Below are 66,398 nucleotides of genomic sequence, written 5' to 3' on the forward strand. Positions count from 1 at the left end.
ATGCACTGTTCCTCTAACAAACTCATTTCTAATCCTGTCCATCATCGTCACTCCCAATGAAAATCTCAGCATCTTTAACTCTGCAGCTCCACCTCCTGCCTTTTAGTCAAATAATTGGAGTTTTTCTACAGTCTTGAAACCATATAATCTTATTTCAGCAGAGTTCCGTTGCAGTATTGCGATGACCAATGCACATGCTGGGCATGACTCAGTTATGAAAAAAATATTTGTTCAAACACCCGAACTAAACTGCAAATGACATAAGTTAGGTTAAGCTCTTAAGGAAATATATGCTTTTTCCAGTATATGTAGAATTCTCCTATATATATGCTGCGCATATTTCTCTCTTTCCCTTGTCCTTATATTCAATTGGATATTCCCTACTGGCCATCATATGTCTGACTATCTGGATCATATTTTCTGAGTTTTTTTCCACCAATAGTTGGGCAAATATAACTAAGAGCAGAGAAGTTTGAAAGAATGAAAGGGACGTATAGTTTCGTCTGATGGATTGTAGAGGGTTGTTTTTTTGTTGTTTTTTCTTTAATAATAAAATCATAACACTAAAACTACTGACAGCTGACATGAATAACATTGAATAATGTGTTACAATGGCACCTGTCCAGGAGTTTTATATAGAAGGCAAAAACCAGTCAGTTCCTGAAGGTGAAAGCTTGAAAAAGGGCAAGTCTAAGTGTCCACCAACATACAATGGGCATCAGAGCTGGGCCATGGATCAATAGAAGAAGGTAATTTTCTTTTACATTATGTCATCTCTTTTACACAAATTTTTCTTTTACATCTTTAACATTATGACATGGTGCACCAGGATGCATTATTGGAAGAAGGCAAATCGGCAGTGTAATGCTCAGGGCAAGGTTTTGCTGGGAAACTTTTGCCCTGGCCTTCATGTGCATGTAACTTTGTCATGTACCACCTACCTAAACAATGCTGGAGACCAAGCAGACCCCTTTATGGTAACAGTATCCCCTAATGGTAATAACCACTTATAGTAGGATAAAGCTCTCTGGTACACTGCAAGCATTTTTCTGTGGTTTGAGAAACATGACAAAAAGTTCAAGGTGTTAATCAAGCATCTGTAAGATGGGCTGGACAAACCAGCACAATCCTGAGGTACCAAATCACAAATAACAGGACTTAAAGGATCTGCTGCTAAAGGATCTGCTTCTTGCTGTCAAATATGACACCACACCTCCTTAGGGAGTTCATGCTTCAGCAGAGCACAGCTGTTTTCGTGACACAAAAGGGTCCTACACAATATTAGGTAGGTGGCTTTATTGTTGACTGATCAGTATATTTGTCTCAGGCATTTAACATGAGTTTACTAAATATGCAAAAATATACTATATACTAATGTTATGCAAAAAGATTATATTATTTAGTAATTGAATGCAATAATATTTGCGATGACATAAGCATTTAGACACGTCTGAGGTTTGCATTTTTATGTACCTTTATTGTATTTTTTGTATGTTGTAATTTTACAGGCAGTTTTCTTCATTTGTTCAATGAAAACTATGATTATAACAGAAATGCTTCATTATTTCTAAATTAAGCAAAAAAGAAAACTTGTTTACAGTAAATAAATACATGATAAATTGACCAATTCACATCTTTATGTGTTGGCATCACAGTATTTACTGTACCTAAAAACATATGCACAAATACAAAAAAATAAAATAATAATACAATTCACAATTACACTAGCTATTTTTTATTTAGCAGACCTCTTTAGCCACTTAGATTTTTTTCAAGTATCTTTTTGCCCGGTATTCTCAGCATACAGTCCTGTAAAAATTAGATTATATTTGTCTTTAACGTTGTCATGCAGATCTGCATGACATTTTTTTTGTAAGAAAAAAAAAAGACCATCAAATTCTGCATAAACAAGTATTCTAATTAGTTCTTGTCATATGTACAAGAAGTAGACTATTTTACTATATAATTGACTCATACTCTGTGAATCCTCCTCTTTGACATAAATTATGGACAGAAGGAAAACAACCAATGGAAGGACAACTACTGAACAACTTGGTCTGCAACATTGTTCAGGTAGGTGGTACATGGCAATGTAACATCCACATGGACCCGATGAACCATAAATTACTAGACATAAATTACAAATGCAAAGTGAAATAATCCTGAGAGAAAATTAAGCCAGTTGTCTAATAGTACCAGTGGAGTTTTTTAATGTCCTTGTTCCTTGATGAGTACAAATATTAAAGTCATATGATTCGGACTTTAAATTCCTGCTGTCATGTAGTCATTTTTCTCATTCTTGTTTTGCCAAAACATTCGACAAAGAAGTGAAGATTTAATTCTAAAATATAGCATTTATCATTACACAACAAGCTGTGTTATTATTAAAATAGGAGTGTATTTCCCATCCATGAATTCAAACTCTGTCTCTACACATTGTTAACTAAATTGCTAAACTTCTGCATTTCGGGGCAGAATGGAGAGATGTTTTTTTTCTGCCAGGCCTAGATGGGATTGTATGATGACATGAGCAGTGCTCCAACAATTTAGTTCAACAAATTAAACAAGCCTTGCTCTAAATGCAACATAAAACATGAGCTTGCAGGCTGAGAGTTTAATTGGCTATTTATTATCATCGTGCCAGCAGGTAGCGAATTGAGTCTAATAAAAAATATAAGAACTCCGTAAGCTTCTTTGCTAAGCTCAGTTGCTGACAAAGACAAGCATGATCACATTGAGACTGGGGTTATCAGCAGAGTGGAGGATTGGCAACTGTATAGAAATGATGAAGCTCTGCATTTAAATCTGCTCTGCAAATGAAGTACACTTTAATTGTGTAGATCTACCAAACTACACTATGGGAGATGAACCAAACTAGTAAATTACTAGAGGTTTTTTAAGTTGGCTACCTCAAATGGCAATGGTAGAATTCAAACACTGTTGCCAGTAATTGAACAGACGTCTGGCGCAATGAAATGCTGAAAATTCCGAGCTCAGGCAGAACTAGCTTGATTACATTTAATGCTTTGATTACATTTAATGCTTTGGTCAAAAAAAGTTTAAAAGGCTAAAGGATGGAGTGACACAGGATACATTGTGGTGAGTTTGGTGATGTCAAGAATATACAATTTTTTAAATTTTTTTTAAAAATTCTATTTACTTGGAAACCAAGCTTTGGAATAAGTTGGTGCACATCTGTTGTCTTCCTACATGTGTATTCTTGTAAAATCCCAGGCTTAATAATTGGTAATAAGACAAGTGTGGCATATCTGGAAAGACATATTGCCAAGTACATGATGGAAATGGATAAGAACAACAAAGACTAAACAAAACAAAAAAAAAGGAAGAAAAAAACGTGCTGCAAACACAGAAGATCCTACCGCAGATGTGGATTTAAGAATCTTGGACAAAGTACAAAAACTACCTATTTGCATGGCCTTCTTCAGGTGCACACGTCTTAAATGAAGTCAAGCTGAAACACTAACAAATGATAATGCAGACCTACAAAAATCAAGGGTGTTCTTTAGCCACCTGTTCAGGTTTCACTGATATTTGGGAAGCTAAAGGGGCTGTGTGTCTATTGACAGTTTCATAATGGCATAAAGAATATGATCTCACAAGCATACTTGAATAAATAAGAGATGCCTTCAAATGATTCTTTACTTCAATAAAGAGCAGGATATGAAAATGCTGAACGATTTCTGCCTTCAATATATAAAACAGCAATTTAAGTGAGTCCCATTTTCAAATACAATAGGGTGGCTTCACTTGAAGTGATTCTACAATATCAGAACTTGAAAAAAAAAACCAGCATAAAAAATATGAAGAGCTTCTCAGCATCAATAGAGGGTGATATCAGCACAGTTGTTATTGATGTCTGTTATTGTCTCTCACAGTGCTATCAGGGTTCATGTTACAAACCACTGTGATGTTTTTAACCAGTTACTAAAGAACTTACTATTTGCGTGTCTGGAGTGTAAGGATCTACAATAAAAGGTTTTGTATGTACTATGTGACAGTTGATAAGAATTGCTAGGACATATTGTAAGCACAATGTCACTAGGTAATGATTTTGGTATTTCAATTCAATTCAAATCATTTTTATTTGTATAGCGCTTTTAACAATGAACATTGTCTCAAAGCAGCTTTACACAGATAATGTGGTGATTAAACGTAAATATGTTCTTTGTAAGTAAGTTTGCAACTGTGGCAAGGAAAAACTCCCCGAGATGGCATAAGGAAGAAACCTTGAGAGGAACCAGACTCAAGAGGGAACCCTTCCTCATCTGGGTTGCACCAAATGTCCATTTAAAGCCGATATACAATGCTGCGGGGTACAGTGATGACGATCAGAAGCAAATTGCACTCCTGAGTCAGTGCAGCAGACCGCCGACACCAACTACAGTCCAATCCGTCCTCAAAGCACCCGTTCTACTCCGGAATTACATGGAACCACCCAAGGTGTTGATGAGAGACCGTCCCAAGCTGCACTCTGTCAGGAAAAAGAGCATGAAAGAAGAAGTAGATCTGAAGGTACTGATGGGCCTCTGCCTAGTTGTAGAAACATATATATAGTCCAGGGGTGGCCAACCCGCGGCTCGTGAGCCGCATGCGGCTCTTTGGCTGGTTTCATGCGGCTCTTACGTTCATATCGAAGTTTGTGTGTGTTTGATTTTTAATGTGCGTGTTCGCTTCGCTTGAGTTCAATACGGTATTTTAAGACTTAAATGAGCTTGCCCCTACTGGGAAACTTTGCGGTATATCAGACCTGGGCAAACGTGAGGCCAATCATAAATTACAGCGATGCACCGAAAATTTTCGGCCGAAATACCTAAATCACTGAAACAACACGGCAGAAACACAATTGTAATGACGCAATAAAAAAGCGCAGCAGCACACGGTTATCTGGATAAGAGCAACATGTCTGCGGTGTGCGGATAGCGATTTGCAAAACATGCAATGCTGAAATTTCAAGAGGGGGTGTATCTGCAAAGAGTTTCTCCAAGTCGGGTTTAATTTATCACCTGCAATCCAAACATTCCGATTGCAGAAAAGTAGTCAATCCGAGCATGCGCACTCCGTCTGTAGAGGACTTTTTTGAAAAGGCAGGAATGTTTTCCAGTGATGGTGCCAAGGCAAAAGGCATAACACAAAAAATTGTGGATTTTATTGCCATTTGAATTTAATTTTCATTTCGGTGCATCCCTAAAATATTATCGTTGGTGTGGCCCTCTGACACAATTCAGGTTTCTCATGTGGCCCCTTGTAAAAATTAATTGCCCACCCCTGCGGTGTATTCATCTCACGCACATGCGCATTTGACGAAAATACCGTATTGAACTCAAGCGAAGTGAACACGCACATAAAAAAAAAAAAAACACAAACACAGTCTGTTTTCTACCCTGAAACATGTGAAATCAAAGCATTGATCTGTTCTGACTGACACCCATGTGAAAGAATTGCTTCGAGTGGCAACAACAGAATACGAGGCAGATTTGAAGGGGATTGTTCAAGGCAAAGAATGCCAAAAGTCCCACCCACTAAGTAACATGCATAGTAAAAGAAAAATGCTATTGTAAATTATTATATTTTTGTTTGTGGACTTGGTTAAACAGAGTTTGTGTGTGAGACAGTGCACACAATGTTCATTGTTGAAAATAAATGTCCTGTGGTCTTAGAACTGTAGGAGTCAATTTCTGTCATTATGTTGGTGTGTGACATTTACAATAAATCTGGCTGAACAGAGGTGTGTGTGTGTGTGTGTGTGTGTGTGTGTGTAAGAGGAAAGGATGGGTGATGTTCATGTGTGCCCATGTGTATTATGTGGCTCTTTGCGGTAACACAGTAAAAAATGTGGCTCTCGGTCTCTGACTGGTTGGCCACCCCTGATATAGTCTATATACATAACCTTAAATTTTAAATGTATATTCAATGAGACAGTGCATTTTATGGTTAAAGACTAAAGCAAATGCAGAAGAATCCACATTAAGTTGTGGCTGCTTAGCAATTTAAAACCTACAGCAGGTTCAGTCAGTGAACTATTGACATATGCAAGTATACTTGAGGTTTCGGAAACAGCTATTTATCTGTCACATGTCCGGTCTGATCGTTTCATGCAATTTAGTCTTCCATCTCACTCAGAGCTTCCATAGTGGTTCATATCATTTGTGGTCTCCTGCAGGGTGGTGTGTGAAATTTCTTCTTTGTCTCCCTTGGGCTGGGCTTTAAAAAAATCAGACACGCAGAATACCTATAATGAGAGAGGAATAAAATTATAGTTATAGTAATATCCATTTTATTATCTGAGTACCCTTGCACAATTTAACAGAATAGACAGAAACACTGCAACAATTAAATTTTCCTAAATAAAAACATATGCTGCATATTTTGATCGTGCCAAATAGAACATTGAAAAAAGCTAATTAATTAACGAGTTTAGTTCATAGGGGTCTTTCAAGTAATTATTTCTACAGTTAGGTATATAAATATAGATATATTAGATCTATACAAAGTAAAGCACCTGATGAACACTGTGTAAAATTGTACATCATTAATGTTTTTTTTTTTTTTTTTTTTTAGGTTTGTGGTCTAGGCAATCTTGAATTTATATTAGCAGCAAGACATCTTAGCTCAAAACCTGTATGCCACAGTCAAGTTATGATATATTCATGGATGGCTGGATATTTCAGCAAGATAATAAATTGCATTTAAATCAGCAAAATAATTAGTGCAGTGACACATCACTGGATTTACCATCTCAGTCTCTGAAATTGAAACCTGTTTTTTTTTTTTTGTTTTTTTTTTTGCACAAACCCAAGCATAAAAAGCAGCTCGATGCTCTGTATTGAATGGTATCCAAAATTCTGTTTTTCTGACTCATGCTACATATGGTTATTTCACTCATGTGCTTTTTGTTTATATGCTGAAATGTTTATCTGTCTTTGTCCTACAGTTATTAAAATCAAGCCATACATAAAATTATGTGATTGTTCTTATCATGATAAGCGTCTTTTGTAAATGGTAGATAGTGCAGAAAGTTTTACTGCTACTGTTCTCTCTATTGCTTTTCCCAAAAACACTTCCCCAGTGGTTTTCTAAAGAACACCAACATTTGTGAAACTGTAAAATATATATACAGATGGTTAAATAAGTATTTAACATGTCACCATTTATATTAGTAAATATATTTCTTAAGGTGCTATTGACATTAAATCTTTACCAGATGTTGGTAACAACCCATGCAATCCACACAAATCAAACTATGCATATCCATAAATGAAGTTATGTGTAATAATGTGAAATGACACAGGGGGAAAAGTATTAAACACATGGAGAACGGGAGGTGTAAAAAGGCATGGAATGCCAAGAGCAGCTGAAATCAATCAGTGTTCAGAAAGCAATTCTGCCCCTTGTCAGTACAAATTAATATCAGCTGGTTCAGTCCCAACTGATGGTCCCATTACCAAGGTGTCACACAAGAAACATCTCAAGTGTAAAAGCAAAGAACTCTCTCAAGACCATTGCAACCATTTTAAACTTCTGAATGTTCCAGTGAGCACTGTTGAAGCCATAATCCAGAAGTGGAAAGAACATAATTTCACCATAAACTGGCCATGACCAGGTGCTCCTCGCAAGATTTCTGACAGAGAAGTAAAAAGAATATCAGAAGAGTTGTCCAAGAGCCAATGACTGGTTGTGGAGAGCTTCAGAAAGACCTGGAATTAGAAGGTACAATTGTTTCAAAGAAAACAATAAGTAATGCGCGTTATTGTTGAATAACTGCCATGACCTGTGTGCATCATGCAAGACTCCACTGCTGAAGAAAAAAAGCATGTTAAAGTTTGCTACACAACATTTGGACAAGCCTGTAAAAAACTGGGAGAATATATTCTTGTCAGATAAGAGCAAAATTTTACTCTTTGGATGCCATAATACATACCATGTTAGAAGGACAAATGGCACTGCACATCACCCCATAAACACTATACCATCATTTAAGTTTGGAGGTGAGAACATCATAGTGTGGGTCTGTTTTTCAGCATACGATACTGGCAAACTTCATATAATAAAAGGAAGGATGAATCAAAAAATGTACCGAGACATTCTTGATAAAAATCTGCTGCCATCTACCAGAAGGATGAAGATGAAACAAGGGAGGACATTTCAGCAAGACAATGATCCCAAACACACAGCCAAGGAAACTTTTAATCGGTTTTTGAGAAACAAAATAAAGCTGGCAGAATGGTATAATGGTCTATATGAAAAACTAAAGATCAGAGTTCATAGAAGAGGCCAAAGAACCTTAGAACCATAGAGGCCAAGATTTGACAACTGTTTGTGTAGAAGAATGGGCCAAAATCATGCCTGAGCAATGCGTGCAACTAGTTTCTCAATACAGGAGAAATCTTGAAACTGTCCATACCAATAAAAACTTTTGTATGAAGTATTAAATACATCATGTTCAATACTTTTTCTCTGTCATTTTACATTACTACACATAACTTCATTTATGGACATGAATGGTTTGATTTCTTTGTGGATTACATGGGTTGTTACCAACATTTAGTAAAAATCTTTTGTCAATAGCACCTTTAGAAATATATTTACTGAGAAAAATGGTGGTGTTCAATACTTATTTTACCGCTGTATATCTTTACCCTATATCAGTCTTAGAAAATCTGACTCCCTATTAAAGGTCCTGCAAAATACTCACTATAAATATCGCCACAATAGATCCCTGTATAAATCCAGTGAGAACGTCACTCCAGTGATGCTTGTAGTCTGAGACTCGTGAAAGGCCGACATACACAGATGCTGAAATTAAGAAGAACTGGATAGTTGGCCTTAGCATCCGAGCACATTCTGCCTTCATTCTCCCTTGGAGGTACAGCTTTTCAAGGTAAAACAGAACAATATTAGTAATGCCAAAAAATCTTTCAAATGATGTGGTCATGTGGCATCTACAAAACAAAAGCATATTTGATCAAAGTATGTTTTTTGTGGTAGTGTAACAATATAGCAGTACTTACTGCAAGGAACAGCATGCAATACATGGAGAAAGAAGAATGTCCAGAAAAAAATGAAAGCCTGTAAAACAAATTGTCAATCGTTTAAATTCTAGTGTTAGTGAATATGATTTTGACACTAAGAAAAAGAAGAAGATGAAGAAAAGGAAGAAATTAAAAAATGAATCACAAAAATATACAAGTAATGCACCACAATGTTTTAAAAGCTAGGCCCATAATTCCGGTCTGGAGATCTTACCTGCCTTCATTGACCAATGTCTTGTCTCCTGTGCATGAGAAGTTCTCAATGTAACCTAGTTTACAATCAACAAGGCTCCAGTTCGGCTTGCATATGGTCAGGAAATGTGGCCTCAGCCGACCAATGGTGTATTTTGCAATGTCGGTCAAGGACTGGCTTATCGCCGCTCCAAAAATAAAAGACCCGACAGCTTTGTAGATGCAGGCTACATAGTCATTGATTGGATGATTAGATGATCTGGATCTCAGATATATGCAAATACACTCTCCACCAATGATCTGTAAAAACAAAAAAGAGATGAGATGCACGATATGTGTAACATATAACATTAAAGTTATATTTTTTCCAACTTCTGCTATGATGACGATTATGACTCTAATCATTTCAGATGCTGATGATACAATATCAGCACAAATTTGCTTACTAAATAGTTAGCATTTCTGGATGGCTTTTCCAGGGTTGGAGATGTGCTAATTTATAAGTTAGTGGCTATTATATATAGGTGGACTCTACATTGTTAAATTTAAGGAGATTTGCCAAAATGTTAAAATATTTTACTTATAACTAAATATAATTATAATTACAGCAACAATTAATCACAATATATTTTGAAAATATATGTTACTACTGGATATAGGTATTTTACTTCTGTCTAATTATTGTAATACTTTATGATAAATGTTACATGCCTCAATACAATGATGAACTGACTTAAGTTTATAACCCTCTTACTTATATAATGTAAAATGAATGGCATCATGTAGTGTCAGCATGAGATGCTCAACCGGCCACATAATTCTAATTCTAAATTAGAATCTGCACAATACTGTGTATGCACATACAGGTACTAGTTTGCAGAAGGAAACAAACTTTTGAAGATATAGTCACTGAACCGAAGTTTATTAGCAGTTTTTTTGCTGACTGGCTTAGTGATTGCAATGTCATCTAAATAGACTGATCCGATTAAAGAAGGATGTCCTTTTTCAGGAACGACACATTCCAACAAATGCTTTGGTATGTTGTCTGGTTTGTGTGACTAGACTAACTTCAATAAAAAAAAAGTACACAAATGTCTGAAGTTGAATACATTTACAGTATCTCACAGAATTGAGTAGACCTTGGACGAAACTTGGATATATTTTAGTGCAGTCAATGTGCAGCTTGAATAGCAGTATAGAGTTACTGTCCTCTGAAAATAACCCGACATACAGGCATTATAATATCAAAATAGATGGCAACAAAAGTGAGTACACCCTAAGTGATAACAGCTGTATGTCATTGCAAAGCCACATGTCCTATTCATCATGTTCATGTATATTTTGTCTGCTTGACAGGACCATACAAATGTGTGTATCTGTTATTAGAGAAGTTACAATTTGGTGCTTTGAGTAAAATTCTCTCTTACTAACTGAACACTGGATGTTTAACATGGCACCTAATGGCAACTCTCTGAGGATTTGAGAATTAGAATTGTTGCTCTCCACAAAGATGGCCTAGGCTTTAAGAAGATCAATAACACACTTAAACTGAGATACAGTATAGTGGCCAGGGTCATACAGAGTTTTTCCAAGACGGGTTCCACTCTGAACAGGCCTCGCAAGAGTCCATCAAAGAAATTGAGTCCTCGTGCTATGCATCAGGTGCAGAAAAAAACAGATTTTTTCTGCTTTAGAGGTTGCAGAGGCGGATGAAGCATGGCCATCATTCCAGAAGGAAGCATCTTCAGAACCTAGCTCATAAGAAAGCCCGCAAACATTCTGAAGCAGAACATGATGCCGAACGGCAGTTTTCCAACATAACTGACTCCAAACACACTGACTAGATGCTGAAGGTGATGGCTCTATGTTGAGTTATTTTTAGAGGACAGTAAACCTATACTGCTATGTAAACTGCACATTGACCGCTCCTATTTATAAATATATCCAATTTTGATTCTATAGTATTGTTCATTTAAAAGATATAATAAAATAATTTAATTTTTCAATTTAGTGAGACACCCTTATCCAGAGCGACTGGTCAGTTAGGGGCCTTGCTCAAGGACCCAGCAGTGGAATTTTGGTGGTGCTAGGATTTTAACTCATGACCCTCTGATCCAGAGTTCAATGCCTCAACCACTGAGCTAGCACCTCCCCAAAGGTCCACAGCAAAAATATATGGAAACTTGTATGTCCTGACCATAGCTTTAACAATCATAGCCTTTCTTAATTCTCTATTTGTAGAATCAACAAATAAATTAACAAATACTTACTACAAATAATGTGAATGGAATCATTATTCCCATTAGCAGCTGATAGGATATAGTATCTTCTTTGTACGGGTACTTGATGGTGTCATCACTGCAAAAAAATCCTCTTTTGAACGGGTTGTGCTGCAAGTTTAATATTGCGAATGGAAGTCCAGCTAAAATAAATATCATTAAATTAATTTATTTGATCAGACACCACAGCTGGAACATAATATAAATGACAACAGTCTAAGAGAAATAGCTGTCACGTGACACTTGTTTTTCGCTTCAATGAATCACCATTGTTGGCCGTGATTGCAGCACCTTTTTCATGTGATTGTTAAGACAACACTGCAGCTAAGCCAAGTGTGACTGAATCTTGATGGCTACAATTCGTTGTTTGTTTTAATATGACAGAAGCTTTTGACTGGTTAGAATAAAAAACCATAATACCTCTTCTCTAAACAGTTTTATCCAACACAAATTGTTTGACATTACAAACAAAATATCAGCACAATGACAACCTCATTGAAATAGCCAGGCTAAGTCAAATTTGCTGAACCTAAAAATCATTATGAAATTGTAAAAACAAAAAATAAATTATTCACACAAACACATGCACAAAAGGTCTAACAAACGTAGGCTTTCAAAGCTTCACACCTACATCATATATGTGTGTCTTAATGAAGGTGCACTTTTTAAATGTAAAAAAAAAAAAAAAAATTATATTTCTCATTTTATGCTAGGAATGGAAACCTGAAAACAGGGGAAAAACTGCAAGCATATAATCTGAATCATGGTTTTATTTATATGAAAGAATCCATCAATAAATGATTTGATAAATAAAAAGGAAAGAAATCTATGCATTTCTGTTGGCATGTTCCTGGGCAACAAAACACCAAATATATTAACTTACAGCTAGAAAGTATTTAAAGTGGTCAAAGTGGCCTAGACATCTAAAATCTTTTAAAGCCATACAGAAAAAAAAAATCTGTTTTGCAGAATTCTGTTTCATCAAGAATACAATACGCTGACATTGATTTACAGGATAGCAACTGATGAGCAGTAAAAGCTCTGATGCACATTACTGAATACAGCAGGGGAATACAGGAATATTCTATAATATGATGTTCATGGGCTGTGGTAAGACTTTCCTGCTGAAAATAATATGACTGATTTGCAATTTATTGATTTGTTTACGCTAGAGAGATGATGACAACCAGCTAGCATATACTTACATACAGTGTGTGTGTTATTTTCATACTTTGAACTCAGGTATTTCCCCACTGAAATGTGCATTTTATCTACTGATCTTCTGTAAAATGAAAGTATTAAGTTTGCGAGAAGAAAGTATTCCCCACACTGGATCTCTTTTCACAGCAGAGACAGTGTAAAATAAAATTAAATTTTAATATTTAATAATAATGATTTTTAGGTCAATCATAGCATGTACAGGTTTTACTGTTTTATAGCTGGAAAATCTCAAGTATATGAAGTACTGTAGACTATAGATTGTGTCTTATTATATTGCCACCATGAACCAAGTCCAGAGTCAAACAACACACTGTGATTATTACTGAGTAATCCATTCCCCTTCCCTTCAAATGGATCGTATATCATAGATATCATTGCTTACATGGCTTGTTGTAGTTTTTGTGTTGTCTAAATAAGCACAGTTACAGGGTGGCAGCTCGGTGAATCCCGAATACTGACCAAAGCTAAAAGGCAGCGCTTGTTTCAAGAATTTTTGTATTTTTTTTTACAGGAACCTCTTTAATGTGACATTCATGACATACACAATCATTTTTTACAATACTGTAACGATCACCGAAGATTTATCTCCTTAGACTCATGCAGATGTGAACCTCATCCTAGATCTAATTTCCTGAAATCATCAAGGTCTTTGTAATAATGAAAAGCTAATTTTCTATTATGTGATTGAAACCGAATTTGTCATAACGTAGGAGTAAGCCATCTCCTCATACTGGTCATGATGGTATCTAAGAGATACACTTCATTTAAAACTTAGAATAAGGTTTTAGAAACGTTTTATTTGTTTTTTTGGGTAGTAGCTAGCTGTTTCTACTATGCAGTTGTTATGCAGTTGTTATGCACAGGAGTTATAAACAAAGGCCTTGTGCTATAGTTCATCCCATTAATGAACAGGAGTGCTTCAGTGTTACATTCCAGTGTCTCACTGCACACTCTGACTGACACACACACACACACACACACACACACACACACACACATACATACATACATACATATATATATATATATTAGTGCTTTATTAACTAGTATTGTCAGTCATTTTATTAGCCATTTGCTCTCAAAATATTTTCATCCTATTAATCGACCATTGTATAAAATAAAAACTGTTTAATTTGCATAAAATCTTCAGAATATAAACTTTCTCTATTCACGGGGAAAAACAACAATCCAACTTCCCCCTTTTTCCTCGTCGACAGAAAGCCTTACATTCTCTCTAGTCATATGCGCACGTCCCGAATGTTGACATTGTACCTACAGCACGTCCTCTAGCTTTATTTATCATTATCAGATGTGCATAGTATGTTATAGAGCCTAAGAATCTGTATTTTGCCAGTGGAAAAGAAAATATTCGGTGCTCAGATGAGACTGAGGCTGAGCTACTGGAACGAGGCTTTATACACTTACCAAGGACAACGCAGATGACGTCCAGGAAAATGAAGAAATAGCCTTCTGTCTCGAACATATTTCCTTCCACTCACCTTTCCTGCTCTAAAACTCTAATCTGGTTCACCTTAACAAGTTTGATGTTTTGCAGCAACTTCCGCACTTCGAAGGCCGCAAAACACATCAGCCAAAGTCAAATCAATGTTTTGTTACTAACTAGAAGTAACTAAAAAAAACAGTGTCGTATTTCAACATTATGATTCAGAGACAAAATCATCACGCGCTCAACAGCCTGTAATAAGTAGAGTCTAGTGGTAGGAAATGGTCCGATGTTACCGCTATCTGATTTGTCCTCAACGCGCGACTTGGAGTGTGCACTCGCATACTACTCTACTAACTAGTTTGTGTAGTGTTTAGCACATGAACTGCTGTAGGCTTGACTACTGAGTATGCTAGTAGTCTGATCCAGCAATCTCTCTGGCTCCGCCCACTTTCCAAAGGAAAAACCTGATTTCTGTATTAACCCATTCAAGTCCTGTGTGCAACGTCTACACTCACATTCCAATGGACCAAGGATAGGGGGAAAAAACGATCAAAAATGTAAATTTAATCTATATAATTTGCTAATAACTGAAAGTATTTATTGTTATTTACTCATTTACTATTTATACAATTATTTATCTGCGTAAATGTAAATAATTGTGATATTATTATCATATTATTGTGTAAGGATTTCTTTGTTATGATTATTTTAAAATTATTATTATTATTATATCTTATTAAGCGATATTATAAATGGATAGTATTCAAATCAAATATAATAATTTCCATGGTTGAACTGGCTCTGTTGTAAGTAGTGTATTATAGTAGTAGTAGTATAATATAAGAGGAGTCATACATACATACATACATACATACATAGAAACATACATATTTCAGTATCAGGCAGTCTTGGTTGTCAGACTTTCAGATTCATTTTGACTCAATGGAAAATGTGCCAAGGAACTTGATTAAAAGGAAACCGTAACAACAAATTAAAAAATAAGAAAATGGTTATATTTAAACGAAACACTAGGCGAGAATTAAAAACAGATCAGGACTGTTGTGTGTGTCTAACACATTATGGTGTTCATTTTAACACTGGATCAGTTATCTAAATGCACTCAGTAATGAGCTTGTACAGGAAACAGGTCCACCCAAATACAGGATGTGGGGACATAAACAGGAAGTTCGATACCGTGTCAAAATAAAAGTGAATAGCACTGAATAAGCAACAGCAACCATGCAGAGACTGTTGACACGTAGAGAGGTGGGATTTGTGTCACATAGGCATAAGATTACATGGTACAGTTTCAATAAGGCTTTATTTAAAGATGCCCGAGTGTCATCTTAAAAATGCAATAATTATTTATTATATGCAAGGGCTGTCTAGCTCTGTTTCTGCTTTGACTACATTTTAATAGCGGTTCTATAAATATATATAAATTAGGCTCTGAGATTCTGCAAGAGTGAAAGGGAAAGTGTATAGGACTGTGGTAAGACCTGCGATGTTGTATGGCTTAGAGACAGTGGCATTGAGTAAAAGACAAGAGGAGCTGGAGGTAGCAGAGCTGAAGAAGTTGAGGTTTTCGTTGGGAGTGACAAGGATGGACAGGATTAGAAACGAGTTTATTAAAGGAACAGTGCATGTAGGACGTTTTGGAGACAAAGCGAGAGAGGCGAGATTGAGATGGTTTGGACATGTTCAGAGGAGGGACATGGGGTATATCGGTAGAGGAATGCTGAGGATGGAGCCCCCAGGAAGGAGGATAAGAGGAAGACTAAGGAGGAGGTTTATGGATGTGGTGAAGGAAGACATGCAGGTAGTTGGGTTGAAAGAGGCAGATGTAGAGGACAGTGGGGTATGGAGAAGGATGATCCGCTGTGGCGACCCCTAATGGGAGAAGCTGAAAGATGAAAAAGAAGAAGAAGGCTCTGAGATTAGGCAAATAAAACAGTGATGTTCCTAGGAAAAAGAAGAACTATAAGAAACTATTAAACTGTATGCACTATTAAGCAATTACATTTATTTTACTAATTATATTAAAGTTTTAATGAATGCATTCCTTCATGAACACATTCCTTATCACATTCTATTTTCTGCTGGAAAGGATGTGCTGCAAGTGAGAGCAATAAAGGATAGAGATGGAAATGTGTTAACTAGTGAGGAGAGTGTGTTGAAGAGGTAGAGGGAGTATTTTGAGCAGCTGATGAACAAGGAAAAAGAGAGAGATCAAGGATCGGCTCTGAGCCCTTTCCTGTTTGCAGTGGTGATGGACAGGTTAACGGACGAGGTCAGACAGGAGTCCCCATAGACTATGTAGTGAATTTAGCTTGCAAAAAAAGGAAATATTTATGAGTAATTATAACGGGTTATAAATACTCATAAATATTTAAATTAAGTTGTTGAATTAACGGTAATAAAATTAACGTTATAATTGTTTGATCTGTTCGTCCGCCGAACAAACAGTATAATCTTTTATTAATTCTATAAAAGGGGTATCTCCCTGGCCAAGAAAGACGCAACCTCCCTTTACTTTATACCGTACAAATAATAGAGCATGTACATAAGATCAAAATATTGCAGGGACTTTGAAATGTGAGCGGCACCCTATGACAATCACTTATGAAAAATATGGCGTTTAATGAATGAGACAAACACAACATAGAACCAACTACACAAACATACAAAAAAATATATAAATAACAGTAAATACAAAACAAATAAAAAAGAAAAGAAAGAAAAAAAAAATAAGAATAGGTAAAAGGAGGAAGAGAAGGAAAAGGAATAGAGAAAGAAAGAAAGAAAAGGATTGGCAAGCTTAACTTCAAAATAACCACAACCTAAACAAAAATCATCAAGAAATTCAAATTCACCTTAAAATTAAGGGGCTCAAGCTTAATCACGCATTTAAACTGGTTGGTAAATGGTTACTTGCATTAGCTTTGTTGCACAAGAGTCTGGATGCAATAGTCAAAGGAAATTCTTGAAGAGTCCATTAGGAGGAGGTTAGAAGTTCCTCCAGGTTCTCCTGAAGATCAGTGTGGGAGAAGTTATTGAAGGTAAAGCTTGCGGGAAGATCTGCCTCAAAGGGTTTGAGTCCCATCTCAGAGAAGATATTCTGAGCCACGATTGGTGGGGTTCAGGACATTTTAAAGGTCCCCGAGCCACACCCATCTTTGGTGGAAAGGCATGAACTTTGCATGAACTTTGAACATGAACTTGAACTTCCTTTGTTCGTATGTTTGTGGGGGATTACCGGTTTATACTTGCTTTGGAGAACTGATAAAGTTTTATTTCATGATCATGTAAAATGCACCCTTGTTTGGAAAATAAAGAACAGATCATTTTGAGATCATTTCGAAAATAAGCATGAAAAGAAAAGACAGCATTAAAGCAGAGGTACATGAATATACCAGGACATAAACCTTTAAGGTATAACTTGTGTAAATACAATGTTATATTCTGGCATATAAAATGCACCCTTGTTTGGAAAATAAAGAACAGATCATTTTTAAATCGTTTTGATATTGAGCATGAAAAGAAAAGACAGCATTAAAGCAAAGATACATTGATTAACCTTTAGTAGTGTAACTATTGTTGAGACAGAGTTAAACACTAGGATTATTTAAAGGAGAAAATACATACAAGATATGTATATGTCATGAAATTTGGAACACTTTATTTATTATTAATAAAAAAAAAAAGAATGCTCCCTTGTGGTGTGGTGTGTGTGTGTGTGTGTGTGTGTGTGTGTGTGTGTGTGTGTGTGTGTGTGGCTGAGTTTCGAGAGTGGATCGTTTTATGGTTTAAGGGTCCCTGTGTAGTCAACCAGTGAAGTCAAGGGGGGTTATCTGGCTTTGTGTCTTCCATGGTGGTGTGTGTGTGTGTACACTGTGTACTGGGTCAGGTATAGAGACTGGCTTGCGTTATCATTTGAATGCTGCTTTGAAGTCAGCTAGAGGGGTCAGGGATTACCCTGTTTGTTTACCCAATAGAGGTGTAAACTGTCCTTTGCGTCAACTGCAAATGTTAAAGGTTAAAAGGAATACCTGGGACATGCAATCTAAAAGACACTAGCCAGACCCTACAACTATGATGTTTGCGAATGATATTGGTATTTGTGGTGAGAGTAGGGAGCAGGTTGAGAAGAGCCTGGAGAGGTGGCGGTACATGCTGGAGAGGTGGAGGTACATGCTGGAGAGAAGGGGAATGAAAGTCAAAAGGACTAAGACAGAGTACATGTGTGTGAATGAGAGGGAGGGCAGTGGAGTGGTGCAGTTGCAGGGAAAATAGGTGGATAGGTGGAGGAGTTCAGGTACCTGGGCCCAACAGTGCAAAGTAATGGAGAGTGTGTTAGAGAAGTGAAGAAAAAAGTGCAGGCAGGGTGGAGTGGGTGGAGAAGAGTGGAAGGATTTTTAAAAAAGAAAGCAAATGCGTGTCATTATGGATTTGTGTCTGGGATACCTGAACTAGTTACATACATTTTCTTAAGCTTTATACAAATAAATAACAAACAAGACTAATTAAAGTGTTTATAGCATTATACAGTGGAACCCGGTTATGTCGATGTCCTAGGGGGTCGGCAAAAAGCATCGAAGTAACCGATGATCGAGATAAACGAAAATCAAAATGGCGGCAGTATATTAACGTGCTTGAAATTTCTTTATGTACATGATGTGCGTTAATAAATGAGAATGTGCATGCACGTGTTTTTGAAGGGGTTTTTTACACAACAGCGTTGCCGCGATTTGTTTGATGAAGTCATTCTATAAAAATACATACAGTACATGTTTATCTGTCAGGAATCCCCCTGCCACGCCCCCTTCGGCGCCCCCCTCCAGCGTGTCAGGTGCTTTCTCGGCCGCTTTCTCTGAAGCTCCCGCGGCTTCAATCGCGCACATATGGTGCTCGTTTATCATCATCACCAGCTCCTATTTAAACTTCCACACTCTCACTGTCCGTTATTGTTGGTATATGTTGGTTCACGGCGGTCAATGTTATCGCTCATGCGTATCCCGGTCCGTGCCTTCCCACCGGCACTCTCTCAACGGCTGCTCTTTTCTTCCCAAAGCGCACCGCGGATTCCCCCCCGATCCTGCCGGTGTTCATTCTATGCTTTTGCTCATCCCACGTTCCGCGCCGCCAAGCGCGGCTTTCGCCTCCTGTTCATCGCATAACATTTAACAACAAAAGACATGTTAGTATGTGCACTAACTAACAGCAGAGATTCACCAGTATACAATACAACACCTGTAGCAGCTGTAAGCTTTGATTTTTCCGCCACTTCCGCGAGTTCTTCTGCGGCTGCACCGAGATAACCGACGTTAAATGGCAAATTTTTCCCCCCTTGTGCTCGAGATATCAGGGTTCGGCGACATAAAAAAAAGACATAACCGATAAAAAATGCTTAGACAAAGCGAGAATTTGGCGGTTCCACTTCAAAAACGTCGACGTAATAGGGTTGTTGAGATAACCGAGGGCGAGATAACCGGGTTCCACTGTAGTATTATGTGCATGAATGTTTAATGTCTTCCTCTCTATTAGGGGGTTTCTGTTCGATTGTATTTGTGTAAAAAATGTTCAATTTGTTGTTGAAAATACAGTTGTCCTAACTGACTATGAGAGGCTTCATTCATGGCTCTAGTCTGTATGCACTCATTAAATGATTCTGTGGATAGATTTTCTGCACACACTATCTGATGCCACATATAGAAGAGATCTCGTGAAGGTGCACGCACTACCATTAGATTGCTGTGCAGGTATTTTCTGTACAAGTACAAATCCTCTTTCCCCAAAGATTTGATGTTTACTTCAAAACCTCCTGTGGATAGGAAGAAATGGTGTGAAGGAGGATATTAGAATGTGTTATAATATATTCTTTCACACGTGATATTAAAGACAATTCTTTTGATTTCACGAACAGTTTAAAATGCAACCAAAATTTTGTGCAAATTACAATTTGTATGATCTTACTTTCTTTTTTTAATAATGCCAATGACAAATGGGTCATGATTATGTGTTCCAGAGTAATTAACAAATTACAATGGCACTTGTACCTGGTTGATGCCTGGGACATTTCATAACGATTCTAAAACAATATTTGTAAAAAAAAAAAAAAAATTGTTTTTAAACATTTAGAAATTTTGTGTAAAATATGATTACCTATGTTGGTAAAATCAGACAAGTACTGACATGTTATTCCAAAGCCAAAATCTCTCCAGAATCCAGTGCTTTTATTGATTACCTGTTGAAAAAACAATAGTGCACAAAACAGATGCAGAAGTAATACAATTCTACACTCTATACTACATTTGTAAAGAAAATACATTTGTATGAGGAAAGAAAAATTCTATTTAGGTGTGGTTTTCTGAATAAATGATAACCACCAGTGAATAAAAACCAACTAGACACTTTCTAGCGAGTGTGCACATGTTCACAAACAGGCTTATAGCAAAGTAATTGCAATAATTTCCATTTCTATACATTATTTTTCCATGCATTGTTCTCACCGAGGCCTTGGTAGATTGGTGCTGATAAAACATTACCCACATCCAGATAATAATAGAAATACAATCAATGACTGGCAAAACAGTGTTGATTATACAAACCAAGCAAAGTTGTACAGAGGGTAATTCATTTTTTTTATGTTATTTACACACATAGAAAATGATATAAACTTTGTACAACTTGAAAAAGCAACAGGGTGTAGTTCAATACAAGGTCCACCTAATCATCCGGTTAGTAACAAATATAAGGCAAGCTTATTGCCATTTCACAGGGCTTCCCAACTGTTTTTGGAGAAACATTGGCTAGCAAAATGGTACTTTGACTTATTTATTTGCATATAAGCATTTGCATATTTGAACTTTAATGTCAGTTTAGAGTCATGTACTCTATTTATTCTAAACTCTATATATCTTTATTTTTAAGAAAGCTGTCTTTAATAAATTGCATTTTTATGATAATGTTTTTTTGCTTAAATTTGAATTCTTATGTAACTAGAATTTCTATACTATAGCATCTTTGGCTTTCTGACAAATAATTAGCACAACCCTAGTTATGCAAGTACCGTAGCATAATCTAAAGGTCGGGGATGACGAACAACTTCAACCCAAGTAATGTGTGTCTGTTCACTGTCTTTGCATAAAGTGCATCATACATCACTTTGTTACACTGTTAGAAGGTATGTGTGTGCACAGTGATGTATCCAGGTAATTTATCTTGCTCCTGGTGGTAAGGAGTATCAGTTATTCAGATTTAGGATCCAAGGCAGATTCCGCGACGGTACCAGGAGCACGAAGAGCCGCGCCAGAAATGCAAGCGTGCAGAGTGCAAGGAGAGCCGATTCTGAGCCGATTCAGTGAGCTGAAGCGCGCAAGGATGCCGAGCTGGAAGTCGGAGCGTGTTAAGCGCGAACAGAGCCAAGCCGTGAACCGGAGCGTGTTGAATGCGAGCAGAGCCGAGCCAGGAACCAGAACGCGTTGAGCGCAAGCAGAGCCGAGCGCATTAAACGCAAGCAGAGCCATTCCTCCAAGGCCAGTTTGACAGCAAGGAGCTCCCTTTTGCCCACCAGGTAGTTACGTTCCGAGGAGCTAAGGCACCAGAAGAAAAAGGTGGTGAAGGGGCGCCGCCACCGAACTATAACCCTTGACGAAGCGGCGATAGAAATTGGCCATCTGGATGTGAAGAGGGGCTTGTGGGTGCTCCCTCCATCACCCCATGGGGGTCTGATTCCGGGAAGCAGCTTAAAGGTACAGTCAAAGTGTTGGTGGGGCGCAAAGTCATGATAGGTTTCAGGAACCGATGCTTAATCAGAGTGCTTGGGAGTGACAACCGGCAGCGGTTCGGGTGGGGGGAAGGCGAGGCAGTGGCCAAAGCAATGCACACCCGTGGGTTTTGTTTCTGCAGCCAAGGGAACCCGAGCATGATGGGGGCTTGGGGCAAGGAGATGACCAGGAAGGAAAGCGACTCCTGATGTTGTTCCCCCACTGACATAAGTAGAGGCTTTGTGCGGTGAGTGGCCTGGTCTAAAAGGCTGCCGTCCAGGGCTCTGATTAGCAGAGCTTCAGGTAGGGATTCCTTGGGGAATTGTAGTTGCTTGGCAAGCTTGAGGCTGATGAACTCGGCGTCTGCCCCCGAGTCGACGAAGGCAGCCAATTCCATGCTTCCAGGGCCTGAAGGTGGACCAAGATGGTGGGTTTGGAGGGAGCGGGGGAAGAGGGGCTTGTGGGTGCTCCCATCCATGGGATGCGGACATGTGCCTTTTACCTCCGCTGTAGAGGCATAGACCCAGCGACCAACGTCTCTCCTTCTCAGTGGGGGTCAGGCGGAGAGAGTGGGTGCTGGGACCCAAAGCATGAGGTGGGGAACTGCATGTAGGGGAAGGACAGTAAGGATCGAGAGCCTGAGCGGGGTAACGACGCTTCCGGTGGCGCTCTCTTATGCGCCGATCGATGCATGTAGCCAAGGAGAGATCAGAGAATCCAGATCACGAGCGTCGACTTCGTCCTTAACAGCAGAGAAGAGGCCCTGGAGTAAAGTATCATAAAGTGCCGTGTGAGCCCATCCGCTGTCAATGGCCTGGGTCTGTAAGTCAGCCGCGAACTCACAGAGCAATGCCCCTGTGTGGCCGAGATCAGGAAGTGGGCGGCATCTTTGCGTCGCGTAGATGAGCCGAAAACCTTTCGGAGTTTGGCCGTGTGAAAGGCCGGCATTTGGAGTTTAAAGGCATGTGTGCTGACTTAATTTACCCCTGAGCATTTGGCTCACTTTGCCCCATAGTAACAGTTTTTGAAAAATCTAGCTAGCTTATCGTTTTAGGCTAATATTTAGCTAAATGATTTGCATGGATTTGAGCATTTTGCATGGACCCCTGAGCATTTGCCTTTCGGAGTTCAGCAGAAAAGGCCGTGCGGCGAATGAGGTGCAGTTAGCCGAATGGCTTTCCCACTGCACGGTGGCCCACCTTAGGGCTCGACCTGACAGGAGGGAAATGACGTAGGCCACCTTGGAGCGCTCCACACCGAATTGAGAATCATACTGAAAATCAAATCGCACTGCATGATAAAAAGCTGCAGGAGTCTGGGTTGCCCGAAAATTATTGGCCAGATTGTTCTGTCAGCTATTCGGGTTTTGGATCTAAGGTGGATGCCGTGACGGTGCTGGGAGTGGGAAGAGCCACGCTAGAAATGGGAGCATGCAGAGCACGAGGAGAGACGATTCTGAGCCGATTCAATGAACCGGAGCGCATTGAACACGCACAGAGCCGAGCCAGGAACCGGAGCGCGTTGAGTGCATGCAGAGCCGAGCCAGGAACCAGAGCATGTTGAATGCGAGCCGAGCCGAGCTGGCTACCGGCGCGCATTGAGCGCGAGTAGAGCCGAGCCGAGAACCGGAGCGCGAGCAAAGCAGAGCCGAGATCCGTAATGCTGAGGGGAGAGTCAGGAAAACAGGTGCGGTCGGGAAGCCGTTGAACAGAATAGATAGACAGAAACAGGTCGGTGACAGAGAGTTAAATTAAACTGGGAAAAACGCCGGAGTGTTATCAGGGCAAGCCTTGAGGACAATCTGGCACTGATTGGAGGTTTCTGGCCTCCTTATACGTGTTTGAAAGATGGACGCCATTTCTAAGTAGCAGGTTGCAAGGAAGCGGTTCCTCTGTAAAGGAGGCGGCAATGCCGTAAGTGCTCAAGCAGGCTGAAAAGGAGGTGTTATTTTTATGTTTTTGCTTACCTGCTGTTTATCAAACGTTGGTATATGGTCTCCATAAATTACATCTGGGTTGTACAAGCTAAATGGTATGGGGTAATAGACTCTTTTACCTAAAAGATCCAAAAAAAAAACATTACCGCTACCACCAAACATATCAGTCATGACAGAATCAAAGTTACAGGATAGGGGAGAGTGCGGTAAGATGAGCTTAATGGGTAAGTTGAACCCCCTGTGTCTAGGCAACCAAATACTTGTATTGTCCTATGGCCATACATTTTGGACCTATCTATCATTTCTGCCAAAAGGAAAAGCACATGGGAGAAGTAAGCATCAATTTAATTTAAAAACTGTTTTTGGCTTGTCAAAGTAAAATTTTAGCATGTAAGCTGTAATAGCTGCTACATCAAAACAAGCATATCAAGGTCTAAAAATATTTATGATGCATGTTGATGAGTTACCAGTGTTCAAATCCATGCAAATCATTTAGCTAAATATTAGCCTGAAACGGTAAGCTAGCTAGATTTTTCAAAAACTGTTACTATGGGGCAAAGTGAGCCAAATGCTCAGGGGTAAATTAAGTCAGCACACATTCCTTTAAACTCCAAATTTGTTGAGCTGCTTTTAGCCTCCACCTCTGCTGAGCTGCCTTTAACTTCCACCTTTGCTGAGCTGCCTTTAACCTCCACCTTTGCTGAGCTGCCTTCAAACTCCATCAATGCTGAGATGCCTTCAACCTCCATCTTTGCTAAGCTGCATTAACCTTCAACAAGTGGGAAAGAGTTGGAGACCATGAAACTTGAATATGTGTCTCCTACTACAATCCTAGCCCTACCCAAAAGAACATCCAACGGTACAAACCTTGTGTGGGTCTTGTGTGAAGAGATTATTTTCCCATCCCATTTGATGAAATATTTGAGTATGATAGAAGTAAACCAGTCATCTCAGATTTGTCAGCTGGGGACTTTCTTAGAGCAAGATTTGATACTAAAATCAAGAGCTACCATTGCTTTGTCTTGGTTGAGAGCCTTGAGGGCAATGAAGTAAATGTTAAGTTCATAAAGAAAATCCTGGGGCGGACTGATAATCAGAATATCACTTTTACAATTAAGGAAAATGATGAGGGGATTTTTCCACAAAGTGATGTGCTGAAGAATCTACCTCAAACTCAAACATTTGGAGGAACTGCTAACAGGGAGCAACAATTTATATTTCACTGTAACCTTGATGAATGGAATGTTGAATAATCATTTACATTTGACTTCAATCTGTAGTTGTTGTTTGCTTACAGTGAAAAAGTGAAAAAGTACTGGTTTTGCCATTTAACATATGTCATGAAAATGTTAATTTAGGCAGCAGTTCTTTATTTAGTTTTAGACTTAGTCTCAAATGTTTATTATAAGTTAGTTATAAATTTTATGAAGCAAATTCCTTGTTTAGTCTGTTTTTGTGAAGGTTGACATTTACACATTGTTTTAGAAATGCAAAAAATTAAATATATAATTTTTTTTAACTTAATTTGTTTGGATTTATGTTTAAGTTAGCTTTAATAAAATAAATGCATCTAATTGTAATTATACAATAATGGATAAATAAATTAATTAATTCATAATGTAATTTTTATTGATAAGCTAAATTAGTTTTTAAAGTAGTTTTAGGTAAATTAACTTTAAAATTCTAAATGGATTCTATAAATGTTCAGTTAGAATGCTTACTAACCCTAACCCCCCAGACTGTGCAATTTAGATCAATTTACCCCTAATCTGGGGCAAATTGAGCCACAGGAACCCTTTTTTTTTTTTTTTAAATAAGAAGCCATCTCTTTAGAACACTTTGTCATACAGAATATGCTTTCTGACACTTTAAATTGATAGGAAACTTCCACAAATTTAGTTAGATGTTCCATTGTTCATTTTAGATCATTCATAGTACTTCTACCTTATTTTCCCTTATTGAGGATCGGATAAGTAAAAATGGCTCATCTTACCCTACTTTCACATACACATAAATACAGCAATGAAAAATATAAAAGACAAAAAAAAACAACAACAACAAAAAAAGTGCTCCTACCAGGTTGGGAGTTGATGCGGCACGAGTTTAGGAAATCAGAGGTAAAGCGAACATAGACATCACAGAAGAAGAGGAGGACATTGCTTTTCTTCCAGGCTCGAGCTCCTATGTTCAAAGCTCTTCCTCTGGAAAACTTCTCATTTAAGTGGATTAGAGTAAAGTTCCTTGATCTCATTCTCCTGTTTGACATATATAATTAAATATCCTAACCTCTTTATTTATTATTTACACACATTTATACATTTATATACACAGATCAAAAAGTCCCATGATACCTTGCAGCAATTTCTATAATTCTTCTTACTTCACTTATCTTCTCTTTTCCAAAGTTTACTACAGTAAGATGGATTTTTTCATCTTTAACGCAAATCTCCCTGTAAGGAATGGAAAGAATGGAAATTATCCAGTCAAGGCAAAAAGAAAGTACACCCTCTTTGCATTCTATGATTTTTATGAATCAGGACATCATAAATATTTATCATAAACAAATACAACCTCAGATAAACAGCACCACATAATATTTTACAAAACGTAATTACAGTGGAACCCCAGTGTACGTGTGCCTTGTAGTAAGAGAATATCGGTGTACAAGTGGTTCTATTAGTAAAAATCTTTAAAGGAGTAATGGGAAGACGAGCATTTCTATTGACACGTTTGGTTCCAGTCACACATTCTGCTTTTCACATGTCACCTCCTTCCCCACACTTCATGCTCTGTCGCTTCCTACACTTTGTTCTGAGTACATTCTCAGCGTTCTCTTGTGTGCATATTGTGCTTTATGTCTGTTTTTTTCATTTTATTTTTTTTTTACTATAAATTTAGCATCATGGGTGCCAATAAGTGTTGTAAAAAGAATAACCATTAAAATACAGAAACAAATTGTAGAAAAGCATGAACCTGGTGTACACATATGAGATCTTTGTCTGCACTATAACATGTCTAGTTCAATAGTAAGTACAATCATAAAGAACAAAAAGTTAATTTCTTTATGATTAAATGTATTACTTTTTTTGTTTATACTTTGTTACAAGTATATTTGTGTGTTAAATTAGGCATAACATTATTTTTTTGAAATAAGCAATCACCTGAGGTCTGGGAACGGATATAAATGCTTTTACATTAATTCTTATAGAAAAAATTAACATGTGTATATGAGCATATGGGAACACGAGCAGTGGGTACACCGAGGTTCCACTGTATTTATTTAAAAAAAAATAAAGCCAAAATGGGTAAGCCATATGTAAAAAGCTAAGTATAGTAGCTTGTAGAACAACTTTTTAGGCTTTTTTTTTATTTGTTAACGTCACAAGGTAATTTAAGGTCCCACCATAGCATTTTAATAAGGTCTTCTGGACTGACTGGGCCATTGAATCACCTTGAATCTTTTCTTTTACAGCCATTCCGTAGAAGATTTGGTGGTGTAAATATAATCATTATCCTGTTGCATGACCCAACACCAGCCCATCTTTAGCTATCAGACAGACAGCCTCTCATTGAATGTCGGGAGTTCATTGTTGACTCAATGACTGTTGCCCAGATCATGTGGCTGCAAATCAAGCCCAAATCATCACTCCATCGCACAGTGTTGACAGTTGGTATGAGGTGTATGTGATGATATTCTGTGTTTGGTTTTTGTCAAATTTGGCTCTGTGCATTATTGCCAAACATCTTCACTTTGGTCTCATCACTTTGTTTAAATGCAAGCTACGCCATGCTGCTATCTTTTTTTGTAAAGAGAAAATTCTTTCACCTGGCAACCTTTCCAAACAAACCATAACCATTGTTTAGTCTTTTTCTAATTGTGCTGTCTTAAACTTTCACATTTAACATACTGTACTCTCTAAGATATAACATGTTTTTTTTACAATTTTACTAAGCATTGCTTTGACCTTGGGGTGAATGTCCTGGGACATCCACTCATGGGAAGATTGTACCTAGATTTTCTCACACAGCTTCTCCATTTTGGCTTTATTTTTGTAAAAATCATGTGTTGGTCATCTGAGGTTGTATTTACTTCATTTTAAGAATGTTCTACTATGTCCCAATAATTAGTTTTGTGTAGAATTTCAATTTAGCATAACAAAATGTATTGGGATCTGAATTGTACAGTTGAATCCTACCTAAAATTGTTCATAAACTGTTGAAATGTATCAACCCTTGTGTCCAATGGCACAATTATATTTATTAGCATCCTAGAGGTGTCGATTGCTTCTTCCTTCACATTTTGCAGAGGTGCAAATGGCCGAAAGAGCTCCAGCCTACTGAAGTCCTGAGAAATATTATCTCTAAATGTAAGATCATATAGAGATCCTTTATCTTGACCAGAATAAAAGATTCCTGGTGTAGTGCAACATGAAAAAAACAAAACAAAGTGAAAATAAACAGAGAAAGAAGCAGTCAATAATGTTACTTTCAGAAAAAGGTAAAGTGCAAAACAGATTTTTTTATTCTTCTGATTTGTGTAAAAGCACTGACTCATCGTAATTGTTGTTCTTTCATTTGCACTTTAAATTACCTTAAATTTACCTCACAAAAAGCTTTATAAGCTTGGAATATATTCTACTTTACTTGCAACCCTTATAAGATCAAAGCATCTGAAAAAATGAATTAAAGGTAGAAATTATAGTTAATCTCACCCTCAAAGAAATCCCGTGGAGAGTACATCTTACGATTTTGAGGGTCATCCTTATCTTTTGGACCATTAAGGATATGCAGAGCTGCTTCTAATGCCCCAGCTATATCCTGCCGAAGATTTTTCCGAACAGGATGCTTTGTGAGCCCGGTTTCAAGCTGATAGACGCTGTGAAGCGTAAAGCACTCAAACGGAACCACAGCATATTCGTTTGGTAAATTCAGACTCACATTACTTTTCATACGATGCATTTGCTGGTGAAGAAACATCTTCAGTTCCGAGTTACTTTTGTTTTTTTCCTCCAGCTCCTTTGGATGCATTATAGCAGCCTGCTGCACAGACTGTAGATGTCTTTTCTCTATGAGAACATTTTTTAAATGCATAATCTGCTTTCTTAGGCTTGCAGTATAGTGATGATATTGCTCCTCATGTTCTTGCAGTAATGCTTGATATTTTATATCATCCATGGTGTTTTTGAGTAAAATTTGTTGATTCTGATTTCTGTGAGTTCTGCAGTCTCGGTTATATAGGAATAGTGCAACACAAAAAGCAAAAATAATCAGAAGTTTTGTACGGGCCATCATGGCTACAAACCAACTCTTCAGCATAGCTGCGTTTTTTGTTTGTTTTTTAACCAGGCTATTTTATGTGTTAATAAAGCCTGGAGTAGGTGAAATACTTTTACTCATATAAGTGAGTTATTTCTCATTTTGCAAATTTCTTTCAATTTTAAGAGATTCTTTTGACTGGCTTTAAGCATCTTCATGTCTCTGTCCTTCTTCATGTTGATTTTGTCTTTCCACATCACCAAGAGTATTCATCCATAATAACCAAATCCATCTATATCAGTATCAAGGAAAAATAGAATAACAAAGTTTAACAGTTTACATGAAGCTATAATTAACTATGATTATTTATATGATTATTTTTCTTTACTGTGTATTCATAGATTATATGGATTACATATTTTCCTGCCATGTTCTAAAAAAATACCATTTTAATACTTTTAAGTGTACTTCATGCTTAAAAACTAAAACAGTAAATATTAGGTACTAGATAAATTTGAGCAATGAGTGATCTTAGGATGACTGACTATGAAGACTTCAGTATTCAGTACCAACATAACCAGCCCATTCATGTAAATCACATACTACACTGCTAATAAAGAAGCAGTTGTAAGAGCAACATGCACAATTATACATATTGGCCATCCACATATTTCTAGCTATGTTTAAAGACTTCACTTTCTGGAGTGGTTATGAGTAGTCAGTTTTTTCCTCAAAAAAATCTTTTTCATTTAAAAAATGTGATATATAACCACACATACTATAATAATAATTTTTTTTTAATCTATTATAAAACATAGCTGGACAATTATATAAGTGAGTCATAATTTTCATTCTCTGTGAAAATGGTTTAAATTACAATATATAAGGACTTAAAATGTATTACAAGCTAAAGATCCTTGGTGGTTTCTGTCTTTTTCCAACAGGAATAATAATTGTTCGATTTCAAAACCTTAAGGAACATTTAATACGAATCTTTAGGGCTTATAGGACATTCTTTACATTATCAATTTACATGTGCCATAAATATAACATCTAGATATTTTATGTATAGAATAAACTCAAAAATCCAACTAGAGGCATTTGCATCATGTACTTACTAATCATGTGATGTATGTTCTGCTGCTTTCTTGACTAGCATAATCTTCACTGCAAATCAGCAATTAATCCATGTAAACTTCTATTAACTTGACCAACTTGGTGCTTGTATTAAGGATACTTAACACGACTATGTATCTGCAAGTCAAAGTAAACCCTAATTTTGCTGTAAGATACCCTAAAGGCCTCAGTGTGCTACTGAGTGCCTGCTCTGTTCTGCCTTTTACACCAAACTCCTCCCCTGTAAAAACTATGAAAGCAGAGTTGTTCAGCACATGCATTACACCAAGGAATTTGACTTTCAACCATATACTCGGATTCTGATTTGAAAAAATGGGCCATGATTTAAAAAAGGGAAAGAAATTACTACAGAAATACAATCATTAAAACAGCCTTTTCTTATACTGCTTATAGCCCCAGCAAAGTGTATTAACAGACTTCACAAGTTCAAACTACTCAAATATGACTATGAACAAAAATAGGTAAATTATATTTGTTGAAAACACGTGTAATCATTTTTAGGCATAAAAACAAAGCTTAGTATTACATATAAACAATTTTGTACCAGTATTATCTGATAGTAATGGGGTATGACCAAAATGATCCCCTTACTAAAGTTTTGTTGTGCAAACTTACTGTCAAATACACATTGCTTCCATAAATAGTCTGTAGAAAAAATTGTATATCTTCAGCTTAGGTGTATGTAAACATTTTCTTCCAATTATTATGCCACTTTTTGCTCTCCAGATGTCTCCGTTTAGATTCCTTTAAGGTTTCTATGAAGAACACCAAAATTGCAGTGTTCAATTTAGATAAAATAATCACTTGCACGTTTAATAAAGAAAACAAATCAGTAGAAGATAGTGTGCTTTAATATTAATTTGATGTAATTTTTTATACTGTTTATCTTTGTTTTATGTATGTATGTATGTAGCCTGTTATGTTCTTGTTCTTAGTGTTCAGCATTTAATCAGGCATCAAGCATCTGCTATAATACATGAATGATGAATAGTTTATAGGTATTCAGTATTAATGATACTGAAGTAAATAAGCAGGAGTAAATAATACAGCATCTAGTTTTTAATATTTGCGGTTGCAATTAAAGATTTAATGGAGATGACCTTGACATGCAAGCACAAAATGTCAATAAGCCATATAATTGTGTACACACTGGATTGTACATTTCTGCATATAAGCAAAATATATTAGCAGCGGAATAACAATGTTCATTTGGCAAAAAATTCCCTTATTTGCTTAATGTTTACACCAATACAAATAATATTACTTTGTTCGCTAGAGGGTGTGTGTATTTAAGGCTGCACTTATATTTGCAAACATTTTAATTTTGCTTTACCTGCATACATTTCAATTAGGAATAAAAGTTTAAACTTTGTGCACCTATTTGAGCTTTATAAATATCCCATTCCAAAACTATTGACATTAATATGGAGTTTTAAGCATTACACCACTCTAGTTGACATTTGCAGACAATGATCTTAGGCTTGTGAGAAGCTAAAGTTGCAGTTCATGTGCTAAAGTTGCTTCCAGAAGCGATTTGGAGCCATGTAATTTAATTATTTTTGATAATTATTTTTTTATTTCATACATGTTATTTTATAACATTCAGAATAATAGATCACAATATAAATATACCACAAAGAGGCCCAGTTAATATTAAAGATTTTATTCCTTTAATAGAGAACAATTCAGTACTTAATGCCACAATATAATGTACAAGTGCAAAAAAGACTAAACGGAGCAACATCTATAAGCAAACAAAAAACTAACAAAATAAACAATTACCACCAGTCAAGTTTCAATTTGCTGCATACCCACAAGGAAGCAAGGAGGCACCAGTCAATATCACAAATAATTATTACAAAAACAACATGAGTTAAATGTCCATCTCCCAAAGGGCATTTGTTTTAGATAGCCGAAATATAAATGAACCGAAAAGCAGCCATATGCAACATATTTACAGAAACCGCATTAAAAAAAGTTGATGCATCATAGTGACAAATGTCAACTCAAACCATGTCATAAACATAGATATGGTAGTCATCATCAAACTTAATAAAGTAGACGGATGGCTTAGCCTGAACCTGATGAATAACTGTGCCGGTTCTCTGTGCGCCATTCTCATTCTCATAATCCACTTGCCTTCCAACAAGACTGTCAAAAGCTTCACCAGTCTCTTTCACTTTAGTGGAGTCTTCTGTAAAATAGGATTTAATTAAATGATTTTCTAATCCCTCAATTTTTGCAGGTTCAAAAGTAAAAGGACAAACATTGTAATAAATGTAAGAAATTTTTGTAATACTTTAACCCTCCTAAACTCTGTAAGCCATGACCAAAGGTTAGAATGCTTTGCCTGGCCTTCACTGCTTTATTTTACAAATGTATGTTTTTTTATTAGTAAAGCCATACTCAACATAGAGCACAAAGACAAAATATTCCTGTAAATGTTTTAAAGTTAAGATAGTGTTGTAAATTCCGTAAATCATCAGTACACCAAACCTAACTTTTGCTATGTTTCCACACGGACGGTTCTAATCGCCGGATATGTGCACCATGGCGGATTTTGGAAATTTTGGAAAACCTCCTTTTAAGATAAATTCTTTAAACTGGACATAGACCAAACAAACATGCGGTCCACCACTTAATATGGTCTTGAGGAAACTCAGATTTTAACTATGTTCCGCATGTACATACGAATACGTGTACCGCTACACCCCAAAAGTACACACAACATTGAAAAACTAACAGAGCCTGATACATTCTGCCATAAAGATGTAACCATTGAAATTTGAACCTTTGTTTAAGCACACTTCCACATGACTGCTTTAGAAGCAATTGCAATAGCAATGCATTAGGAAGTGGGGCAATTTTTTAGCTTCCTGACTTACTCAAAAATAAAAAGAAGCCATAACACATCCAGTGAGTTGCAAAAGATCGTAGGCAGCATGGTCCAGAGTGGAACCACCATATAACTCTAGAAACTAGCACCCCTGCAAGACCAGGTTCTTTGTGTACTCTTAACTGGACAACAGTTGAGAAACCAGACAAAGCTCCCAGTTGCATATATAAAAGAATTAAAAGATCAACCACATGATTCAACCACATAGACAATTACTTCAGTTAGAATGTTTTTAACAGATTGGGTATAGGCTGAGTGCTCTGCATAACAATGTCCTTAAAATGAAAGGTGTGTCACTAAATTTGCAACACATTCAGAAACCCCCTACACAGGGCTCGCATATACAACTGTAGCCCAGTATGGCAGTTGCGCTCACACCAGCCAACAATTGGGCAAAACAAAAGGACAGATGCACACCTTGTCTAAGAGCTTACATATCAGGCAAATGCTAATTGACCGCAGACCTGTTCTGTTGTTGCAGCAGTCCAGTGCCCAAGGATTGGCAAATTTACAAAAAGGTATAATCTCTCTATAGAAGAGAAAAAGTTGAAACGTATTCTCAGTTTGGTAAAGAAAAAAATATATATTGCCCAGGGGTACTTAAATGCTGGTAATAAGCACTGGTAGGAGAATCAGGAGAAATAAGGACTTTTTTTAATGACTTATCCTCATTGTAGTATATAAAACAGTAATTGATTCAATAGTATCAGGACACTCAGTGATAGTGATTTTCATCCTTGGTTAAAAACACCAGTATTTGGCCAGAATGAAAACACAGGATAAGGGGTAAAGTAAGGATGTTTATTGGAGGCATGTCATAAGGGATGATAGATTTAGTAAACAGGGCTGTTAAATCAGTAGGACTAGCAGGGTCATAATCAATGTCCTTACTGGAGCCAGGGGTTTTTGGAGAACCAGAAGGAAAACCCAGAAAAATCAGTCTGTGTGGATGCTTCCTCAACAGAAACAGCCAGTAGGATACAATATAGTAAGTGTACTGGGTGTAGACCAACACACACACACACACACACACACACACGCACACGCACACGCATGTAATCCAGCACATAGTTATAGTAATAAAAAAGTAGCAATGAATCACTAAGTGTTCCAAATATTAGAAGTAACAGAAGATTATTCAGTTAGTAATATAATAAATAAAATAAAGGAAAGCTTACCTATAGTGCTGAACATGTCAAGGACATAAATCCAGGCAAGCATTTTTGGATCAAGATAAGATCATTCAGACGCATCTTAATGAACTGATCTCAGGTTGAATGCTTTATTGAATGATAAACTCTATGCTGTTTCCTTTATCTACTGTGTCCGAGTATTCATTTATCATTATTTAAACAAGCTAACATTTAATTGAATCGAAGAATAACTATTCCCCCTTATTTGACCAATGACCATAAATGTTGTACCGTGTGAAAGCAAGGCCTTTTCTGCTGGCCTAAACACCATCAGAATCGCTGATTTGCATTTTAATATATATATTTTTTCCATGAATATGTATTAAATTACAGGTAGTCCCCGACTTACGATTGAGATGCGTTCGAATGACTCACTTGTAACTTGGAAATATCATAAGTCGAGACATGGCCTAGCCTACCCACTAGTCTTAAAAATTATGATCAGTATAGGGTAGTATACATAATTTAGCAATACAGAGCAATTTACACACCGTAATATATAAACGTTAAACTTTTGTGGCAGAGGGCATGTGGACAAGTGGACGCACTCTGTTTCAGTGTCCGGCAATGCCAAAAAAAAAAAGAGATAACCAAGTCTAAACATCGTAACTTGGGGACTACCTGTATTCCCAATAGTATATTCTCTTGCTTTTCTCTCAGTTGTGCTGCTTACAGGAGTGTCTTTTGTATTAAGAGTTTTAATCCCAACATATTTCAGCAATCATGTCTTACCAAGATTAAAGAAAACTGCTGTGAAGGCTACAGAATCAACAGTTTTGCGCTTCAAATACATGTTGCTTGAAGCTGTTTAACCGATCAATAACATTTCACATTCCAGCATTGAAAGATGCATTGAACGATTCGACATAGAAAGATTTGTCAGTATGCCTGACCTATCCTAGGATAGCCTGCTTCTCTTCGTCATTAGGGAACCAACAAAACCGGGATCAATGGCGGCCATCTTTGAACTGTTTAGACCATTCAAATGTCTTATTGCAGCTGAGTGTCTCATCAGCATACTGAGCTTGAAGCGTTCTGCAGATATATGCGGGTTTTACGCCTTCGTGCACGAACATTGTTGTCTGCCATCTTGATTAACTACTGAGTATAGTACCACCATGCTAGCATCCATTTTTATATTTGTAACATTAAAAGATTTGACATTAAATCACCTCGTATTAGCATAGACTTTATAGCTGTTTTTTTTTTTTTTTCATTCCGAAATGGCTGATAAAGTAGAAGACATTTATTTGGTCGAAAATTTACTTGCAAGGCCAATTTCAAGATATACTTACTGGAATTTTCATGAAAACTGGACATCATGAGGAAAGATTGGCCAGAACAGTTCATAACAGCTGTTAAGCTTTTTCATTAACCATTTGTACTTTTGCTTTTTTTCATAGAATTTGTACAAAACCACACAATTTGCCATTATTTAAAATCCCCTGGAAAACAGTAATGCACAGAAAAAAATGCACAAAAATGCATGGAAAACATATTCAGTAATAGTATTTATTCTCGGGGTTATGAGATTCCCGTCTGTAATGTAAAGCTCTGTTATAGTGCATATCTGTAGAATACTAATGGTTTCTATATCCGTTGCATCATAATGATGGCATTAAGAGGTGGAATGATCCAGGGAGGACACCTCGGCCTGCCACTAATGTGACCACAACACATCCACCAGGAGCAAAAAATGTAAGAAATAACTGAAAGGTTAAGCTCTGAGTTTTGTGATAAAACTAATAAGAATTAATTTTAGAAGACTGACAAATGTTTTAACGATTTAGTTATATTTCATAGTTTTTAAAGACATATGTTTCAAGTGAGTTAATGCCAGGTTCCCCCTTGAAACACAGTTTTTCCTTGCCACAGTCACCATGGCTGCTCATCAGGGATAAATACACATCGTTCACCTTAACTGTTAAATTCTGTAATGCTGCTTTGAGACAATGTCTGTTGTGAAAAGTGCTTTAGAAATTAACTTGACAAATTTTTACCTGCTTAACATGAATGTGCAACATGAATGTGCAACTATTTTTAAAAACAACATTGAATTTGTTGTTTCAAATTCAAAGTAAGCTTTGCTAAGTATATATATTACACCACAAATGACTCATTTACATGAGTGCCAACTTATTCACCTGTGTCTTGGAGTATCTGAAGGTCACCTTCTTTATAATCCTCAAGAAGTTGGTACATGTAAAGAACAGGGTCCTTCTCATAAGTAATGAAAAACCATGTGGGCATGATGGGAGCTCTGGCAAGCACCAACCCTTTCCAGCCATTCTTTGATCCATCTTCTGCCTGAAATTGGTGCTCCACAGTTTGACCCAACATTGTTTCTGCTAGGCGAGCATCACTTATTCGATATGGATCTAGAGTACAGAATAATATAATGTTTATACAAGTCACTAATCAAGGTTGTGACATTGTGTTTTACATTAGGCCTAGCCAATTTTAAAGATATTGTGGATATATTCACTGCTTTCAAAATGATGAACTCCACCATGGTTCATAGCAATTATAAGCTCCATCTCTTTTGTATGTTGTAGTGATATATCAATCAGACATTTCCCCATTTCAGGGGCAAAATTAGGCCTGAATTTCTATATGTACTTGTACCTACTACTACAAAACAATTTCATGATGACCTGAATGAATGAGCTTTCATGTTTCTTTCAAAATACGTACCAATTTTTCCAGGCATGATCTCAAGATCTTTAACCCTCTCATCTCTGAGAATCTCCAGACCATAAACACAGTCAAAGCCATCATACTTGATGAGGTAGAGGGAAGGGTTTACTAGAATTTGCTCTAGCACTGTCCCAGTCCAATGTGATGTTGGACTAAAACAATCCTCCTTCCACTTGTGCTTTACCCTGCAGCCAACAATGTTCTGTACAGGTGGATTTATTGACCTTCTTATCGCCACACGATGCTTGTGCTTATGCCTGTTTAAACAGAAAATAACAGGTCATTGCTATAGCCACTAGCATATCAATTCTAATGTGCCATTTAATATAATGTGTAACTTAACAAGTTACTTACTTGTGTGAACCTTTTCTCTTCATTGCTGTCCTACTCAAAGATACACGCTCTGCTGTAATTACATATTAAAAAGTACTGATGACAAATAAATGGTACATGTATGTACTACAGTCATGTGTGCACGTTAAATGTTAATCAGTCAAAAACAACGGCTAATGGAGGAGCAGAGGAATTTGAAAAGCCTTCAGCATCATTCAAATCGCATTCATGGGAGCATTTCCTTGCTGTAATTGTGCTTGTAATAAATGGATAGCAAATCATATGTCTCCTTCACTTCTGTTGCTAAGATGGAAAATGTATCAATTGGTGACTTAAAAACCGTAATGCGATAGGAATGCATACCAAAGGTATTAAACATTTTTTGTGAGATTGCTTCCATTTTAAATTCGAATGTAATAAAGCAAGCTTCATTACAAATTATATCATTAAAAAAAGTATTTGTGTTATTATTAAAGTTTTTTTTTGATTGCTTCTCAAGTTTGTGCAACATGTTATGTGTAATTTTATAGCAAATCCACCAGTGTCTTCTGAACATATTTAACAGAAGAAATTAGGCATAAGAAAAAACTTTTTTTTTTTTTTTGGTTAAATCTCAAACAATAGTCAATAAACAATTTCTATATATTGCAAATTTGCTTACAATAAAATATGGCCTTGGAATTCTGCAGAATCTTTTATTAACTAATCAATATATTCAACATTTACCTTTAAATAATTACAAATTAATAAATGATCAAAAATGATCTGAGACGTATTGCTCTATGTTCATTTTATATTGTTATACAACAGCAATACATATAATATCTATCTATCTATCTATACAGACAGACAGACAGACACACAGACAGACAGACAGACACACAGACAGACAGACACACAGACAGACAGACACACAGACACACAGACAGACACACATTTTTATCTTACCCTTCTTTATTATTAATCAGATCACACAAATCACTTACCTCTTCTGGAGTTTTTTGGACCCGACATTTTCCCAAACATTTCCTGGGGCTGAAGCTGAACTGTACAAAAAAAGTACAATTTAACCATTTCCTCACAGTATATACCCAATATAAAAAAGGATTTATTTATCCTTTTGCAACAACTTTCACAATCAGGGTTCACAAGGCTTGTGTAAATCAACATAATGTTATAGAGCCTGTTTAAAAAAAAATACTATTTGTATTAAGGAAAGTTTTTTATAACAAATGATAAATGAGAAAAATAAGAGAGAGAGAGAAGGTTGGATGGTGTGGAGTTGGTGAAGCAGGAAGTGGAATGGATTAGTAAGGAGGACGTGAGAGCAGCGATTAAGAGGATGAAGAGTGAAAAGTCGGTTGGACCAGATGTCATACCAGTAGAAGCATGGAGATGTTTAGGAGAGATGGCAGTGGAGTTTTTAACCAGATTGTTCAACAAGATTTTGGAAGGTGAGAGGATGCCTGAGGAATAAAGAAAGAGTGTGCTGGTACCGATCTTTAACAATAAGGGAGATGTGCAGACCTGCAGTAACTACAGGGGAATGTTAAATCAGTCACACCATAAAGTTATGGGAAAGAGTAGTGGAAGCCAGGCTGAGAGAAGAGGTGACCATCTCTGAGCAACAGTACGGTTTCATGCCAAGGAAAAGCACTACAGACGCATTATTTGCTTTGAGATTGTTGACAGAGAAGTATAGAGAAGTTCAGAAGGAATTGCATTGTGTATTTGTGGATTTAGAGAAAGCGTACAACAGGGTGTTGAGAGAGGAGTTGTGGTATGAGGACATCTGGTGTGGCAGAAGTATGTGAGGATGGTGCAGGACATGTATGAGGACAGTGTGACAGCAGTGAAGTGTGCAGTAGGAACGAGAGACTGGTTTAAGCTGGAGGTTGGACTGCATCAAGGATCGGCTGTGAGACCTTTCCTGTTTGGAGTGGTGATTGACAGGTTAACGGACGAGGTCAGACAGGAGTCTTCATAGACTATGACGTTTGCGGATGATATTGTGGTTTTGGTGAGAGTAGGGAGCATGTTAATAAAAGCCTGGAGAGGTAAAGGTACACGCTGGAGAAAAGAAGAAAGAATGTCATAAGGAGTAAGACAAAGTACATGTATGTGAATGAGAGGGAGAGCAGTGGAGTGGTGCGATTGCAGGGAGAAGAGGTGGAAAAGGTGGAGGAGTTCAGGTACCTGGGAGTAATGGTGCAAAGTAATGGAGAGTGTGTTAGATAAGTGAAGAAATGAGTGCAGGCAGGGTGGAGCGGGTGGAGAAAAGTGGCAGGAGTGATCTGTGATAGAAGAGTATCTGCAAGAGTGAAAGGGAAAGTTTATAGGACTGTGGTGAGACCTGCGATGTTGTATGGTTTAGAGACAGTGGCATTGAGTAAAAGACAGAAGGTGAAGCTGAAGGTAGCAGAGCTGAATATGTTAAGATTTTCATTGGTAGTGACTAGGATGGGCAGGATTAGAAATGAGTTTATTAGGGGGACAGCGCATGTAGGACGTTTTGGGGACAAAGTGAGAGAGGCTCGATTGAGATGGTTTGGACATGTTCAAAGGAGGGACATGGGGTATATCGGTAAAAGAATGCTGAGGGTGGAGCCACCAGGAAGGAGGAAAAGAGAGAGGCCAAGGAGTAGGTTAATGGAAGGGGTTGAGGGAACACATGCAGGTAGTTGGTGTGAAAGAGACAGATGTAGAGGACAGGGGGGTATGGAGACAACTGATCTGCTGTGGCGACCCCTAATGGGAGCAGCCAAAAGAATAAGAAAGATTTCTTAACAACAAAGGTTTTTGTGGTCATCCTAAGAACAAAGTAAATAGTCTAATTTACACAATGTTCACCAATTGCACATCAGTGTGTAACATTTGCTTTATTAGATTTACAATGAAGTGAAGATAAACACTGTCAATTGTGCTCAAAACACAGACATAGAACCACACTGCAAAACAGACAACAGAGGGTTTTTTTTTTTCTTTACACTGAAATCCAGATAAATGAAAAAGAGATTATTTCAACAGCACTGCAGAAAAATAATGTTTTGGAAAACAAAACAAAAACAAAAAAAATACTGGAAGAACATAATTTGATGCCCAGAACATATATGGATATAAAGAATATTAAATAGTCCAATGTGTATTTAACAGAATAAAATGTCTCTGCCCCTGCTTTATTCTAGTTGGTTTTAAATCAATGCTGTTTTGAGTTTCATTTTAATACAAAGTTTGGTACAATGCAAGATTTGTGACCCTCAATCAAGTTGGATTTATATTTTATTTTTGGCTCTTCATGGGGAAAAGTTTTGGCCCCTCTGTTCTAGAGCAACAGATGCAACCGATTCAAACTTTTCTTTCAAATGCAATCCAGCTTTGAATAAATGTCCCGCCAGGCGGTGTGTTCCTTAAAAATGTGGGTTATAATCAGTGCTCGAATTTAGGGGGGGCTGGGGGATCCGGGACCCCCGATAAGGTATTTGGGACTTAGGAGGGTCCCCAAGATTATTTTAGTAAAAAATATATGAATTACACAACAACTAGGGAACCCCCCCATAAGACTTGACTCAATTTGAGCACTGTTTTTTTATACTTTATCTGCGTGCACAAGTAAATCCGCTGCGTGTTTCCGCGTGCACAAACCAATCGTAAATAAAATTTTACTTACAAGTGGTTTGCAGGTCAATAGCTTTCTTAAAATGTTAACGTCCAGCTTATTGTTTACGCTTCTTCTCCATTTTTTGTAAAATGCAGCAAAGGAATTGCTGTTAGACCAGTGTAAAAACAAACGGTCCGCAGACAACGTTGTTCAATTTGCGCGTTCACACACTCCAGAAAAGTGGTTTCTCGGCGGGTGATAATGCGCATGCGCGCGTGAATGACCATTTGTCACCTCGACACTTAACTCGTCCACTACATTTGTATTGGGGCTAAAATCAATAAATAAGAGCATTGTCTTTTTTTCTTTAATAGGTTTTTCCTCCACATCATTTGTCATGTTAAATGCATTAAATCAGTGAATCCACAGTGCAGCAATTAAAGAAAGACTTCTAAAATCAGTATGTAGAAACCACATTGAGAACAAACATATAGTTATTAAATAAGTTATATGTGGGTAAATAATTATGTGAAAAGATAGTTAGTAGTGTTAGTTTTATTGTTTTGTTGACGAATTAATGTGTTGTTTTATATTTATTCTGAAACACAGAAATGATTTATGCTTTGTTTTTGAATGGTGTTTAACTCAAGTCAATAATGTGCTGGATAAGACAATATTAATTAACAAAAAATGTAACACAAAATTACAATAAAATAAATATGACTCGACATAAAGTGCATGTGTGTGATATTTAGTGCAAAAACATCATAGGACGTAAGACAATAGACACAAAGGCACTGCAGCACGGAATAGTATCACAAGATTTGTGATAGTGTCATGGCCAATTATTATCAATAGAAACAAATTCATAATAAAGATAAAATACCAAGTAAAAGAAAAGGGTTGTGGGGTCAAATAAAAATACTTTATTCAGCAGAAATAAAGCAAGTTTTATGGAAGTACCCAAAAACACAGTCAACACACAGTCTTGCTATACCCTCTTCAGCCATCTGTGTAATGGCCACATTTCTCATTATTATTTTTTTAATGTAGCATGTAATTTAAATATGGCCACTTCTCTGCTAGCTGTGCCAGCACAAAATACCCTTCATGGACAAATATGTGCTCAACTGTGCTGCTGAACATTCTAACATTCCTTTATATACCATCCTGGAATGCCCAGATTTTAACCAGTAATGGAAATATTATTGAGCATCATTATTTATTATTATTTATCTCAAAAGTAGTCTGTAATATGGCCGTATGGCTGCATCAAGGCCCTACATAACTTCAATTCTTGCTATCTGTACTTTAACTCATTTGTTATTTAACAAGTCAGCCTTCTTAACTGCAATGAAACTGCATTTCGTTGCTGTGTACCTGTACAATGCAATGACAATAAAGTTGTATCTATCTATCTATCTATCTATCTATTCTAGACTAGATATGTTGTGCTGTTGTTATATGTGCATTGACATATATATATATATATATATATATATATATATACATATATATATATATATATATATATATATATATATATATATATATATATATATATATATATATATATATATAAAATATACTGTATATATTGTATAATAAATATATCGGAGTGGCGTAGGAGGAAACGCCGAGTGACTTTTATTTTGAAAGCCGGACGTACCGGTCGGGCGTAAGCGGAAGTATCAGTGCTTTGGAGGAGCAACTTTGGCTACCAAAGTTGACGGTGTGTTAGAAGTTGGCTCTGTGGCCGCCGGTTTTGATTATAAATTCAGACAAACCCTTTAAAAAAACGGACATAATGGACTTTTCCGCCGGCGTAGGTAGCACACTATGAGATGAACGAGGCACCTCGAGAACAAGGCGGCACTGACGGCATTATGCTGGTCAGAAGCAGTAAGGATGTAGCTCCGGTAAGTGCCTGGAACAGAAACCGATGCTGTGGCAGTGCGGTATCGATAGTGAAGAACAGCACTAGAGATCTGTAGTCACTGATTCATGTATATAAATACTTCGCCTGTTTTTTTTAATTAAATTAAGCCTAGATATTTTGCTGTAACCGTGAAGCTAGAGAGCCTACAAGCTTAAAACGTAGCCGGTACTAAATCAATCAAATGACCAAGACCTTTAGTGTTTATATTGTATTAGATGTAGGTTTAGTTGTAGCGAATGTCAATGCGATGTTCAATGTGCTCTCTCCGTTTATACCCTTCCACTTTCGCTATGTAATCAGCAAACACATCAGGGTTAAAAAAAATCGTCACCATTTCCACTGGGTTTGTTCCGGAAGCCTGGTGTTTAGATTGTTAGCAGCCGTCCGTCCAGGTGGCATGTGATTAAACCCATGATTCTGCATGAATACACACAACTCAGTTTAGCAGCTTTATAAAGTCTTTATCATGGGGCGGGTTCAAATCTTTGTGGCATCTTAGTTAATGTAAAAACATCACAGTATTAAGCACACTTTTGCAAACACACAATGAGTGGTGAGAAGAGTATAAAAAAAACAAACGTGTACATTATCTTTAACTAGGTGTTTAACGGTACATAACATGCACGGTTCGGTACGTACCTCGGTTTTTAAGTCACGGTTTGTTTCACTTTTGGTACGGTTTATGGGGAGGAAATGCAAAACATAAAATTGCCAGTCGTTTTTTATTAACGCAGTTTATTCTTATTAACATTTGTGAACATCAAGAGTTTAGATAAAAAAATTAAAAATAAAATGTCTGGTTGGTTTATATATATATATATATATATATATATATATATATATATATATATATATATATAAAGAATAAACCAAATGAATGCAATACTTGTTTATTATATTGATTAACTTGAGGAATTAAGTCAATTGGTGCAAATTAATTAGGTGAAATAAAAATACTTAGAGAAGTTCAATCAAATAGTTTAAACTTGTTGGAGCAAATTTGGGTAATACAGATGTGTGTATACGTGTGTTTTTTACATTTAATATTTGATTTTCTAAAGTGAAACTTATTTTATCATACTTAAACATCTGTCTTCATTCCTTCCTTCATTCATTCACTCCGTCGATATGCAGAATTGTCAGGATATTTTCCTATTATGAGAAATGCTTAAACATAAAACACAAAAGAATCCGTATCGCTAGGCTGTCGTAAGGCGATGATAGAAATTGGCAGCGATTTCGTGCACGCACAAAACCTGCACAGTGAAAATCATGTTTCTATTAAGGATCGAGTAGCCACGACAAACTTGCAGTCCACCATTTAATATGTTTGTGAGGGAACTGAAATTTTAACTGTTCCACACGTAAAAAGCATTGCATTCGGTACCGATGAATGGACCGATTCAAAAGCCTCGTACCAAAAAGGTTCATTACGGTTGCATGTGCTGTTACACCCCTGTCTTTAACACGTCTCTTTGCGTAGGACTAAATAATTAAAAAAAAGGAAAAAGCTTAAACACATAATTAAAAATAAAAAAACATTTGATCAAAGCCGTGGCTGTGAAGAAAGGCAGAACAATGAATCAAAAGAAACCCTGTGCAGAAAAATAGTTTCATTTAATTCTGTTATCTGTAAAATGCTGTTTTGGGGTTTTTGACATTTACAAACATGTTAAGACAAGCTGCAGAGGTGGAAAGGTTTAAGGGAAAAGTTGCTGCAGACTATGATTTGGTTGAGTCCACAGGGAGGAAGGGAGGGATTTTTTTTTTGGGAGTAGCAGCTGGTTCCAAAATGAAACATCTGTTCATTAAAAAAAAATATATATATATATATATATATATATATCAGGCTAGTCATATTTTGTAATTATTCCAAAAACTTCAAGGGAAGTGGTAGCTCAGAGGTTAACATGTTCAGATCAGAAGGTTGTGAAATCAAATTCCATCTCCACCAAGATGTCACTGCTTAGCCCCTGAGCAAGGCCCTTACCTTCAAGTGCTCAGTTGTAATTAGATTATAGTAAGTTGCTCCCGATAAGGGTGTCAAATGCTGTAAACATGAGAAAAATGATAATAATTTGACTGGGAGTGTGAAAAGTGCAGGCTGTAAGTGGGTTACCGCATGGCTGATATTTGCAGTTATTAGATTAGATCAATTCGCTAAACAGTTCTCAGTTCTTTCTCAAAGATGACATTTTGTGGATTTATTTTTAATCACACAATTTTACCACATCTAGACGCACTTCAGTAACCTACATTTCCATGTCGATTGTCTCGGGCCCTGCGTTCACATTGGGAAATGGCAAAAGCAGGTTTTCATTTCCTGTGTGCAAGCTGTGGTTTTGTCAGCAGCAATTATACTGACAATGACAAGCCATGGTGAGATTGAGTCACTTGAAACATTTTTCACTTGAAACCTGGCACAGTAGTCACAAATCCAGTTGAAACAGTTATAGTATGGTATCACAACAATAGTTTGACAATATGCATTTAGGTCACCACCATTTCTCATCACAATAAGTGCTCAACAGGCCACAACACACCAGCCCACACGAGTGAAGCTAGAACATGGCTGCCACATGCCCACAAAAGACATGCTGAAAGAGACAAAGACAATTTTTCATTTGCTAGTGAGAAAGAAGTGTAAGCTTGTGTAATGCAAAACATCAGTGGTGCTGAAATGTTGTGCTCTTAAGGAATGCTATGTTTATAAAATAAGATATATAAGTGAATTTAAAAAATATGCCAAATAAAATCTGTAATGTAATGCATCATTATTCATTTAGCAGAATAAGAGCAGAAGAAGTAATGATTTAAAACTATTCTTCTTTTCTTTACAGCGCAGCGTTGGCCGGGCGAAGGTGACCCATGCAGTTGTGGTCATCTTTTTGGAATTCTTTTCCTGGGGTCTTCTTACAACACCGATGTTGACCGTATGTAATGCATCAAATAAAAATGATGAATTTGGATTGTTATCCCAGCCATTGTTATGTATATGTAGTGTGCACACTTATATAATGGGCTCACTCACACAGGTTTAGATTACAGTGCACTCAGCTGATTAACTGAGAAAATCCATCACAAAGCATTTGTAAAGCAGATTCTCTGTATTTTTATTAATTAGCTAACGTGGAATTTGAATGAATATCAGTAGAGTAGAAAGCTTAATATAAGTTCCTTATAGAAATAAAGAATGCTGATCATTTTTAAAGGAAAATAAATTCTTGATTAAAAAAGAAAAAGTAGAAATCCAGCATGTTTTTGTTACTCCAGCTTTAGGTTTGAAGCTGGCTTCTACAAGAAAATAAAATGTCATTAAATACTGTATTTACTTGCAAAAACTTTTGAATACTCATCTTAATAATCTTATCCATATCCAAGATCTGCTTTTATGTTTTATTTTTAAGCCATTATTTCTTTAATCACGTTTAAATTCATTTTGTTTTTCTACTTTTTTCTTTTCAGGTGCTACATGAAACATTTCCACAGCACACATTCCTCATAAATGGGCTTATTCAAGGAGTGAAGGTGAAGTTATAGTTTTAGTTAGTTTTCTTTTATATGTATACTGTTGTTCAAAATATGTATTGTATCATGGGTAACCTCTGTTCGTTATTTATGCATTATTTATAGCTTTTGCACAAACTTTTTTTATTTTAATGAAATATTGTGCCATTTTCATCAACAATTTACTTGAAATAAACACTTATTTCTGATAAGGAATTGACTAGAATTCACTAGAAGTCTTTAGATAAAATGTCGAATAATAAAAAGAATACTAATCTATTTGTGGTCTGTGATAGGGATTGCTGTCTTTTATGAGTGCCCCACTGATTGGTGCCTTGTCGGATGTATGGGGCAGGAAGTCCTTCTTGCTGTTGACAGTGTTTTTTACCTGTGCCCCCATCCCACTGATGAGGATAAGCCCATGGTATGAGTTACGGCTCAGCCAACACTGAGCTCTTTGTGTGCTATCACATGCCTCTCATGTGAGCGTATCCCTTCTGTAAAGATTACTGCCTACTGCAGGTCTGTTCTAGATCAGAGACTCGACTGCTGTAATCTGTCTTTTAAAATATCAAACTGTACACAGGTTTAGTTTCGATCTGCTCAGATTTGTACACATCAATGTATATATATACATATATAGTTTTATTTTTACATATACAATGACCTTTAAACCATATCCAAAAACTTCATCTACATATTTCTGTATTTCCGTCTAGGTGGTATTTTGCCCTTATCTCTGTATCTGGAATCTTTTCAGTCACCTTCTCTGTTATATTTGCATATGTAGCAGATATTACAGACGAGAATGAAAGGAGCACAGCTTATGGATTGGTAAGAGAGTACACTTACACCACTTACAAAGCTCACAAAATCCAAATACACCTGGTAGTCAAAGATTGCATACGTTTAGACACATACAAATATTTCCGTATATGAGTACAGCTTAAACTCTTGACATCCAATCAATTGTACATTTATGTTTTTAATCTAATATTTCTGTGCTCTCTCTCTGTCATACTGTTTAAAAAGTAACATGCATCGATGTATACACTAATTATTGACAATTTCTTGCATTCATTCCTCTCAGGTATCGGCGACTTTTGCTGCCAGTTTAGTTACGAGTCCTGCTATAGGAGCCTATCTTTCTGACACATACGGAGACAGTCTAGTGGTACTGGTGGCTACCATCGTTGCTGTAACTGATATTCTTTTCATACTCCTCGTTGTACCAGAGTCTCTGCCAGACAAAAAACGGCTATCGTCATGGGGGTTTCCAATTTCTTGGGAGCAAGCTGACCCTTTTTCTGTGAGTTGCAACTTTATATATCTTTACAAATTGTATTTTCTTGATATTTACATCCACGTGTGCACCTTTGCTGGCAGACCATACAATTTTTAGGTTAGCAATAGTATTGGAACAGATTTGAACAGTCTTAGAGTAAATAACACCTAATATTTGTAATATTTGGTGGCATATCCCTTGCTTACAATAAGTGCATCAATTTGGTGAACTTACACCAATAAAGGCATTTTTCCAGGCTTATACCACAGCTTTATTTAGTTGTGGTTTGTTGTAGGTGGTCTTCACTTAACAGTAATTCTGTCATCAACTGCTGTTATTTTCCTTGACAGACCTGTTTGCTACATGGTTATTAGTACACCAGTGGTTTAAATGGCCTGTTCTTCTGCCATAGACAGATCTCTTGTTTTCATGTATGTTTATCTTTTTTAATAACAAATGTTGGCTTTACAGGTGAAACCCAGGTTTAGAAATTCATAGCTATTGATTGTTTAAACCAGGGGTCTCCAAACTGCGGCCCGCTAGGCCCTCTCATCCGGCCCGTGGAGACCTTTTGCCCTACGGATAAAAATTACGGAAATTTACGTGTATCCTGCCAAGATCAGCCGGCGCTTACGTGGACGTTATGTTTTTACGGCGCGCAGTAGTATGTTACTGTAATTTCCGGACTATTAAACACACCCAAATATAAGCTGAATTTGACAAAGATTTTTTTTTTTTTACATAAAAAGCCGCACCTGTCTATAAGCCACAGGTGTCTACACTGAAACTAATGAACTTTACACAGGCTTTAATGAAAGACAGTGTCTGTTACACGGCTTGTATCTAAACAGTAGCCTACCAAGAAAGTCATTGTTCACTGTCTTCCTCCTTCCTTTTACAACAATTTCTCTCGGGAGTTTATCTTTTGGTATCGTTGTGCGTTTAAAAATCTCCATCGGTGAAGCTTTTTTCCCGACGCCGTGCAGCTCAGAACACAGGTGAAGTGCGTTTTTTCATGCTCGGTTGTTTTTAGTATAACGAATGATTCGCATTTCCTGTAGACAGTCCGAGTGAGCGGCACGTCAAACATTAGAGGAACCTCATCCATATTTATTATGTGGTGCGGCCCGATTCAGTGGGAGCGCATCTGATTTAATATAAAGAGTTTCATTAGTTCACCTGAACCCATTCGGCAATTTCATTGGTCTAATCATCATTTCACCAGAATGAAATACGTGAAGAACAATTTGAGAACAAACTTGTCCAATGAAAATCTCAGGTCACTGTTGATGTTAGGGACATCAAATTTAAAGCCAGAAATGTCTGCTATTCTGGCATCCAGGAAACAATTTTACCATTCCCACTAATACAGGTGTTTATGTGTAATGTATCAATGTGTTATTAAATAATAACTGAATAAAATTATATTACATAAATAATTAAAAACAACATCCATGTTTTGATTCTTTTTTATTTGGACCTCGAATGTGTAGTCGGCCCCGAACTGTTGTTTGATAGTTAATGCGGCCCTCAGGCTGAAAAGTTTGGAGACCCCTGGTTTAAACAATCAGTTTAGCAAGGAACGGCTGGGAAATGGGAGGGTTTAAACATAAGGTACTTATGTTTAAAGTTAACACAACTGGATATAAAGACAAGGAAATGAAAGCAGACATTCTGATCTGTTGTCTTATTTGTTATTTTTTTTTATCTCAAACCTAAATGCCTTAACAAAAATATTTTGCCATGCAGTTCTAATACTTTCCTGTTTGAGTTATTATTTGCCATTCGCTTGTCTAAGGACTTATTGTTCCTTTGCTTTCACAGTCTTTAAGAAAAGTGGGAAAGGACACCACAGTGCTTCTCATATGTGTCACAGTTTTTCTGTCATATCTTCCGGAGGCAGGGCAGTATTCCAGCTTTTTCTTATATCTAGGACAAGTAAGTGGCATTTCACTTTTTAAAGTTTTTCATTTCGTGTGTAAATTATAAATTACAGTTGTTTTGAGTAATCCATACACACTATATATTAAAAGTTATACATAAGGCAGTTTTGAATTACTAAATGTTTTTCTTTTTTGCAATGTTTTTATTTCCTAATGTGTATAATGTGTGGAATTATTGATGTATTTTGAAACTTTGTTTCCTGTTTCAGGTTATTAACTTCTCATCAACAGCAATTGCAGCATTCATAGCAATGGTTGGAATTCTGTCTATTATAGCACAGGTATATTCACATATTGAAGCAATATTTGTAGCCAAAGCATCTTCATTAATACCCAGTTATAACTTGATCTAACAAGTTATTATTCATGTTTATTAAACTAGGAATATAAGCATCATTTTACTCCATAGGATTTTAACATTTTTTAGTTTCAAGCAAAAGGTATAGATTTAGTCAGAGTGCTTCTGCAAACTCACAATTATTTTTCTTTATTATTTTTTGGCCAAACTTTTCTGCAGTTTTTTCTATACTTCTCTTCCAGCCATGAAAAACATTTAATTGTTTTTGTTTGCATTAAAGCAAATAAATAAGCAAAGTGCATGACAATATTTCATAATAGTAAAAAAATAGTCTACAGGATGATTTGGTGCTCTCTGGCTTCGTCAGCGTCATTTTCGTCTTTAGTAGTTATGTAAATACTTTGTGTTCATGAGGTACTGTAACAGCTCACCCATTGCCTTCCTTTCAGACTTTGCTCCTAAGTGTGCTGATGAAAAAAATCGGCAATAAGAATACTATGTTACTGGGTCTTGGATTTCAGCTGTTCCAGCTGGCCTGGTATGGCTTTGGGTCAGACACGTGGTATGTTTGATTATAAATGTGTTAAGCTTTGTTGAATAAATAACAGGGTTTTTTTTTTTTTTTTATGTTTTTTAACATATTTCTGTGACAAATGATTGTAGGATGATGTGGTCAGCTGGTGCCGTGGCTGCAATGTCCAGTATAACCTTTCCAACAATAAGTACCCTGGTGTCCCATATCACAGATCAGGGTCAACAGGGTAGGGGAACATCAGTAATCATGCTTCCTAAATATTACTGCATATGTATTTTCTAACCATGTCTTTATATGAAATTAATACATTTCTAGATAGCAGTACATTAAATTATACCAGAGCTAAATTAGTTCTACAAAGTTGTTTCTTTTTGTTCTATAATGTTATTTAAAGCTGTGAATTTTAAAGCTTTGCTAATTTATGGTGTCTTTACTGTAGGTGCAGTGCAGGGAATGATAACTGGGATTAGGGGACTGTGCAATGGGCTTGGTCCGGCTCTCTTTGGATTTATCTTTTTTCTCTTCGATGTCGAACTGAATGCGGTGGGGCCAGTTAACCACGATTTAGCTTCAGCTGTCACTGTTAAGGTACGGATTTTATTCAATCAGCCACAGTTTTATTCATCAGTAATCGTATTCGGTTCAAAATATGCGATGTGTGCTGTGTACACCGTCAAGTCAAATCAAGAAGCTTTTATTGTCATTTAAACGATATATAGCTGACGCAGTACACAGCGAAATGAGACAACATTCCTCCAAAACCCTGGTGCTACATTAAAAGACATAACAGAAAACACAGAGCGAAGGACTAGTAAGTGTCCTCGCCACATAAATTGCATCGTGTGCAACCTGGTGCAAACAGTGTAAGACAACTCAAGACAGTGTAGGACAAATAGACACAAAATAGCGCCGCCAGTAAACCTACTGTATATTATACTGTACAGTGTGCAGAGAGAACTGAGTACAGGCATTTTACTTGTAGGTAAACAAAAGGGTTTGTGCAAAAGAGCAATAGCAGCAAATCAAAAGGATGTGCAAAAACAGCATATAAACAGTTATATGTAATATTTAGTAACACACAAATAAGTAACTTAACTTAGTGTAATTTAACAGATATTACATAATATATGTTACATTTAATATATTGCAAAATTACAATTCTTTTACAAAACCACCATGCATAATACCCTGACACTGGGTTGGATCAAAAATGAGGAGATTGAGCCTGGGAACATTTTAAAAGTTTTATTTAGTTCGTTCAAAGATTTCTTCTATCAATTTTGATCATTTTATCTAACATGCTCATTTCGCAATGCTATTTATCCTTGCTGCCCTGCACTAAAACACAGAACACGTATTCACACAGGTGTGGGACCGCTCAAATTTCCCAGCTTCACCCTCTATTAACAAATTGGCACCTACCACTTCCAAAAACCACTCCCTGCCTGACCTGGGCTGCCGCAGTCTCCCTCTTTCGCTGATAGAGGGAATATGTCACAGCCATCTTCTGGCCTGTATATAGCTTTAAAATAAACAATTGATGTGCCAGATATCAACCTGAGAGATCCACATGTTTACATCCTTCATTCTTCATCCGAGTTATTGGAGGATGGTCATGGTGTAGGCTTGTCCCAACAGATGGAGTACCACCCCCAGATGCTGATTGTGCCCCTGAAATTAATTGCTATAAATAATAATGCCTTCTAAATGTTCTGCATTCAAATGTTCATCATGTTTCTGTCCATGAGAACAATGCTAGAACATTCTTATGTTTTCAAACAACCCAAAAACAATAGAGCATTAAGCCACCAACTTTAGTTTTACCTCTAACCTAGCTCCTCCCTCTCTGGAACGTCCATTGCCAATAGTATAAGGACCACCATTGTTTAAGTAGATTCAGGCAATAAATCTGCTGTACACTACCACTATCTATTCACTTCACTTTAAAGTTGATGTTTCCAACTTATCGTGTGACTTTGAAGGGCCATTGCCAGTTGTTTAACAATTTGAACAATCCGAGTTGATGTGAGTAATGATACGAGCACTTTCTTTTTCTCCCCAGAGCTGAGTAATGATGCAATTTTTTCTGTTAGGTTATTTAAGATATGGAGTTTTTCTGTCAAGTCCATTATTTACTAAATTAAATTTTCTTTAGGTCCCATTTTCCATTCCTTCATAATCACTTCTAGGACTTATACCCATTTAGTAATTCAAAACTCTGTAAAGGCTTGTGGGAGCCTTTCAAACTTTAGCAACAGGGGCTTGAATTGCTTACCCCAACTATAAGCGTTATTGTAAATAAATGTACAAATCATATATTGGATGGTAAACATTGGTGCAAATCTGTGTAATCCATAAAATTTCATACAGTTCATTAAGAATGTTTGATATAAGGTACATGCCCGAGTTATCAGGATTTCTTACAGTGTGATGACTTGGGAGATTTTTCAAGTGTGTTCCACAACACAGTCCTTAGAAGTTACAAAGAGGTACTGCTTAAGGTTAATTTTGTGATCCAATAAAATTAACATAAAAATGATGCACATTTGCGGTCCACAACCTGAGGTTGTCCATACCAATTATTTTGAAGGGGGCATTGGTTAAGAATAATTGACTCAATGGTGCTTTTGTCAGGTCAGTGTTTTATCCTGCCCTCATCAACAGAGTGCCATACCATCGGATTGTAGTCAAGTCAAGTCAAGTTTATTTCTATAGCGCTTTTCACAACAGACATTGTCTCAAAGCAGCTTTTCAGAAATCAACATTCAAGGTGAATGGTGTGCATTTATCCCTGATGAGCAAGCCGTGGTTGATTGCAGGAACTGTGGGCTAGAGGCAAAAATGCATACCGATTTTTCCGGAGTTTTTCCAGTTTGCGACTGTTTCCGGAGTGGCTTGGAAGGTCCACTGTCATTATGCAGTACTAGAAGCAAATTATTGATGCCACATGCTGTTTGTTTTGACATGTGACTGCACGCTGTAACTCATTGCTGTTGGTTCATAGTGTATTAACTAAGTTAGAAGATAAAATGTAAATTAACTTAATTAAAAAAAGATATTAAAAAATGTTGAAATTAACTAACAATAATTCTAAAGCATTTATGAACTTTAGTTAATGCTACAAATGGAATCTTACTATAGTTTTACCATTTCACATAAGGCCATCTTTTAAATAATTTTTTGTTTTTTGTTTTTTTTGTCTTCAAAAAGGCCAAAGCATTGAAATAATTTTTTTTTTTATGATTTGTTTATGTAATAAATTTCAGTTCTATTTTACATGGAGTATTTTTTATTAAGTATCCATATTTGTAATTGGTTAATTAATCGGTTATCAGCAATACAATCCAACCTAGCTATCGGTATCAGTAAAATCCATTATCGGTCGACCTTTAACACATTTTAACAGGGTAAATGCTTAAATGAAATTCTGTGAATCTTTATTAAATAGGGGCAAGGAGCACCACACTGGGCTAAACACATTGATGAATACTGTAATTTGGTCAAAAGTATGCATGCCATGTTTGTCTCATGTCTACTCCAAAGGGAAATTCCTAATGGGAATTTCCCAGATCGGTAGGAAAGCAAGATCCCTTCAATCTTCAAAGTGTTTTCTTGATGCAGATAATACATTTAAGAGTCTGTCAGCAAATTTAGTCATTATGAATAATGTATATGATAGAATAATGTATCTCACAGTAGAGTATCTGTTACATATGTGTCTCACAAATGTAAAAAAAAAAATGTTTTATGTAATGTATGTGCGAGTATAGCTTGTGGAATGTCGGAAATATACAAATGACGAGTGTTTAAGATCACCAGCCAAAACCAGCTTTGCACGTTACACCACACAACAAATAGCTGGGTTAAAGTTAAACAATAAAAAAGAACTATACACATAATAGCATATATTTATATATTTATACAAAATACAGTGGATTAACTTTTATTTCTTATTTAGAGGCGTTACCTAACGTCAAGCCTTTTTCTCTTCTTTTAGAGAGCAGTCATTCCTGGCCCTCCCTTCCTGTTTGGAGCCTGTACTGTTCTTCTAGCATTATTGGTTGCCTGCTTCATTCCAGAACGCCATACTATGACTGTGAAAGCTTGCAGCACTCGGGTTTCACCTGTCGCAGGAACACATTGTAACAGTTCTGCTCCTGTGAGTGATGAGGACATTGAACCTCTCTTGCAGGACAGCAGCATGTAGCCAACTGATTCTACCTGCAGCCTTTTGAGGTGTGAAAAAACATGTGATCTGGAATGACATGAACTAGATATAGTTTAGAGAATCATATTCTTTATATATATATATATATATATATATATATATATATATATATATATATATATATATATATATATATATATATATATATATATATGGTATTTGTTCCAGCTCTGTCTCAGAATGAGCTTTTTGAACTTTTTAATTACAGTTTAACATTAGATAAGCTTTGCTTATACCAGCTGAGATGTATTAATATCATGTTATGCTCTTAGTTGGGAATGTGCCTTCACCATGCAAATTTTTTTTCTCCCTCCCTCCAGTCTCTGCTGAATGTATATGATGTACCATAGGTCAATGATGTCATTTAGTTTTTAAATGTGTAGCACTATAATAGTATTCTATTAAAGAAATCCAGAAAGACAATCTTTATATGGAAACTTTAGTAATTAAAATCCTCGAAGAAGCTGATGTTTCATTAGCTATGCAGCTGGAGAAATATCTCTGCTCATAGTTTGGTGTGATTTAACGACCACTATCTGGACACAGTGCAGCTTTATAGTGTGACTTAGCAATTGAATGCACAAGGTGTTGTCATATCTTCAACTTATATTAAAGTCTATTGCATTGCAATATAGGTGAAGAAAATGTATATAAAAATGATATAGTATATGGAGTACAATTGTCACAAACTGGCCTAAGTATTTTTTTGTCAGTTTATAAGTTCTTGAACTGTTACATGTTTATGCAAAAGGGGTATTTATTTCCTCATCTAAGACTATTATCTATACTTGTGTACCCTCGGCTTGTGGTCACACCACAATTAATAACTGCTACCTCAGTCTGTAACATTGGGCCTAGCTCAACTCTATCTAATTTTTATAAAAAACAATCAGTGCGCTATATTTGAACAATAAGATTTGCCCAATATTCTTTCACTTCACCTCAGCAACTCATTTCCCATTTTTTCTTTTACATATGCAATCCAGACATTCCTGATCATGTATTTGTTGTTTGTAAATATGTAATACTTGTTTAAATGTGTTCTATTAGAAACAATGCTTTTGGATCAATTCAGAGTTCAGCATATATCAGTAAAAATACAATTTCTTTTGAATTCTAAGATGCTGTGTAATTAACATGCTACATTACAAGCATACTGTTATTTTGGTTTTGTTTCCAAGCATTTTACTTAGTTTCTTACATTAAATCATCTTTTACAATATTGAATATATGCCTGTTTTAACACAACTGTTTCATGTGCATATTTTGAATGCCATTAAGTGGCATATTTTACCTGCAAAAGCTAGAAAAGCTCTTCATAGATTCACTTAGAATTGTAAGGCCTAAGAATGCACGTACATAATCGAAAACAAATTTATGATGGCAAAAAATAAAAAGTCAGTGTTTTCTGTAACCTGAATGTGTGTGGTATATAAGCTTTTTTTTTTTTTAAATATGTATGATTTTGGGAAAAAAAACAGCATGGATCAATTGACATTGTATGCAGCATGTGTAAAGTTTACATAGATTCTCTGTTTAACACTTGTTCTTGAAATTTGTTCATTGTGTTTGTATACCACATAACTTAATAAGTAATGCATGTAGCTAATGATTTGCCGTTCAATGGCTAGAGTGAGGCATTGAATACCAGTGAGGTATAGAGTATTGAATTGCGTACCTTTGTTATAGATGAGGTCAGACTTTTATATATGCAGTACATCTTTACTTATGCTGTGTGCTTAAGCACCCTTTTACCTTTTAATTATATAAAGAACAAATTATCATACAATCAATACGATGCTCTCAATACATGTTAAATCAATCAATACGATGCTCTCAATACATGTTAAATCAATCAATGACTATTCTCATTGTACAGTATCTAACTTATAGAAAACAAACTCAATAGACCAGTGCCCAGCAATAAGAGTTTGGTATTGTTTGTGCAATAAACATAGAAAATGTGGTATTTCTCAAAACAAACTCTTGAGATATAAAGCTTATTTATCATCAGTCACACATGCGCACACATCAGCTTATAAACCAGCTTGACGGACACTGGAATTTTTGTTGACATGCTTCTGGGAAATATGTCTTTTTATTGAAGCTCTAGAGTATTTAACGTCTTCACTGAATATAATTTTGTTCCTTTTTGTTGATTTCCCAGTTTGCTCTGGAATCATCAGTTTGACTATAGAAGGCAGGTCAAGGACACTTTGGTGGTATACATTGGTGCTGTTTCTACAAAGCAAAAGTAATTTTTAATTGATTAACTGATTCACTAAATCTGCAGAACAGATAATAATAACTATCACAATACATTCATTTGAATTACAGATATCGGTTAATTTTTTTAAATTGGTATTTTTTAAATAAAAGAAGATAGCAACAAGCCATAGATATTTTATCATTTGTACACAATAAATGCTTTTCCATGTATAGGTGAATTAAGCTGAAATATATAGTAAAGATAGTAATTGATTAGTAATTTTAATTGATAGGGGGCAATACAATTGTAAAAGAAACAAAAACAGTATTTTAATAATTTCCATTGTAACAGTGGAATAAAATAGCAAAGGAGCAACATTTCTGGAATCCTTTAACAGTACTGTTGTGTCTGTTTTAGTCTTTTCAACAACTATCACTTACCTCTGTCCTTGAGAGTCTCAATATAGGTCTGTATGAACTCCTTGTCGTGCTCAGTCTCTTCGAGTGTGTTTTTCTTCTTGTCCGTATCAACATCCAAGTGTATCGGATTATCAAATAATTTTATGAATCTAAAATTATATAAAAATGTATTATATGTATGTGTGTGTGTATGTATGTATATATATATATATATATATATATATATATATATATATATATATATATATAATATTAGCTTTGTGTCAGCTCTAGTAAGAGCAAAGATTTGTTGGTTAAATTCATACTTAATGTCTGGATTGTTGACGAGGCCGGAAGGAACACAGGTCAATTCATCTCCACTGACAACAACCATTTTGAGGGTGACAATATTTACTGTTGACATTGGTAAATAATTTAATTTGTTTTTATGCAGGAATAATGTCTGTAATTCCTCCAGCCTAAAATAAAAACATTTTATCAACATTAACATATAAAACAATAACAAACTGTGTCTAGTAAACAAAACAATATACAGAATACAATATGGATTTGCAAACTGCATATAGAACATGCACTAAACGTACCTATCAATATCCTCTGGCAAATCACGCAGACTGTTCTTACTGATATCCAACCACTGAAGGCTTGACATTCGTAGTACACTGACTGGTATAGTGGCAAATTTATTTTCGGATAGGTCTAGATGCTGAAGTTTTTTTAAGCTGCTCAGCTAACAGAAAACACAGTTATGTTAAATGTAATAACAACAAATATCTAATATGTTAAATATCACTTTTATGCAAGATTTTAGATTTTTTATTACCTCAAAAGGCAAGTCACTGAGGTTGAAATTTGCTGTCATTTCCAGCTTTTGCAGATTTTCACACTCTCCAAGCTCAGGTGGAATGCTCGATAGCATATTGTAATTTACATTCAGTTCTTTTAGTTTTGCCAGTTTTCCTGTCAGCGAGAACAAGTAAGTCACAAAATTCAGAAATGATCAAACACGTAAAAAAAAAAAATGCTTAATTAAATAAATAATAATCTAAAATCACTTAATTTGTGTTATAGTTAGGAACTGACCTATCTCAGCTGGAAGCTGTGTGAGTCTGTTTTTAGATAAGTCTAAGACACATAAGTCCACAAACTGTTCAATGTATTCAGGCAACTTTTGAATTTGTGTTTTATGGATGTGCCATTCACGCAGGTAAGTCATATGCTGAAGATCTTCTGGTAGTTTCTGTAATGCAAAGAATGATTTTTTTTCTTGTTATAACTTTATGGTGATTTTACAGCTTATTTATTTAAAACTGAGAAATCATGCTAATATTTACCCTCCATTTATCTCCACTCAGCTCAAAAATGAATATCTTTTCTTCACTGTCAGTGCCTGAATAATGATAATTTAAAAAAAAAAGCTCTAATCAATGATATTTTAAAATTTTGGTTGTAATATTTTTCATTTACGTGTATGCCATTTTGGCAGATGCCCTTATCCAGAGTGACTTACAAAAGTGCTTCAGTAAACGTGTTCTGATCCAACTAAACACTCACAATTGTTTGTTATAATTGCAGATTGCTATAGTATGGTAAACAGGGTTAAGCTAGATTAGACTACAGTAGATAGACACCAAAGGCTGACAATCAAAGAAATAATTTACATCATAAGAGCAACAGGGGTAATGTGTGGTTTAAGAGATGTAGGAGGCTCTAAACTTTTCATGGCTGACAATAAGTAAATCAGAGGTCTACAACAGTGGACAATTGCGCATTTGAGATTTTAACGAGTCAGTGAGCAAATTATAGTCCTTCAAGAAAGCTGACAATAATGTTATCTAATTAGATGGCTTGAGTAATTCATTATATTTTATGCTGTACCATGTAATGAGGCATCTATTTCTATCTATTGCTATTACAGCTATATTTCTGATGCCCCGATTAAATGCCCAATATTAATGCCCAATATATAATCGTAAAATTCCAACCTGACCTAGACCAAAATTTGGATATCATGCCCTGACTTGTTGTATGGTAAATCCTGTTGCTCAAGCAGTTTACATTTACTAGACTTTATCTTATCAGTAAACATACTTGTATGAACTGTGGGTAAAATTCCCATTTCTGCAAAGGCTGATCTTTCCAGATAGCACTGGAGAGCAGTGACTTCTTTGGTCTTCATTTTTCTGCACATTATGCGATACTGCCATTGCTGATTTATCCTAAAAAAATATTATTTGGCTGTCAAAAAACATCATTAAAAAAAAATAAAAATAAAACCTGAAATAAAAATCAGTGATGATGTTTTCAAACTCATAAGTACTCTTTATATCGTGCTTAACCCTGGGATATCGTCATTCTGAACTCTTATTCTTAACCCCAGGTCGAGGAATTTTTCTCACTTGTTATTTAGAAGTAGCACACTCAGTCGCACACTGTATTTATCCAGTCGTGGCTGTTGACACAGCAAAAAGACAAATTAGTCTGTTAAACTAGGGTTTAGGGATATACCATGTAAAACTTCAGATTAGAAATTTCCAGGATTAATTGTTACCCACAGGTAAAGTATGAGCTATGTGAAACAAGATAACCCAGAATTTTGTTTACCCAGGGTTCAGAATATCCCAGCGTTAACAATTCCAAGTGTGAAAAATCCTAAAAACAGTTTTGTCTGATTTTTTTTCTTCTTACTTGGCCAGAGCACTTTTCTTGATCCTTTCCTGTTCTTTCTTTTGACGCTGCTTGTGTTTTCTCACCCGGCCCTCCCAAAGACTGCATATCACTGAGAGGTCATACACGGGAATGTCAATTCCAATCCTGTCCACCCTCATGCTTAATATTCCTGAGTAAAAAGAGCTTCTAAAAACAAACAAAATATATAACGATACACCAAATGTCTTTTTAATGTTTTATTTTCTTTCACAAATATTTTTAGTAGAAATATTACAGCTAAGTACTGTCGAGCTGAACATATGAAGCAAAAACACAAAGCCAAAGCGAGAAGTTACTGGTTTAAAAAAATATCAAATTATACAATACTATGCATTAAATATATAATTTAATAAAATGGATTAACTGGCACATAACAGTATAGATTACATGTTACATAAGTGTTACATAACCTCTAAATGCTGTCAAAGTCATATAAAATAATGAAGTCATATAATTTAAAAGCAAATTTACAAGATTTTAAGACAATCTCAAATCAGAATACAATACATATTCTTACCTGCAATATATATTCTTTCTGCTCCTTTCTAGGTTTAGCTGCTTGTTTACCAGAGTCAAATACAATCACACATCTATGGGTCATCTATATTTAGTACGTCTGAGTAAGATTCTATATTTACCTTGACAGATATTATTTCCCAATGTCACACTCACTGAGATGTCACATGTTAGCAGCCTCACGCGTACCAATTCCCCAAGTGACTCATTTAAATAAAACAATGAAGTGAATATTACAAAGGGGAAGTACAAAAGTTGGTCAAGAATTCATCAAAATCTCTACTTGTTGTAAAGGTCCCAAACATCAACAGGTTACACAACACACTGGGTACAAGTTGACCATTTGATCCCAATTCAAGTCAATCGCAATACTAAGATGTAGACACGGTATGTATATATGAACTTTTATTTAGTGAATTTATTGCTACTATTACTGAGATTTTAATGAAAACTAAGGACAAGGGCACTGGTCAAAAAGTTTATTTGATTATGAGGTTTAGCACCATTACCACCCTGTGACATACCAAAAGTATGAGACACCCAGATACAAAGTCAGCTGCCATGACATTCTAATAAAAACCAAAGTTAGGAAAGTGTTATAATACAGTAAAATAAAAAAGAAATATATATAATAATTTCACTTGACAATCAAAATGAAATTATACATTTCTTTATAACAGCTTACACCACAATTTTAAACTGTATTGGTCAGAAGGTGATTATTATTCGATTAACAAAAAAAAAAAAATAAATAAAAAAGTATAAGTATGAGTATATGTACAAAGATTAAAAAAGATATTTTTTAAAGGAGTCACCAATGTCTAATTCTTTTCAATTCAATTGAAGTTTATTTCTATAGTGCTTTTCACAATGGACATTGTCTCAAAGATTCACAGAATGTAAGAATTATAGAACAAAAATTTTAATATTCAGTAATTCACTGTCCAAGTTTCAAATTTTACTTCTGGTTTTGGAGTACTCTTTGATTTGAGTTTTCTCTAATCTAACACCCCTATTTTAACTCAAGATTGGCTCTTGACTAGTTGATTAAGTAGCAGATAATTGTTTTTGTACTAGTTAAATTTGAGTTTTTTGATCTATATTGATGAACTTTATTGGGTGAAATGCTTGCAATATGTCAGATTTATCTGAAGGCCTGTATATATATATATATATATATATATATATATATATATATATATATATATATATATATATATATATATATATAAAATAATGCTTTGGTTGGTATTATTTTTTCTTATGAATAAGGTAGGTACAATTACCAGGAAACTTGGACACACTTTTTCTAATTTCTGTTTTACTAGATAAGCATTTTACTACTTGGCAAAGCAGCCTGGGAGCCAATGACAACACAAATCAGGGGCCTCTCTACCAATGACATAAAACGATTCTGAAAATGAATCAGGAATATGACATGGTATCTCCTAGCCACCCAAATTTGATACCATGATCCAGCCAAAGCCTTGTAAATAATTCATTCAGTTCCTTTACACAGATTATCTTACTTTGTTGGTGTCACACAAGCATTTTTTTAACAATATATTGTTTGCACTGACCTTAACGAGTGATGAAATACATGTGCTTAAATTGAGAAGACCAAGAGTTTACCTTCGATTTCCATTGCCTTTGGTAAAGCTGTTTCAATTGAATTAAACATACAAAAAAAAAAAACACAAAACAATTATTCACAAACACAAACAAATTACCAAACGAACAAAAACCTGTTAGTCTACATTTTTTATTAATACTTCTACTTTTGACTTTATTAACCAGACAAACTTAAAGGACAAACACATCTAAAATTACAAAAGGAAATAGATACAATAGTAGATCCTGATACAAGGGCATTTTAACCAGGCCTGCCGTTACTAAAACTACTGAATTAATAGTAATCATGGGGTTGGTATAATAAATATTAAGAGGTATAAGAGGTTGCACCAACAGAGTTTAATGTTTAAGAAGATTTTTCATGAAAACTGTTTTGTTCAAAACAAAACATGGATAGTGACCAAAATAGGTTGAGGTGGTTTGTGCACCTTATTATGGCTGTAAAGTCCTACTGGACAGATACCCTGGGTTGAGAGATGATCTCATGCAATTGACTTTTAAGCATCTACAGTTCACTCCCCAGGGCAAGACGAAATCTGTGGCTGGGGCTACAGAAGTCTAGACTGACCTGCTCAGTTTGCTCCTGCCAGGATTATAGACAGGGACTGCATTTTCCACAAGCCACTGTTCCATCACATTTAATGTCACATGACTTTCCACACCTGTTTCACATTCACGATAATTAACACTTGCATATAAAGTCACACCGCGTACACACACCACACCACACCACACTTATTCTCATTCGTCTCTCTTGGTTGTCATTCATGGGTTCATTGGTTATGTTTCCCACTCAGGTTATGTTTAGCTTGTATATGTGCTTGGTCATTTTTGTGTTTTGTTGTTTGTTATTGTGTTTCATATTTGCATCTTGTAAATACATTATATGCACTTGCCATCCATCTATCTATTTCATTATGTGAAAGTTGACACTATGTCTCCTATCAGAAAATGTAAAAGGACATATTAATGAATTAATAATCGATTGATTGATTTAGATTTTAGATTTATGGATTATATATCTTTATATATCAGATGAAAATAATGTATAAAAACATTATTCCGAATGTGTTATAAACTGGTGCACAGACAGACAGACAGACAGACAGACAGACAGACAGACAGACAGACAGACAGACAGATAGATAGATAGATAGATAGATAGATAGATAGATAGATAGATAGATAGATAGATAGATAGATAGATAGATAGATAGCTTTATTAATCCCAAAGGGAAATGTTGCAATGTTACAGCAGGCAGTTCACTGACAAACAGCATAGTAAAAGCAACAAGTGCACAAGAATATTAAGGCCAGTTTAAATTAAAATATTACAATGAGTAAGAGGGTAAAATTATTACAAAGAAAAAAAAAATGATACACATACACTGTTTATAATAGTGCAATCAGGTGGAAATCTGAGAACTGAAAATTGTGTTGCATTAATAATGTTTAACATTGCAAAATAATAATATACTGTTATTATTATTTATACATTATTGTATATACCAGGGGCGTAGCCATCATTTCAAAAGTGGGGGGGACGAAATGTGTAGTGTTACCTGTTTTTTTTTTTTCTCCACTAAAAAAGTGAGGGGGACGAATTAACTTTTTATAAAAAGTCCCCCGCGTCCCCCGCGTAATCTACGCCCCTGGTATATACAATTGATTAGGTAACTTAAGTAACTACATACAGGAAGTACCCTGTTGGTGTGTCATGTAAGTATATTGAGTAAAAATATTAAAGGTATGAATTGAAGTGATGGACGAAGTGCACAAACCATGTAGTTATGTTAAAGTAGAGATACACTAGGTAAAATATTTCTCCAGTAAATGTAAAAGTACAAAATTATTTACCTTCAAAAGTATCCAATATATCAACTAATTTACTAGTGAACTAGTTTATGTGAATAGACTCTAATGTTACTCTTAACACACAATCTATTAATAAAATGATTTTAATAAGTCAAACACTGATTGATTAGCTATTGAAATGATCATAAGCCCTAAAGGTTCTTTTCAAGTACAGTGGAACCTCGGGTTACGAATTTAAATCGTTCCGGTACTTTATTCGTAACCTGAAAAGTTCGTATCCCGATACAAATTTCCCCATAATAATGAACAGAAACTTCGGTAATTCGTTCTGGACAACCAAAAATATTACTTAAATAAAAATAAAGGCAATATTCACTAATATTATTTACTTTTAACATGTTATATTAAAATTATACCACATAAAAACATACAAAAGAGGAAAAGATCTTTACCGGTACTTTCCTTTGAGAAGACTCGCTGCAGGAGGCGGCGTTCGTAGAAGGGGAGGAGGAGAGTTATTGTTTGGAAGGAGAATCCTATTATATTATATTATTTATATATTATTATATATTATATTATAGAATATTAAAGACAGTGTTATTAACACGAACGCTGAGACAATTGTTGCATTAGAGGAAAATGAGAGCTGTTTCTTTAAGGCTACTATCAGTTGGTATTGAAGTCCAGAGTGAAATTCATTATGGGTATTGTACTTCGGAAAAGACTGTAACCCTGCTAATCTATCTTCATAAAAACAAGTAAAGTGGTTATGCATCGGCTAATGTTGTCCATCTCATCATTTCACGAGCATCAACTAACGAGTTGTTACGCTGCCGCCGGGAAAAGTTCAAGCGGATAAGTAACACGATGCTCTCGCTAGGGACACAGGACGCTAACTGATGTGACGAGCTGCGTGGATAGAGCAAAAACAATCAACTTGCCTGCGATTTTTTGGTGCGTGACGTTCGTATCCCGATATTTTGTTCGTAACCAGGGGCAAAAATTTTGATGAACTGCGATTCGTAACCTGAATTATACGTATGCCGGAACGTTCGTAACCCGAGGTTCCACTGTACTTAAAAAAAATCGAGCAAATAAAGCCATGGGTGTTGTGGCAAGTTAGAGTCAGGTGTTTTTTCCCTCATTTATTACTCTTAAAATGTTCTGCTTGCTGTTGAACTGACGCTGAACTGTATGTTGGTGTGAAGAAACACAGAAACGGCGATCAAAACCAGTTCAAAACAGAGTGCGCTCTCTACCCTGATTGGTGGCTTGCTGTGGGCTAGACGTGTTGTTTTTATCCACTCATAAATAAAAAGGAACGACTGATTTTGTAGTTCCTTTGACTTTTAAATGTAGTGAATTTAGAGTGAAATCTTACTAAATGGAAATACTTCAGTGAACACGAACAGATACTTAAAAAAGCAACTTAAGTATAGTAAGGACTTACATTTATTTTATTATTGTCCACCACTGATGAGTTGGGACTGGGATTCTGCAGGATGTAGCAAAAAAGTCATGTGTACAGGTTTGAAGTTAATGGCTGTGAGTGATTGGACAGATTCAAAGCTTATGGGACAAACGAAGAGCCCATTATAAAGAATAAATATAAATCATGCATTTATTGCAGGTTATTTACAAAAATGAATAGTGTTCATTTATTTGTCTGAACAAGCAATTGATAGATTCAATGGTTTAGATTTTTCGTTTGTTTAGGCCACAATTTTGCCAGGTTGTACCATTTATTCATTAGAAAATCTGTATTATTTGTCTTGCACATTTCTTGATTTGTAATAGTTTTATTTCTAATCATTCTACTAAGAAACTTTCTGGTTTGGGAGATGCCAACCAATGGCTTAAATCTTAACACAGATAATGACATTATGTTACAAAACAATTTTATATATATGCACTAGGACAATTCCACATAAGTGTATAATTTAAAGTGCTGCAAAGTAATAATCTTGTTCTTTAAGAATTTAGATAAGTAAATTGATATACTAAACCACTGCTGATGACACACAAATTCACTGATCTGGTTAACCCTGGTTAGAGGTTGAATATTTATTCTAACTTCAATTTCATCATAATAATGTGCATGCATTGCTGCCCCACCAACTAAAAGATAAAAGTCGAGAATTATTTTAGTTGTCTTGGTGTATTTTTTTTTAATCAAACATCAACTTGAAAAATATTTTATCTTGCATGTAGCTGAATATGAATATATAATTGAGATAAAATAAATAATGCTTCCTAAACAAATAAAAATGTAGATAGATTTTGGGATAATTGGGATATCTTTGCACAAAACAAATAAGTAAGGTTTTTAGTCAAAGGGGGTGTATATATATATATATATATA

At 35.9% G+C, this 66,398-nt stretch overlaps 5 protein-coding genes across 8 annotated transcripts; 1 reads left to right on the forward strand and 4 right to left on the reverse strand.

The window, feature by feature from the left end:
• Positions 1-5,767: 5,767 nt before the first annotated feature.
• On the reverse strand, positions 5,768-14,536 carry LOC124400533 (phospholipid phosphatase 1). The gene is made up of 6 exons (XM_046872436.1): positions 14,168-14,536; positions 11,513-11,664; positions 9,265-9,542; positions 9,030-9,087; positions 8,714-8,890; positions 5,768-6,250 (listed from the first exon to the last, which is right to left on the reverse strand). Exons 1-6 carry the CDS (start codon positions 14,223-14,225, stop codon positions 6,134-6,136), a joined length of 840 nt encoding a protein of 279 aa, XP_046728392.1. The 5' UTR covers positions 14,226-14,536; the 3' UTR covers positions 5,768-6,133.
• Positions 14,537-19,634: 5,098 nt separating this feature from the next.
• Positions 19,635-31,043, reverse strand: csgalnact1b (chondroitin sulfate N-acetylgalactosaminyltransferase 1b). Of its 2 annotated transcripts, none has more exons than XM_046870394.1 (8): positions 30,900-31,043; positions 28,604-29,439; positions 28,088-28,304; positions 26,243-26,341; positions 25,968-26,146; positions 23,922-24,010; positions 20,352-20,433; positions 19,635-20,010 (listed from the first exon to the last, which is right to left on the reverse strand). In XM_046870394.1, exons 2-8 carry the CDS (start codon positions 29,205-29,207, stop codon positions 19,730-19,732), a joined length of 1,551 nt encoding a protein of 516 aa, XP_046726350.1. In that variant the 5' UTR covers positions 29,208-29,439; positions 30,900-31,043; the 3' UTR covers positions 19,635-19,729. The 2 variants fall into 2 exon arrangements, with proteins under 2 accessions (XP_046726350.1, XP_046726351.1); XM_046870395.1 differs by lacking the exon at positions 30,900-31,043 and adding an exon at positions 30,266-30,750.
• Positions 31,044-31,931: 888 nt separating this feature from the next.
• On the reverse strand, positions 31,932-41,285 carry spinb (spindlin b). Of its 2 annotated transcripts, none has more exons than XM_046872310.1 (6): positions 41,071-41,285; positions 38,390-38,449; positions 37,425-37,476; positions 37,068-37,327; positions 36,518-36,751; positions 31,932-32,475 (listed from the first exon to the last, which is right to left on the reverse strand). In XM_046872310.1, exons 2-6 carry the CDS (start codon positions 38,427-38,429, stop codon positions 32,291-32,293), a joined length of 771 nt encoding a protein of 256 aa, XP_046728266.1. In that variant the 5' UTR covers positions 38,430-38,449; positions 41,071-41,285; the 3' UTR covers positions 31,932-32,290. The 2 variants fall into 2 exon arrangements, with proteins under 2 accessions (XP_046728266.1, XP_046728265.1); XM_046872309.1 differs by having other exon boundaries at positions 31,932-32,478.
• Positions 41,286-42,678: 1,393 nt separating this feature from the next.
• mfsd14bb (major facilitator superfamily domain containing 14Bb) lies at positions 42,679-55,159 on the forward strand. The gene is made up of 13 exons (XM_046871860.1): positions 42,679-42,920; positions 45,781-45,873; positions 46,406-46,468; positions 46,744-46,871; positions 47,167-47,281; positions 47,538-47,756; positions 49,557-49,670; positions 49,885-49,956; positions 50,423-50,535; positions 50,637-50,734; positions 50,948-51,096; positions 54,506-54,808; positions 54,873-55,159. The coding sequence occupies exons 1-12, from the start codon at positions 42,846-42,848 to the stop codon at positions 54,713-54,715; spliced, it is 1,449 nt and encodes a 482-aa protein (XP_046727816.1). The 5' UTR covers positions 42,679-42,845; the 3' UTR covers positions 54,716-54,808; positions 54,873-55,159.
• Positions 55,160-56,529: 1,370 nt separating this feature from the next.
• lrrc2 (leucine rich repeat containing 2) lies at positions 56,530-60,687 on the reverse strand. 2 transcript variants are annotated; one of them, XM_046871861.1, is made up of 10 exons: positions 60,591-60,687; positions 60,053-60,220; positions 59,456-59,583; positions 58,699-58,754; positions 58,448-58,604; positions 58,188-58,324; positions 57,949-58,094; positions 57,670-57,822; positions 57,386-57,513; positions 56,530-56,977 (listed from the first exon to the last, which is right to left on the reverse strand). In XM_046871861.1, the coding sequence occupies exons 2-10, from the start codon at positions 60,190-60,192 to the stop codon at positions 56,928-56,930; spliced, it is 1,095 nt and encodes a 364-aa protein (XP_046727817.1). In that variant the 5' UTR covers positions 60,193-60,220; positions 60,591-60,687; the 3' UTR covers positions 56,530-56,927. The 2 variants fall into 2 exon arrangements, with proteins under 2 accessions (XP_046727817.1, XP_046727818.1); XM_046871862.1 differs by having other exon boundaries at positions 56,531-56,977; positions 60,053-60,143; positions 60,591-60,674.
• Positions 60,688-66,398: the final 5,711 nt, after the last annotated feature.

This window comes from Silurus meridionalis, chromosome 17 (assembly GCF_014805685.1).
Source record: "Silurus meridionalis isolate SWU-2019-XX chromosome 17, ASM1480568v1, whole genome shotgun sequence".
Taxonomy (NCBI): Eukaryota; Metazoa; Chordata; class Actinopteri; order Siluriformes; family Siluridae; genus Silurus; species Silurus meridionalis.

What these genes read in the sequence shown, in the direction of transcription:
- LOC124400533 (XM_046872436.1), bottom strand. Translation starts at nt 14,225, where the DNA reads ATGTTCGAGACAGAAGGCTATTTCTTCATTTTCCTGGACGTCATCTGC. An exon ending in TTCCATTCACATTATTTGTA is followed by an intron (nt 9,543 to 11,512) that starts GTAAGTATTTGT and finishes TTGTTTTTACAG; the next exon opens with ATCATTGGTGGAGAGTGTAT. An exon ending in ATTGCATGCTGTTCCTTGCA is followed by an intron (nt 8,891 to 9,029) that starts GTAAGTACTGCT and finishes TACCTTGAAAAG; the next exon opens with CTGTACCTCCAAGGGAGAAT.
- csgalnact1b (XM_046870394.1), bottom strand. Translation starts at nt 29,207, where the DNA reads ATGCTGAAGAGTTGGTTTGTAGCCATGATGGCCCGTACAAAACTTCTG. An exon ending in CAGTTTATGAACAATTTTAG is followed by an intron (nt 26,342 to 28,087) that starts GTAGGATTCAAC and finishes CATTCCTTACAG; the next exon opens with GGAGATTTGCGTTAAAGATG. An exon ending in CAACGTTTGATAAACAGCAG is followed by an intron (nt 20,434 to 23,921) that starts GTAAGCAAAAAC and finishes TTTTTTCAACAG; the next exon opens with GTAATCAATAAAAGCACTGG.
- spinb (XM_046872309.1), bottom strand. Translation starts at nt 38,429, where the DNA reads ATGTTTGGGAAAATGTCGGGTCCAAAAAACTCCAGAAGAG. An exon ending in AAGAGAAAAGGTTCACACAA is followed by an intron (nt 37,328 to 37,424) that starts GTAAGTAACTTG and finishes CTGTTTAAACAG; the next exon opens with GCATAAGCACAAGCATCGTG. An exon ending in GATCATGCCTGGAAAAATTG is followed by an intron (nt 36,752 to 37,067) that starts GTACGTATTTTG and finishes TCTGTACTCTAG; the next exon opens with ATCCATATCGAATAAGTGAT.
- mfsd14bb (XM_046871860.1), top strand. Translation starts at nt 42,846, where the DNA reads ATGAACGAGGCACCTCGAGAACAAGGCGGCACTGACGGCATTATGCTG. An exon ending in GGCTTATTCAAGGAGTGAAG is followed by an intron (nt 46,469 to 46,743) that starts GTGAAGTTATAG and finishes GGTCTGTGATAG; the next exon opens with GGATTGCTGTCTTTTATGAG. An exon ending in AGCAAGCTGACCCTTTTTCT is followed by an intron (nt 47,757 to 49,556) that starts GTGAGTTGCAAC and finishes TTGCTTTCACAG; the next exon opens with TCTTTAAGAAAAGTGGGAAA.
- lrrc2 (XM_046871861.1), bottom strand. Translation starts at nt 60,192, where the DNA reads ATGAGGGTGGACAGGATTGGAATTGACATTCCCGTGTATGACCTCTCA. An exon ending in AAGAAAAGTGCTCTGGCCAA is followed by an intron (nt 59,584 to 60,052) that starts GTAAGAAGAAAA and finishes ATATTTTTTTAG; the next exon opens with GATAAATCAGCAATGGCAGT. An exon ending in TCAGTGACTTGCCTTTTGAG is followed by an intron (nt 58,095 to 58,187) that starts GTAATAAAAAAT and finishes GTTTTCTGTTAG; the next exon opens with CTGAGCAGCTTAAAAAAACT.